Below are 72,089 nucleotides of genomic sequence, written 5' to 3' on the forward strand. Positions count from 1 at the left end.
TATTAAGTTGCTTGTTGTGCGATAACCATGCTTACGGGGAACGCCATCAACTATTGTTGAATATCATGTGAGTTGCTATGCATATCCGTCTTGTACTGAAGGTCTATCATTTTAGTGGTTGGAGCATGCAAAATTGTTAGAGAAGAACATTGGGCCGCTAACTAAAGCCATGAACCATGGTGGAAGTTTCAGTTTTGGACATATATCCTCAATCTCATATGAGAATAATAATCATTGCTACATGCTTATGCATTTAAGAGGAGTCCATTATCTGTTGTCCATGTTGTCCCGGTATGGATGTCTAAGTTGAGAATAATCAAAAGCGAGAAATCCGAAATACGAGCATTCTCCTTGGACCTTTGTACAGGCGGCATGGAGGTACCCCTTTGTGACACTTGGTTGAAACATGGCATGTGAAGACCCGGTAGTCCAAGTTAAGTAGGACGAGGTGCGGGCACTATTAGTATACTATGCGTGAGGCTTGCAACTTGTAAGATATAATTTACATAACTCATATGCTTTATTACTACCGTTGACAAAATTGTTTCATGTTTTCAAAATAAAAGCTCTAGCACAAATACAGCAATCGATGCTTTCCTCATTGAAGGACCATTCTTTTACTTTTATTGTTGAGTCAGTTTACCTATCTCCTTCCACCTTAAGAAGCAAACACTTGTGTGAACTGTGCATTGATTCCTACATACTTGCATATTGCACTTGTTATATTACTTTATGTTGACAATATCCATGAGATATACATGTTATAAGTTGAAAGCAACCGCTGAAACTTAATCTTCTTATGTGTTGTTTCAACACCTTTACTTTGATTTATTGCTTTATGAGTTAACTCTTATGCAAGACTTATTGATGCTTGACTTGAAGTACTATTCATGAAAAGTCTTTGCTATATGATTCAGTTGTTTACTCATGTCATTACCTTTGTTTTGATCGCTGCATTCATTACATATGTTTACAAATAGTATGATCAAGATTATGATGGCATGTCACTTCAGAAATTATCTTTGTTATCGTTTTACCTGCTCGGGACGAGCGAGAACTAAGCTTGGGGATGCTGATACGTCTCCAACGTATCGATAATTTCTTATGTTCCATGCCACTTTATTGATGATACCTACATGTTTTATGCACATTATATGTCATATTTATGCATTTTCCGGAACTAACCTATTAACAAGATGCCGAAGAGCCGATTCTGTCGTTTCTGCTGTTTTTGGTTTCAGAAATCCTAGTAAAGAAATATTCTCGGAATTGGACGAAACTTTCGCCCGGGGTCCTATTTTTGCACGAAGCTTCCGTAAGACCGAAGACCTAACGAAGTGGGGCCACGAGGAGGCCGGGGGTGGCCGGCGCGGCCCATGCCCTGGCCGCGCCGACCTATCCCCCGGGCCCCTCGTGTGGCCCCTCGCGTTGACCCTCCGCCTACTTAAAGCTTCCGTCGCGAAACCCCCGAGCACCGAGAGCCACGATACGGAAAACCTTACTGAGACGCCGCCGCCGCGAATCCCATCTCGGGGGATTCTGGAGATCGCCTCCGGCACCCTGCCGGAGAGGGGATTCATCTCCCGGAGGACTCTACACCGCCATGGTCGCCTCCGGAGTGATGAGTGAGTAGTTCACCCCTGGACCATGGGTCCATAGCGGTAGCTAGATGGTCGTCTTCTCCTTGTTGTGCTTCATTGTTGGATCTTGTGAGCTGCCTAACATGATCAAGATCATCTATCTGTAATACTATATGTTGTGTTTGTCGGGATCCGATGGATAGAGAGTACTATGATTATGGTGATTATCAATCTATTGTTTATGTGTTGTTTATGATCTTGCATGCTCTCCGTTATTAGTAGAGGCTCTGGCCAAGTTTTTGCTCTTAACTCCAAGAGGGGTATTTATGCTCGATAGTGGGTTCATGCCTTCATTGAATCCGGGATCGTGACAGATAGGTTCTAAGGTTGTGATGTGTTGTTGCCACTAGGGATAAAACATTGATGCTATGTCTAAGGATGTAGTTGTTGATTACATTACGCACCATACTTAATGCAATTGTCTCGTTGCTTTGCAACTTAATACCGGAGGGGTTCGGACGATAACCTCGAAGGTGGACTTTTTAGGCATAGATGCGGTTGGATGGCGGTCTATGTTCTTTGTCGTAATGCCCGGATTAAATCTCACTATATTTACCATGTCATGTATATGCATTGTTATGCCTTTCTCTATTTGTCAATTGCCCGACTGTAATTTGTTCACCCAACATGCTTTATCTTATGGGAGAGACACCTCTAGTGAACTCGTGGACCCCGGTCCTATTCTTTACATAGCATACAATCTATTGCAATTGTGTTTTACTGTTTTCTTTGCAAACATCTTCCACTCGATACGTTTAATCCTTTGTTACAGCAAGCCGGTGAGATTGACAACCTCACTGTTTCGTTGGGACAAAGTATTTGGGTTGTGTTGTGCAGGTTCCTAGTTGGCGCCGGAATCCCTGGTGTTGCGCCGCATCACATTTCGCGACCATCAACCTTCAACGTGCTTCTTGGCTCCTCCTGGTTCGATTAAACCTTGGTTTCTTTCTGAGGGAAAACTTGCTACTGTGCGCATCATACCTTCCTCTTGGGGTTCCCAACGAACGTGTGAGTTACACGCCATCAATATGTCCTAAACAAACCAAAGCAAGTAAAAAAGTCCATTGGTAAACCCTAGCACGGAGAAAGCTATAGGGGTAGATCTGCGGGGTCCCCGCCCTAGGGTTTTCCAAGATACAGACCATCGGAGCGTCGGAATACCTGGAAAACTTGCATATGCCCATAACATATGTGTAAAATTGTGATGTAAGGTTTGGCTAACCTTGCATGTACCCGGCGTTGACGATTTCCGCATGCATGGGCTAGCACTTGGTAAAATCCAGGATCTGTATGTGGAAACTCCCGCCACGGCTCAATCGGAGCCTATTTTATGGTAAAGTATGCCCAACCTATGGTTTCCATGTACATATGTCCTAAACAAAGCAAAACAAGTAAAAAAGTCCATTGGTAAACCCTCACACGGAGAAAGCTATAGGGGTAGATCTGCGGGGTCCCCGCCCTAGGGTTTTCCAAGATACAAACCACCGGAGCGTCGGAATCGCTGGAAAACTTGTGTGTGTCCACATGGCATGCACAAAAGTGATTTGAGAAGGTTTTATATCCAAGGATACCCCCCAACGTGTGTCCGGCTTCTCGGACAGGGGGTTCCTACACTTAGGCAGATTCTGGATGTATAGGGGGGAACTCCCTCGGAGGTGAACCGGAGAGAAACTTGGGATCATATGGGATGATCCTTGTTACCACATGTACGTATGACCTAACCAAGCTCAAATGGAGGCATATGCCCACCGGGGGACCCCCGATGGGATGCAGTCAAAGGGGTAGACCGCGCGGTCAACGGAACTAGGGTTTCGTCGGAAATCCGAGCATCGGATGCGGGGAATGGCCCCAAAACTTGTGTGTGTCCACATGGAATGCACAAAAATGATTTGAGATGGTTTTATATCCAAGGCTACCCCCAGGTGTGTCCGGCTTCTCGGACAGGGGGTTCCTACACTTAGGCAGATTCTGCATGTATAGGGGGGAACTCCCTCGGAGTTGAACCAGAGAGAAACTTGAGATCATATGGGATGATCCTTGTTTCCACATGTAACCATGACCTAACCAAGCTCAAATGGAGGCATATGCCCACCGGGGGACCCCCGATGGGATGCAGTCAAAGGGGTAGACCGCGCGGTCAACATAACTAGGGTTTCGTCAGAAATCGAGCGTCGGATCTAGGGAATGGCCCGAAAACTTGTGTGTGTCAACATGGCATGGCATGCACAAAAGTGATACATTTAAGAAATTAAGACCCACACACGAATCGAAACACTTAAAGAACTACACCCACACAGAGGAACCAAAACACTTAAAGAACTACACCCACACAGGAACCAAAACACTTAAAGAACTAGACCCACACACAAACCAAAACATTTAAAGAACTACACCCACACACGAACAAAGCACTTAACACCGGGTCGACGCATGACCCGCTAGACACACGGACTCGACACACACACATATTAATCGAGAAGACGAAATCTTCATCCTCGGCGGGGTGTCCTGCGAGCGGTGGTTGTGAGGTTCCACGACCACCGTTCATCATCCTCCCCCCATGTCGACGCCTCTCCTTTGGCGTACTACTGCTTCAACCTCGGCCTTCCTCTGCCGCTTTCCCGCCCTCCTCTCTCTCCCGTACGTCCGCTTGTCCTTCCGGAATGCGCGCTCCGCCTCGACGGCTCCGGGATTGTCTCCGCGCCACCGTGCCATGAACTGCTCGTCCGCCTCGGTGGTATCAATCCGCCGCTGGCCAGACCTGTACTGCCGCGCTTCACCCTGTGAGCGAATTAGCGGCTCAGTAGAGAGACTCCGAGCTTCCGTCAGAGACCTGGCCTCCGGGAAGTTCATTTCGTGGCGCGGCCGGCCAAACCTCCAAGCCGCAACGTCGTATGCGCGGGCAGCAGCCTCCTTCGTGTAGAAGGTGCCGAGCCACACACGCGTACCACCGGCGGTGATTTCAGCCACGAAATGTCCCGCAGGCCGCAGGCGAACGCCGATGAAGCCCGTGTTGCTACGGCGACGAGGAGCCATCTCAGTGGCAGCTCAGCTCAGAGGATTTTGTGGTTCTGTTGGATGAGAGAAGCGATGAAGGGAGAAATGTTGTTGGTGCTGTTAGTGGAGAAGACATGGCTATATATAGGCCGACTAGGGGCTGAAACGGCGGGAAAACTTGGCGGGAGAGAATGGGCGGGAAAGGGTGGGCGGGAAAACTTGGCGGGAGAGAATGAGCGGGAAATGGTGGGCGGGTAAACTTGGCGGGAAATCATGGCGGGAAAAAAGGGCGGGAGAGAAGCAGCGGGAAAGGGTGGGCGGGGAAAAAGGGTATCGTCAGAAATCGAGCGTCGGATCTAGGGAATGGCCCCAAAACTTGTGTGTGTCCACATGGCATGCACAAAATTTATTTTAGATGGTTTTATATCCAAGGCTACCCCCAGGTGTGTCCGGCTTCTCGGACAGGGGGTTCCTACACTTGGGCAGATTCTGCATGTATAGGGGGGAACTCCCTCGTACGTGAACCAGAGAGAAACTTGATATCATATGGGATGATTTTTTGTTTCCACATGTACCTATGACCTAACCAAGCTCAAATGGAGGCATATGCCCACCGGGGGACCCCCGATAGGATGCAGTGAAAGGGGTAGACCGCGCGGTCAACAAAACTAGGGTTTCATCAGAAATCGAGCGTCGGATCTAGGAAATGGTCCCAAAACTTGTGTGTGTCCACATGGAATGCACAAAAGTGATTTGAGATGGTTTTATATCCAAGGCTACCCCCCAGGTGTGTCCGGCTTCTCGGACAGGGGTTCCTACACTTGGGCAGATTCTGCATGTATAGGGGGGAACTCCCTCGTACGTGAACCGGAGAGAAACTTGATATCATATGGGATGATTTTTGTTTCCACATGTACCTATGACCTAACCAAGCTAAAATGGAGGCATATGCCCACCGGGGGACCCCCGATGGGATGCAGTCAAAGGGGTAGACCGCGTGGTCAACAGAACTAGGGTTTCGTCAGAAATCGAGCGTCGGATCTAGGGAATGGCCCCAAAACTTGTGTGTGTCCACATGGCATGCAAAAATTGATTTGAGATGGTTTTATATCCAAGGCTACCCCCCAGGTGTGTCCGGCTTCTCGGACAGGGGGTTCGTACACTTGGGCAGATTCTGCATGTATAGGGGGGAACTTCCTCGTACGTGAACCGGAGAGAAACTTGATATCATATGGGATGATCCTTGTTTCCACATGTACCTATGACCTAACCAAGCTAAATGGAGGCATATGCCCACCGGGGGACCCCGATGGGATGCGATCAAAGGGGTAGACCGCGCGGTCAACGGAACTAGGGTTTCGTCGAAATCGAGCGTCGGATCTAGGGAATGGCCCCAAAACTTGTGTGTGTCCACATGGCATGCAAAAAATTGATTTGAGATGGTTTTATATCCAAGGCTACCCCCCAGGTGTGTCCGGCTTCTCGAACAGGGGGTTCGTACACTTGGGCAGATTCTGCATGTATAGGGGGAAACTCCCTCGTACGTGAACCGGAGAGAAACTTGATATCATATGATCCTTGTTTCCACATGTACCTATGACCTAAACAAGCTCAAATGGAGGCATATGCCCACCGGGGGACCCCCGATGGGATGCAGTCAAAGGGGTAGACCGCGCGGTCAACAGAACTAGGGTTTCGTCAGAAATCGAGCGTCGGATCTAGGGAATGGCCCCAAAACTTGTGTGTGTCCACATGGCATGCAAAAAATTGATTTGAGATGGTTTTATATCCAAGGCTACCCCCCAGGTGTGTCCGGCTTCTCGGACAGGGGGTTCGTACACTTGGGCGGATTCCGCATGTATAGGGGGAACTCCCTCGTACGTGAACCGGAGAGAAACTTTATATCATATGGGATGATTTTTGTTTCCACATGTACCTATGACCTAACCAAGCTCAAATGGAGGCATATGCCCACCGGGTGACCTCAGATGGGATGCAGTCAAAGGGGTAGACCGCGCGGTCAACAGAACTAGGGTTTCGTCAAAAATCGAGCGTCGGATCTAGGGAATGGCCCCAAAACTTGTGTGTGTCCACATGGCATGCACAAATATGATTTTAGATGGTTTTATATCCAAGGCTACCCCCCCCAGGTGTGTCCGGCTTCTCGGACAGGGGGTTCCTAAACTTGGGCAGATTCTGCATGTATAGGGGGGAACTCCCTCGTACGTGAACCGGAGAGAAACTTGATATCATATGGGATGATTTTTGTTTCCACATGTACCTATGACCTAACCAAGCTCAAATGGAGGCATATACCCACCGGGGGACCTCAGATGGGATGCAGTCAAAGGGGTAGACCGCGCGGTCAATAGAACTAGGGTTTCGTCAGAAATCGAGCGTCGGATCTAGGGAATGGCCCCAAAACTTGTGTGTGTCCACATGGCATGCAAAAAAATTGATTTGAGATGGTTTTATATCCAAGGCTACCCCCCAGGTGTGTCCGGCTTCTCGGACAGGGGGGTTCGTACACTTGGGCAGATTCTGCATGTATAGGGGGGAACTCCCTCGTACGTGAACCGGAGAGAAACTTTATATCATATGGGATGATTTTTGTTTCCACATGTACCTATGACCTAACCAAGCTCAAATGGAGGCATATGCCCACCGGGGGACCTCAGATGGGATGCAGTCAAAGGGGTAGACCGCGCGGTCAACAGAACTAGGGTTTCGTCAAAAATCGAGCGTCGGATCTAGGGAATGGCCCCAAAACTTGTGTGTGTCCACATGGAATGCACAAATATGATTTTAGATGGTTTTATATCCAAGGCTACCCCCCAGGTGTGTCCGGCTTCTCGGACAGGGGGGTTCGTACACTTGGGCAGATTCTGCATGTATAGGGGGGAACTCCCTCGTACGTGAACCGGAGAGAAACTTTATATCATATGGGATAATTTTTGTTTCCACATGTACCTATGACCTAACCAAGCTCAAATGGAGGCATATGCCCACCGGGGGACCTCAGATGGGATGCAGTCAAAGGGGTAGATCGCGCGGTCAACAGAACTAGGGTTTCGTCAAAAATCGAGCGTCGGATCTAGGGAATGGCCCCAAAACTTGTGTGTGTCCACATGGCATGCACAAATATGATTTTAGATGGTTTTATATCCAAGGCTACCCCCCCGTGTGTGTCCGGCTTCTCGGACAGGGGGTTCCTACACTTGGGCAGATTCGCATGTATAGGGGGAACTCCCTCGTACGTGAACCGGAGAGAAACTTGATATCATATGGGATGATTTTTGTTTCCACATGTACCTATGACCTAACCAAGCTCAAATGGAGGCATATGCCCACCGGGGACCCCCGATGGGATGCGATCAAAGGGGTAGACCGCGCGGTCAACAGAACTAGGGTTTCGTCGGAAATCGAGCGTCGGATCTAGGGAATGGCCCCAAAACTTGTGTGTGTCCACATGGCATGCACAAAATTGATTTAAGATGGTTTTATATCCAAGGCTACCCCCAGGTGTGTCCGGCTTCTCGGACAGGGGGTTCGTACACTTGGGCGGATCTCGCATGTATAGGGGGAACTCCCTCGTACGTGAACCGGAGAGAAACTTGATATCATATGGGATGATTTTTGTTTCCACATGTACCTATGACCTAAACAAGCTCAAATGGAGGCATATGCCCACCGGGGGACCCCCGATGGGATGCAGTCAAAGGGGTAGACCGTGCGGTCAACAGAACTAGGGTTTCGTCAGAAATCGAGCGTCGGATCTAGGGAATGGCCCCAAAACTTGTGTGTGTCCACATGGAATGCACACAATTGATTTTAGATGGTTTTATATCCAAGGCTACCCCCCAAGGTGTGTCCGGCTTCTCGAACAGGGGGTTCCTACACTTGGGTAGATTCTGCATGTATCGGGGGGAACTCCCTCGTACGTGAACCGGAGAGAAACTTGATATCATATGGGGTGATTTTTGTTTCCACATGTACCTATGACCTAACCAAGCTCAAATGGAGGCATATGCCCACCGGGGACCCCGATGGGATGCAGTCAAAGGGGTAGACCGCGCGGTCAACGGAACTAGGGTTTTGTCGGAAATCGAGCGTCGGATCTAGGGAATGGCCCCAAAACTTGTGTGTGTCCACATGGCATGCACAAAATTGATTTGAGATGGTTTTATATCCAAGGCTACCCCCCAGGTGTGTCCGGCTTCTCGGACAGGTGGTTCGTACACTTGGGCAGATTCTGCATGTATAGGGGGAACTCCCTCGTACGTGAACCGGAGAGAAACTTGATATCATATGGGATGATTTTTGTTTCCACATGTACCTATGACCTCACCAAGCTCAAATGGAGGCATATGCCCACCGGGGACCCCGATGGGATGCAGTCAAAGGGGTAGACCGCGCGGTCAACAGAACTAGGGTTTCGTCAGAAATCGAGCGTCGGATGTAGGGAATGGCCCCAAAACTTGTGTGTGTCCACATGGAATGCACAAAAGTGATTTGAGATGGTTTTATATCCAAGGCTCCCCCCCCCAAGGTGTGTCCGGCTTCTCGGACAGGTGTTCCTACACTTAGGCAGATTCTGCATGTATAGGGGGAACTCCCTCGTACGTGAACCGGAGAGAAACTTGATATCATATGGGATGATCCTTGTTTCAACATGTACCTATGGCCTAACCAAGCTCAAATGGAGGCATATGCCCACCGGGGGACCCCCGATGGGATGCAGTCAAAGGGGTAGACCGCCGATGAAAGGGGTATATCTGCGGGGCTCCCATATTAGGGTTTCTTCTACCAGAGGGAATATTGATGTAAGATAGGGTAATTATTGATACTACATTTTCCAATGACCTAACACAACACAAATTAAGAGAAAAGTCCATGCGTCAACTGTTGATGGCGTGTAACTCACACGTTCGTTGGGAACCCCAAGAGGAAGGTATGATGCGCACAGTAGCAAGTTTTCCCTCAGAAAGAAACCAAGGTTTAATCGAACCAGTAGGAGCCAAGAAGCACGTTGAAGGTTGATGGTCGCGAAATGTGATGCGGCGCAACACCAGGGATTCCGGCGCCAACGCGGAACCTCGCACAACACAACCAAAGTACTTTGCCCCAACGAAACAGAGTGAGGTTGTCAATCTCACCGGCTTGCTGTAACAAAGGATTAAACGTATCGAGTGGAAGATGTTTGCAAAGAAAACAGTAAACACAATTGCAGTAGATTGTATGCTATGTAAAGAATAGGACCGGGGTCCACAGTTCACTAGAGGTGTCTCTCCCATAAGATAAAAGCATGTTGGGTGAACAAATTACGGTCGGGCAATTGACAAATAGAGAAAGGCATAACAATGCATATACATGATATGATAAATATAGTGAGATTTAATTGGGCATTACGACAAAGTACATAGACCGCCATCCAACTGCATCTATGCCTAAAAAGTCCACCTTCGGGTTATCATCCGAACCCCCTCCGATATTAAGTTGCAAAGCAACGGACAATTGCATTAAGTATGGTGCGTAATGTAATCAACAACTACATCCTTAGACATAGCATCAATGTTTTATCCCTAGTGGCAACGAGCACATCCACAACCTTAGAACTTTCCGTCACATCGTCCCAGCATTCAATGGAGGCATGAACCCACTATCGAGCATAAATACTCCCTCTTGGAGTTAAGAGTAAAAACTTGGCCGAGCCTCTACTAGTAACGGAGAGCATGCAAGATCATAAACAACACATGAACAATAGATTGATAATCACCATAATCATAGTACTCTCTATCCATCGGATCCCGACAAACACAACATATAGAATTGCATATAGATGATCTTGATCATGTTAGGCAGCTCACAAGATCCAACAATGAAGCACAACAAGGAGAAGACGACCATCTAGCTACTGCTATGGACCCATGGTCCAGGGGTGGACTACTCACTCATCACTCCGGAGGCGACCATGGCGGTGTAGAGTCCTCCGGGAGATGAATCCCCTCTCCGGCAGGGTGCCGGAGGCGATCTCCTGAATCCCCCGAGATGGGATTTGCGGCGGCGGCGTCTCTGTAAGGTTTTCCGTATCGTGGCTCTCGGTACTGGGGGTTTCGCGACGGAAGCTTTAAGTAGGCGGAGGGTCAACGCGGGGGGCCACACGAGGGGCCCAGAGGCTAGGTCGGCGCGGCCAGGGCCTGGGCCGCGCCGGCCTCCCCTCTGGCCGCCTCGTGGCCCCACTTCGTTATCTCTTCGGTCTTCTGGAAGCTTCGTGCAAAAATAGGACCCTGGGCGAAAGTTTCGTCCAATTCCGAGAATATTTCTTTACTAGGATTTCTGAAACCAAAAACAGCGAGAAAACAGACAAGCTGGCTCTTCGGCATCTTGTTAATAGGTTAGTTCCGGAAAATGCATAAATATGACATATAATGTGCATAAAACATGTAGGTATCATCAATAAAGTAGCATGGAACATAAGAAATTATCGATACGTTGGAGACGTATCAGCATCCCCAAGCTTAGTTACGCTCGTCCCGAGCGAGGTAAAACGATAACAAAGATAATTTCTGAAGTGACATGCCATCATAATCTTGATCATACTATTTGTAAACATATGTAATGAATGCAGCGATCAAAGCAAAGGTAATGACATGAGTAAACAACTGAATCATAAAGCAAAGACTTTTCATGAATAGTACTTCAAGACAAGCATCAATAAGTCTTGCATAAGAGTTAACTCATAAAGCAATAAATCAAAGTAAAGGTGTTGAAGCAACACAAAGGAAGATTAAGTTTCAGCGGTTGCTTTCAACTTATAACATGTATATCTCATGGATATTGTCAACATAAAGTAATATAACAAGTGCAATATGCAAGTATGTAGGAATCAATGCACAGTTCACACAAGTGTTCGCTTCTTAAGGTGGAAGGAGATAGGTAAACTGACTCAACAATAAAAGTAAAAGAAAGGTCCTTCAATGAGGAAAGCATCGATTGCTGTATTTGTGCTAGAGCTTTTATTTTGAAAACATGAAACAATTTTGTCAACGGTAGTAATAAAGCATATGAGTTATGTAAATTATATCTTACAAGTTGCAAGCCTCATGCATAGTGTACTAATAGTGCCCGCACCTCGTCCTACTTAACTTGGACTACCGGATCTTCGCATGCCATGTTTCAACCAAGTGTCACAAAGGGGTACCTCCATGCCGCTTGTACAAAGGTCTAAGGAGAATGCTCGCATTTCGGATTTCTCGCTTTTGATTATTCTCAACTTAGACATCCATACCGGGACAACATGGACAACGGATAATGGACTCCTCTTAAATGCATAAGCATGTAGCAAAGTTATTATTCTCATATGAGATTGAGGATATATGTCCAAAACTGAAACTTCCACCATGATTCATGGCTTTAGTTAGCGGCCCAATGTTCTTCTCTAACAATTTTGCATGCTCCAACCACTAAAATGATAGACCTTCGGACAAGACGGACATGCATAGCAACTCACATGATATTCAACAATAGTTGATGGCGTTCCCCGTAAGCATGGTTATCGCACAACAAGCAACTTAATAAAATATAAAGTGCATAAGTACATATTCAATACTACGATAGTTTTTAAGGCTATTTTGTCCCATGAGCTATATATTGCAAAGGTGAATGATGGAATTTTAAAGGTAGCACTCAAGCAATTTACTTTGGAATGGCGGAGAAATACCATGTAGTAGGTAGGTATGGTGGACACAAATGGCATAGTAGTTGGCTCAAGGATTTTGGATGCATGAGAAGTATTCCCTCTCGATACAAGGTTTAGGCTAGCAAGGTTATTTGAAGCAAACTCAAGGATGAACAAGTGCAGCAAAACTCACATAAAAGACATATTGTAAACATTATAAGACTCTACACTATCTTCCTTGTTGTTCAAAACTCAATACTAGATATTATCTAGACTCTAGAGAAACCAAATATGCAAACCAAATTTTAGCAAGCTCTATGTATTTCTTCATTAATGGGTGCAAAGCATATGATGCAAGAGCTTAAACATGAGCACACCAATTGCCAAGTATCACATTATCCAAGACAGTTTAGAATTACTACATGTAGCATTTTCCAATTCCAACCATATAACAATTTAACGAAGAAGAAACTTCGCCTTGAACATTATGAGTAAAGCCTAAGGACACATGTGTCCATATGCAACAGCGGAGCGTGTCTCTCTCCCACAAAGTGAATGCTAGGATCCATCTTATTCAAACAAAAACAAAAACAAAAACAAACCGACGCTCCAAGTAAAGAACACAAGATGTGATTGAATAAAAATATAGTTTCGGGGGAGGAACTCGATGATGTTGTCGATGAAGAAGGGGATGCCTTGGGCATCCCCAAGCTTAGACGCTTGAGTCTTCTTAAAATATGCAGGGGTGAACCACGGGGGCATCCCCAAGCTTAGAGCTTTCACTCCTCTTGATCATAGTATATCATTCTCCTCTCTTGACCCTTGAAAACTTCCTTCACACCAAACTTCAAGCAAACTCATTAGAGGGTTAGTGCACGATTAATAATTCACACATTCAGAGGTGACACAATCATTATTTTCACTTCTGGACATTGCATAATGCTACTCGGACATTAGTGGATCAAAGAAATAAATCCAACATAGCAAAAGAGGCAATGCGAAATAAAAGGCAGAATCTGTCAAAAACAGAACAGTCCGTAAAGACGAATTTAGAAATGGCACCAGACTTGCTCAAATGGAAAAAACTCAAAACTAATGAAAGTTGCGTACATATCTGAGGATCACGCTCGTAAATTGGCAGATTTTTTCGAATTTTCTACAGAGAATTGTGCCCAGATTCGTGACAGACACAGCAATGCTGTTTCTGCGCAGCAATCCCAAATATAACATCAACTTTGACATAGAAACTTTACTTGGCACAAAAACATGATAAGGAGAGGTTGCTACAGTAGTAAACAACTTCCAAGACTCAACAAAACAAAAAATTGCTGTAGGTAAAAACATGGGTTGTCTCCCATAAGCGCTTTTCTTTAACGCCTTTCAGCCTAGGCGCGTAAAGTGCAAATCAAGTAACATCGAGAGTAGAAGCATCAACATCATAGCTTGTTCTAATAATAGAATCAAAAGGCAACTTCATTCTCTTTCTAGGGAAGTGTTCCATACCTTTCTTGAGAGGAAATTGATATTTAATATTACCTTCCCTCATATCAATAACAGCACCAACAGTTCGAAGAAAAGGTCTTCCAACACAATTGGACAAGATGCATTGCATTCGATATCCAAGACAACAAAATCAACGGGGACATGGTTATTGTTAACCGTAATGTGCACATTATCAATCCTCCCCAAAGGTTTCTTTTTGACATTATCAGCAAGATTAACATCCAAATAACAATTCTTCAATGGTGGCAAGTCAAGCATATCATAAATCTTTTTAGGCATAACAGAAATACTTGCACCAAGATCACATAAAGCATTACATTCAAAGTCATTGAATTTCATTTTAATGATGGGCTCCCAACCATCCTCTAACTTTCTAGGAATAGAAGTTTCAAGTTTTAGTTTCTCTTCTCTAGCTTTTATGAGAGCATTTGTAATATGTTTTGTAAAGGCTAAATTTATAGCACTAGCATTGGGACTTTTAGCAAGTTTTTGTAAGAACTTTATAACTTCAGAGATGTGGCAATCATCAAAATCTAAATCATTATGAGCTACAGCAATGGGATCATTATTCCCAAGGTTGGAAAAAATTTCAGCAGCTTTATCACAAGCAGCTTTCAGCAGTTTTAGCAATTTCAGAGCGTTTTGTGCGCTTTGCACTAGGAGTAGAAACATTGCCAACACCAATTATTTTACCATTGATAGTAGGAGGTGCAGCAACATGTGAAGAATTAGCATTACTAGTGGTGGTAATAGTCCAAACTTTAGCTACATTATTCTCTTTAGCTAGTTTTTCATTTTCTTCTCTATCCCACCTAGCACGCAGTTCAGCCATTAGTCTTATATTCTCATTAATTCTAACTTGGATGGCATTTGCTGTAGTAGTAATCTTATTATCAATATCATTATTAGGCATAACTTTCAATTTTAAAAGATTAACATCGGAGGCAAGTCTATCAACTCTAGAAGCAATAGTATCAATTTTATCAAGCTTTTCCTCAACAGATTTGTTAAAAGCAGTTTGTGTACTAATAAATTCTTTAAGCATGGCTTCAAGACCAGAGGGTACACTCCTATTATTGTTGTAAGAATTCCCATAAGAATTACCATAACCATTACCATTAGCGTAAGGATATGGCCTATAGTTATTACCGTAGTTGTTCCTATAAGCATTGTTGTTGAAATTATTATTTTTAATGAAATTCACATCAACATTTTCTTCTTGAGCAACCAATGAAGCTAAAGGAACATTATTTGGATCAACATTAGATCTACCATTAACAAGCATAGACATAATCACATCAATTTTATCACTCAAGGAAGAGGTTTCCTCAACAGAATTTACCTTCTTACCTTGTGGAGCTCTTTCCGTGTGCCATTCAGAGTAATTTATCATCATATCATCAAGAAGTTTTGTAGCCGCCCCCAATGTGATGGACATAAAGGTACCTCCAGCAGCTGAATCCAATAAATTCCGCGAAGAAAAATTTAGTCCCGCATAGAAGATTTGGATGATCATCCAAGTAGTCGAGTCCATGGGTTGGGCAATTCTTTACCAAAGTTTTCATTCTCTCCCAAGCTTGAGCAACATGTTCAGTATCTAATTGTTTAAAATTCATTATGCTACTTCTCAAAGATATAATTTTAGCGGGAGGATAATATCTACCAATAAAAGCATCCTTGCATTTAGTCCATGAATCAATACTATTCTTAGGCAAAGATAGCAACCAATCTTTAGCTCTTCCTCTTAATGAGAAAGGAAACACTTTTAATTTAATAATATCACCATCTACATCTTTATACTTTTGCATTTCACAAAGTTCAACAAAATTATTGAGATGGGCAGCAAAGCATCATCGAACTAGCACCGTAAAATTGTTCTCTCATAACCAAATTCAAGTAAAGCGTGTTTAATTTCAAAGAATTCTGCTGTAGTAGCAGGTGGAGCAATAGGTGTGCATAGGAAATCATTATTATTTGCATTTGTGAAGTCACACAATTTAGTATTTTCAGGGGTATTCATTTTAGCAACGGTAAATAAGACAAACTAGATAAAATAAATGCAAGTAACTAATTTTTTTGTGTTTTTGATATAGAGAGCAAGACAATAAATAAAGTAAAACTAGCAACTAATTTTTTTGTATTTTGATTTAGTGCAGCAAACAAAGTAGTAAATAAAATAAAGCAAGACAAAAACAAAGTAAAGAGATTGAGAAGTGGAGACTCCCTTGCAGCGTGTCTTGATCTCCCCGCAACGGCGCCGTAAAAGAGCTTGATGGCGTGTAACTCACACGTTCGTTGGGAACCCCAAGAGGAAGGTATGATGCGCACAAGTAGCAAGTTTTCCCTCGTAAAGAAACCAAGGTTTAATCGAACCAAGAGGGAGCCAAGAAGCACGTTGAAGGTTGATGGTCGCGAAATGTGATGCGGCGCAACACCGTGGATTCCGGCGCCAACGCGGAACCTCGCACAACACAACCAAAGTACTTTGCTCCCAACGAAACAGAGGAGGTTGTCAATCTCACCGGCTTGCCGTAACAAAGGATTAAACGTATCGAGTGGAAGATGTTTGCAAAGAAAACAAGTAAACACAATTGCAAGTAGATTGTATGCTATGTAAAGAATAGGACCGGGGTCCACAGCTCACTAGAGGTGTCTCTCCCATAAGATAAAAGCATGTTGGGTGAACAAATTACAGTCGAGCAATTGACAAATAGAGAAAGGCATAACAATGCATATACATGATATGATAAATATAGTGAGATTTAATTGGGCATTACGACAAAGTACATAGACCGCCATCCAACCGCATCTATGCCTAAAAAGTCCACCTTCAGAGTTATCATCCGAACCCCTCCAAGCATTAAGTTGCAAAGCAACAGACAATTGCATTAAGTATGGTGCGTAATGTAATCAACAACTACATCCTTAGACATAGCATCAATGTTTTATCCCTAGTGGCAACAAGACATCCACAACCTTAGAACTTTCCGTCACCGTCCTGCATTCAATGGAGGCATGAACCCACTATCGAGCATAAATACTCCCTCTTGGAGTTAAGAGTAAAAACTTGGCCAGAGCCTCTACTAGTAACGGAGAGCATGCAAGATCATAAACAACACATGAACAATAGATTGATAATCACCATAATCATAGTACTCTCTATCCATCGGATCCCGACAAACACAACATATAGAATTACATATAGATGATCTTGATCATGTTAGGCAGCTCACAAGATCCAACAATGAAGCACAACAAGGAGAAGACGACCATCTAGCTACTGCTATGGACCCATGGTCCAGGGGTGGACTACTCACTCATCACTCCTGAGGCGACCATGGCGGTGTAGAGTCCTCCGGGAGATGAATCCCCTCTCCGGCAGGGTGCCGGAGGCGATCTCCCGAATCCCCCGAGATGGGATTCGCGGCGGCGGCGTCTCTCGTAAGGTTTTCCGTATCGTGGCTCTCGGCATCGGGGGTTTCGCGACTGAAGCTTTAAGTAGGCGGAGGGTCAACGCGGGGGCCACACGAGGGGCCCAGCAGGCTAGGTCGGCGCGGCCAGTGGCCTGGGCCGCGCCGGCCTCCCTTCCGGCCGCCTCGTGGCCCCACTTCGTTATCTCTTCGGTCTTCCGGAAGCTTCGTGCAAAAATAGGACCCCGGGCGAAAGTTTCGTCCAATCCCGAGAATATTTCTTTACTAGGATTTCGAAACCAAAAACAGCAGAAAACAAAGAATCGCTCTTCGGCATCTTGTTAATAGGTTAGTTCCAGAAAATGCATAAATATGACATATAATGTGCATAAAACATGTAGGTATCATCAATAAAGTAGCATGGAACATAAGAAATTATCGATACGTTGGAGACGTATCAACTGTCATCGGAGGCCGGTGAAAGGGGTAGATCTGCGGGGCTCCCAGATTAGGGTTTCGTCTACCGGAGGGAATATTGATGTAAGATAGGTTAATTATTGATACTACATGTTCCAATGACCTAACACAACACAAATTAAGAGAAAAGTCCATGCGTCAACTCGTTATCGGAGGCCGACCAAAGGGGTAGATTCGCGGGGCTCCTGCATTAGGGTTTCGTCTACCGTAGGGAATATTGATGTAAGATAGGGTAATTATTGATACTACATGTTACAATGACCTAACAAAACACAAAATAAGAGAAAACTCCATGGTTTAAATGTTATCGGAGGCCGGTCAAAGGGGTAGATCGGCGGGGCTCTTGAATTAGGGTCTCGTCTACCGGAGATATTAAGTTAAGATATGGTAAAAAAAATATGCGCATAGCTTGCGAATGTAGAGGATTAAAACAAATTAGCATGGACCTATATTAATATATTTTATAAATATAATTGACATTAATAAAATTTAAAATTGAAAATAAATTGAAAAAGAAAAAAAGGGCTATGCCGAGGGCAGCCGTCGGCATATGCCTGGCCCTCGGCATAGCTAGGGTTGGCCGGGCCGGGTCGTGTTCTGGTCGAGTCGGACCACGAACACACCCACAGCACACACGCACAGCCCGCGCTCTCTGCTCCTCCCCCCCGCCCGCCGCCACGCTTCCCGCCGCCGCCGGCAACCACCTCCCCGCCGCCCGCCGCCCTCCCCTGCTCCCCCTCCACCTCGCGCCGACGCCGGCAGCCGCGCGCCGCTCTCCTCCTCGCGGCCCTGTCCATCGCCGCCAGCAGCCGCCGCCACCCGTCGCAGCGCCGCCGCCCTCCCCGGCCCTCTCACCGCGCCGCCACGCCCCCCCCCACCCGCAGCTGACCTAGCCGCCAGCCTCCTCCCCCACCCGGCCCGCGCCCGAGCCTCCTCCCCCCACCCGCGCCGCCCCCTGCCTCCCCGCAGCACACGGTAAGATTTCTTTTTTTGTACTTTTGTATTGGTTTTAGTTATTAAAATTGAAATGTGTAAGAAGTTACTTGAGGCAAATGACAATTATGATGAGCCTCCACCCATCGACCCATCGACTTTGTACTCAAAAGATAGTGATAGTGATAGTGAGAAAGAGAAAGAGAAAGAGAAAGAGAAAGAGACGGAGTATGAGAGTGAGAGTGAGAGTGATGATGGCTGGTGAGGGTATTTTATTGCATTGTGCCTTTTATTCTTAGTATCTTCATTTTATTATGTCAACATGCTTCTTAATTGCATTGTGCCTTTTATTCTTAGTATCTTCATTTTATTATGTCAACATGCTTCTTAATTGCATTTTGCCTTTTATTCTTAGTATCTTCATTTAATATGTCTTTGTGCTTAACTGTTTTATTCTTCTCAATGCAGTGGATCGAACAATATGAGCAGCGGCAAGGCAGACTCCGAGAGCTTGCTTAAGACGCTGTCGCAGGTGAAGAGAAATATTCCTAGACCCACTAGACGGAGTGATCGAGCCCCGGTGCGCAATCCGCGTTACGACGATGGTACCGATGGAGGACGAGGACGAGGAGGACGAGGTGGAGGACGAGGACGAGGAGGACGAGGTGGAGGACGAGGTGGCGGCGGGGTACACATGGACTTTGACGAGCCACCCTCCGCTTCTGGTGACGTGGCTCCTGAGTTGTTCCTAGAGGGTCCGTCTAGTGGGGAGGTGGAGATGGAGACGGAGTCTACACACGAGTCAGACTCTAGGGCTGAGTTGGAGGTGATGGAGGGTGGGGGTGCGCCGAAGCCCTTGAAGATTCGTGGAGAAGCTAGAGTCCCCGAGGCGAGGAAGGAGCCTAAGACCCATGATGACAAGGCCCTTATCATTCCTTCGAGCGATGAGTAAGTGTACTACTTCAGAAATTTCGAACATGTATTTTTCATCTTGTGCATAATAAACAATTTGGGAAGGTGGCCCTCGCAAATGCGAGGGCATCATCTTTAACATGTTAAAGCTCATGATGGTATAAATTTATGGTGTCATAGATAACAGAAATTTGAAATTCTCCCACAAAATTATATAAGGTAAAACATCACATTTGTGATATTATTTTTTAATTGTATTTATTTGTGAAGAATAGATACCATGATATTTCCAATAATACCATGTCACATATTCTACAAAAAAATTGGTAACTAAAAGTCCACATAATATTTGAGTCGATATTGAAGTCTGTAACCTTGCATTAGTACATTTTTATCATGAGAATCCAACATACTGTCATTGCATCATTGTTCTCTCTAATTATAGACTGACGAACAACCTCCATGTATATATTGTTCTTACTCTATTTTCTGTTTAATCCGAATATGCTAACAGATTACTTATGTATTATGTATGACTGAGTTTGATTACAAATAAGAACTCCAAAGTTGTTCACATGATCTTTCTAAAACTAACTCTTGTGGCACATGGGGCAATCTTATCTTGATTCTTTATCATTACGCTAGTCTGGAAATTTTGATAAAACAACATAAACCCATACAGAACAGTATTAAAACAATAATAAATTAGAAATATGAATATAATTATTGTTATTTTAATGCGTTATACGCTCTCACCCGAATTCTAAATAAATATAACCAAAAATTTATGTGGACCGGGCTTAGAATCTGGACACTTCTATCTTGAAATTACCATTTGAAAAATTTCGTAGCCAAACATAGCGGTGAGTTTTAAATCCAAAATCACATAATAAATTATTTATAATCATTTACAGAGCTTTTTTCTAACATGTTTTGTTTTGAAACATTGCAGTCTATCGAATATAATTTATCTAACACGGGGCTTATTCACTCTTCAGAACCAATTACACACTTTCCTCATAATAACTAATTAACAATGAGTTGTGATAAACCCCATAGCATGTATGTGTGATGTACACACAGTATCATGCACTCACCATGCATGAGTGTGTGCGCTTAGCTGAAATTGTGGAGAATGACTTGTATCCAACGCTTTGAGCTAAATAATTGTGGAGCAAGATTTGTGTGCAACCTCGTAATTGCGAGGGAATCATCCTTATCGTGTCAAAAGTGCTTACGGGAACAATTGTCATGGTTGTTTCAAGATAAATGTACTAATCGTATGTTGCATTTTTTGATGCTATTAATGAGGTCATGCATGCCCTCAAAAAGGAAGTTAACTTCTTATGTTGTGCATCTAGCAAGCTATCCGAACCGGACGTCCTGATACGCTAGACTAATCGGGTATGATCATTTGTTTACGAACTATTAAATAATCGCCTTTGGTTAGAAGTACAAATTTTATTTTTAATGTTTTTTTGGTACGGTAATCTCCTTCATATTTGAATTTCAATAATCAACATTATCAAATCAGATTATATAGTTAAATGTTAATCTTTATTTAAATCCTAGCCACACATTTAGATCTAACTATCAATATAATTTGGGTGACATGGCTTAGTGAGGTGTCTCTTATAGATAAATATGGTGGCAAATCAGCATTTTCTAAGAAAGACTCGTGACTCTTCAAGATTTGAGCATAAAATGCTTGCGCTAACTTTGGACGCGTAATGAGAGCTTGTTCTTATCTATTAAACATATGAGATAACATATGAGATAAAACCAAGTCAATTATCATATATAGAAACTAATAGACTGTTTTCATCGGCGTGGATCATGCAATTAATGCCTAATTTTCTCATGCCCATACAAATAGTCAAATGTGACGTTAGTTCTCGAAAGGAGGAGTTTGTTGATACACCACTAATGCCTCCCGTAAAGTAAATATTTTTTTGCATCGACCTATTAGCTTATATCAGAGAGTTTCATCTCGAGTGGGACAAAATTTCGGTGGTCATAGAATTTCCCGGTTTCCAAATACCAATATTTAAAATACGATGTTATTTTTGAAAAGAGGTTGTTGTTGATACACCACGGTTGCCTCCCGTAAATTATTTTTTAGGTCGACGTATTAGCGTATATCATGGTGTTTTATCTCGGGTTGGAAGAACCTTTGGTGACCAAATACCCGGAAATACCGATCCAATATGGTTCGAGATTTGTCAAATGACTTGGAAAACTCATCCAAAATTTACGAAATAAATTTGAGAAAATTATATAGACAGTAATTTTCCTCTGGTACAAATTTTCTCGCTCATAACCAGAAACATCTACCGATATTTCAAATCTGCCATTACTTTTGCCCCATGAAAATTTTCTTTACGTTGACAGATTAACTTGTATCATCGTTTTTTATCGGGTGGGAAAAAATACCAGTGGTCACAAGTATTTTTTTTTTGTAAATACCCAGAAATACTGATCGAATACCGTCCGAGGTTTGTCAAACGAATTTACAAACTCATCCAAAATTTACGAAAGAAAATTAAATTTTAGCAAATTATATAGATACCAGGAATTTTTGTTTGGTACAAACTTTCTCGCTAGTATCTCGAAACACCGACCGATATTTCAAATCTGGTTTTGCTTTTTCCCTTGAATTTTTTCTTTACATTGGCGTATTAATGTGTATTATCTTTTTTTTATCTCGGGTGGCTAAATATAATGATGGTCACCGGTATTACTGGTTTTCAAAATTACCATTTAGTAATATCTGAGATTTGTCAAACAAATTTGCAAACTCGTCCAAAATTTACCAAAGAATATCAAATTTGAGCAAATTATATAGATACCAGTAATTTTCGTCTTGTACAAATTATCTCGCTAGTAACCGGAAATACCGGGTTGAGAAGAAATTTTGGAAATGCGTCCGGAAAAATAATTAATTGTATAGTAATCAAGTTCATGCATTAGCCTGATTGCTAAACTTTGTACCGTGCAATATTTTGTAGGCGATGCTTTACATGTCACGGAGATGTGTTTTCTTCCATCTCTGTATGATGCACATGCATCTGTAGTTCAGCAAGTTTGAACTTGTACGTACTACAAATATTGTAGATTGGCTACCATAAAAATAATAAAAGGCTGCACCTAGAGTCCCATGGTGATACGAAGTTTACCATAGACTATGTCCTTCTCGTTTTGTATGTTTTATCTAGAACGTGTTGTGCTCATTCGGTTTCAAACAGACCCATAGCTAACTCCTGTACGATTTCCTTCACGTCTAGTTAATCTCTTTCCGAGTCTACGTTTCAAAGGAAATCTCTTGCTAGAGTCGATCTATGTTTTAAAGGAAAATCATGTAGTTATAAGACGGGACAAACGTGACATTAGTTTAGTTTTGTACATGTATATTATTGTACGTAACACTTCTTATCTTTAAATCTTAGACGTTCAGATTAATATCATCGGTTTATATTTTTTAAGCATATGTGGATTAACCTGGTGCCTCGAAAAACATTCTTATTTTGCTTTTAGTATATAATAGATGTGTGATTTATTTGCAGCAACTGGACATGGGAGGTCAAGCCAGCCCGCGTGCCTAACAGCTTGCTTGGGGCTCTGATTAAGAAGTTCTGGCCGGGCAGATACACTCCCCTTAGCACGGTCCCCGGTGGCGAGACGAAGCTAGCCACTACTTGGGCGGACTATGAGGATGCCCCTGCCGTAGGCTTCGCGACAGCTGCTGAGGCTGTGACCACCAAGTTCTAGGTAAGACATATACTTCTCGAGCACCGTTCATTGTTGATGGCCCTAATGTGCTAACTGATTTATGCATGATTGAAGTGCTTCTACCGTGTGGACCCGGAGCATGATGCGCGGGCGCATCTCACTTTGCGTGGCGCTTGCGAGAGGTTGACACCGCAGCAGTGGTACAACCAAAAGGTCACCTCCGCTAGTGCCTTCTGGGCTAACAAGGGTAAGAGGGTCAGGAAGGAGTACTTTGTGGGTAACCAGCCTACGGAGGAATGGTCAATGACCATTGAGGAGTACATGTCGGTGAGTAAAATGTCAATGAGATTCTACATTGCTGCTAAGTTTTCATTGGATTATCTTGAGTTGAGTATTGCGTTTTCAGGTTTGTCCCGAGTGGGCCGAGCAGCATAGGGAGGCATGGGAGGAGCTGATTAGGGCGAGGTGGCTCAGGGAGGACGAGGAGTTTGCAGCCGTGTCGAGGCGGAACATGGAGAACCGAGGCACCGGTGGCACACACTGCGCGGGAACGGGATGGTCCGGGAACCAGGCATCGCTGGGTGGGCGCGAGGTCACACCGGTTCATGAAGGTGGTCGGTCTCCTGGGCGTTCTGCTGGTGCCTCTCCGTCGACTACTCCTGGGACTACTCCCGGTGCCTCTCCGTCGACTTCTCCTGGGCGTAGCACCGGTCCTTCTCTAGGTGGTTCTTCTGCAGCTTCTACCGGAGCGCAACCCCGGGCTGCTCGTTTCGACAACGATGTGGGCGGACACACCCCGCCCGGGTCCTTCCTCCGCTAGTCAGCTTAGAACTAGGGTTTGCTTGCTACTACTATGTATTTGGATGACATGGCACTCTCCGCTCTCCGCTTGTATGCTATTATGTGCACCATGTATGGTATTATGTGGATTATATGATATTTATGTGAATTATGGCGAATTTGGTCGATTTTGGATGAATTGGACCTGCTGAATTGCATTGCAATTGAATTGGAACATGATTATGTGAACTGCATTGCAACTGAATTGGAACAGCAAAAAAAAAATAGCAGGCATACGCCGAGGGGGTTGCCCTCGGCATAGACCCTGGCGTAGGGCCATATGGTCAGGTCTATGCCGAGGGGGTTGCCCTCGGCGTAGACCGCCGCACCAGGTCGCGCCACGTGGCCATGCATGCGCCGAGGGTGGGCCGTCGGCGTATCCGTGCGCGCGTCCATGCATGGATCATGCATACGCCGAGGGGGTGGACCGTCGGCGTCTCCGTGCGCCACGTCGCCGGCCGTCTCTCTACGCCGAGGGGGTGGGCCGTCGGCGTCTCCGGCCGCTCCGTTAACGTCGACGGCGCGCCGCCACGCTACGCCGACGGCGTCAACGCCGAGGGTCTTCTCCACCGTCGGCATAGAGCGAAGACGCCGACGGCAACTGCTACGCCGAGAGCAGGCCGGGCTACGCCGAGGGACCTGGACGCCGACGACGTACGCCAAAGGCTGCCGTCGGCGTAGCTTACGCCGAGGGCCAAGCGTGGCTACGCCGAGGGCAGCCGGCCGTCGGCGTAGAGCTCCATTCCTGTAGTGGCCCTTCTTCCATTAGGGACAGCATCGAAGTGATGCTTGTTTGCATCACCGTTTTTCAGCCACTTAGGACGCGTTTGGTTAGCTGGATCAAATTTTTGCATCAGTGAGTGGAAACAAATCCACATTTCGTTCCAGACGGGTCACAGTGCAGGGTTGAGCGATGCCTTCTCAACATCACCCCGGAGGTTATTCCGTAGTCGTGTTTCATTGTCGGTTAGAGATACTAGCTAACATAGCCAGGCTATACTAGTATTCTTTTGCTTTTTCTGAAAAGGTCTCGAAGGGCCGTTCGATTTTGAAGCCGTTTCTTTCCATTGGGACTCCTCGAGCACAGTTCTCTTGGGCAGAGCCCCCCTTCCGGGATTCCATAGACATGAGTGCCAGACCCTATGTATTGTAAGTGTTCGGGCAGGAGGGGTCCCGGGTCCCATAGAAACGGTTGCCAAGGCCTGGGGAATCCGACTCCGGAGCGGCTTCATTGTTGGTTAGGCGTCGTGTTATCGAGCAGGAGTTAGGTAGCCTAGTACTTATACACTGACCAGGACTTGTAAAACAACGGCGCGAGTTGGTGAATGAATAAAGCAAGGCCAACTTCTGGGCGATATGGGGGTTTCAGCCGTTTTCTGGGTCAGACCAAACCCCGCATCGGTGGTCTGGCCTGGAAAACGGATCTAGGTCGCAACTCAAACCCCCCAAAAGCCCGCATATATAGCGGTGGGCGAGGCGGACGGGGGCCAAACCCCATCCGCTCCTCCGCCTCTCCGCCTCCCGCCGACGACAAATCGCGCCCCCGTCAGCGAGCAATCGGCACCGCTGCACATAGATCGAGCAACCCCACCTCCCGTCGGCGATGATGGTGGGGGGCACGGCTCCAACGGGAGCGGGGGCGGCCAGATTGGCCCTAGGGGAAGCTCCACCGAGCGCGGCGGAAGCTCCATCCCTCCTCCCGCCGGTGAGAAGACGGAGGCGGACAAGATCCGCTTTGACACGACACTCATTCGCGGGAGCTACCGCTACCGCAACTACGGTGTCGCGGCGCCGCCAGCCTTCGCCAAGCGGGAGTCCGACCGCTACCGCCGCCGCCACGCCTCCTCCCGCAGCTCGGCGTGAATGCAGGGCTCGCGGCCGACGACTTCGTCAAGGAGGGAAACCTCGACACCGTCATCGGCCTCATCTCGCGCTCGAGCCAGCGCGACGCAGACAAGGCAGAGGAGTGGCGGTGCGTCGCGGAGGAGCAAGGCAGGGTCTTTGTCGACCTCGGCAGCGATAGTGAGTGAGACGAGGCCACCGCCACGGCACATGGCTCCGGTGAGCATCCCGGAGCTGATTTTGAGTCCTAGGTTACCGTGGCGGCGGATTTTATAGCTCGAATTTAGCTAATTCGAGTTGTTTTTGCTGTAATGTAGTCGAATTTAGCTCTATATATGCGTCCAAATGCAATGCAATTCTGTCTTGTGCGCCATTTTTTAAAATATGCAGTTCTATTTGCCGTTTCTGCTTTGCGCGCACGTTCCTCGAATCCTAAAACAACGTTAGGGTGCACTGAATAGGTAGATATGGGGATTGCGGTTTACCGCTTCCGCTAGATATGCTCTCTTAGCAGGAGCCTTTGGCAATCAATCTGTTTTGCGTTGCGTACATTGATCGAGTGCTAGCTGGATTAATCGATTGGCTAGCTAGCTTGGTTTTCTCTCGTAAGTATTCCTCGGCGGCTGAAGTACTGGCGTCCGTGCATGCGTATCGTTAAATCGTCTTCGTCGTCCATCGCGGTCGGACTGTACTTGGCGGCATACTGGAGCTGGGCCAACAACTGGCGCACCCGTTGACAACGTAGGGGTTGCCCTCGTAGCCATCGGAGCAGCTGCAGCTGTAGCCAGGCCCATTGAGGGAGTGAACACACTCACTGTGATCGCTGACGCAGGCGTACTCCGTGGTGGTGCTCCTGGCTGCGCCGGCGCACGACAATACGGCGCTTTCGGGCACGGTGTCGTCGTTGTCGCGGATGGCCCAGTCTAGCCGCACCGGCGAGGTCCGGTTCCTGTCCATGAGCAGGTCGGAGCGCCTGAAGGTGTAGTTGGCCCTGTCGACGATAAATGCGTAGTCGCAGGGGCTGTAGTCCATCATGCCGGAGTGGTCGTACGCCCAGAACTTGAAGTAGCTCTCGGTGAGCCCCGGCGGGATGTCGACATGGCAGCACCCGGCGCCGGCGCACATCCCGTCTTCGGCGCTCGCCGAGTTGTTGCAGTAGGACATGCACCCCTTGATGTAGGCCGCGCTGCCGCCGTCGGCCCTCGCGCTCGCCGTGAATGCAAAGGTGTTACAGCCGAGGACGACGAGCATGTTGTGCCTGTTGGAGATGCGGTACACGCCGTCCTTGTTCATTTTTGTCTCGCCATAGCTGTAGTCCTCGGCTTCCCCTGGACTGGAGGCGTTATAGCACTGCCACGCGACGGGGAGCATTACCTGCGACTCTGCAGGATCCACGGAAAGGTACACCACCCCAAGGGTGGTGCCGGCGAGCACCGGGCCGTTGTTGATGCATTCGATCTCGAAACCCTTGCGGAAGCAGCCGCTGCCAATGCCGAAAGGGTAGGGGATGTTCACGCCGCCACAGCTCGCCGGACAGCCAGGAGCAACGGTGAGGCTCTGGACTGTCTTGGTTGAGATGGCTGCTGCTGCCGCCAGAGCGGTAAGCAAGAATAATGAGGTCGACATTGCTTGGATGGCCAGCTGATGTCTGATGAACGTTGTAAGTGATCACTAGTTGTCTTATATACTAGCGCGCGGAACGATCCATTTGGTCAACAATCTCTCAGCCAACAATGATATGCAATTTCTAAGTCCGTCATTTATTTCTCTTGTTGTGCTATCACTAGAGCAACCAAGAGAAATGAATAAGCACAAGACGAAGACGACTAATGCCTTACTACCAATGCAAGAGTAGCACGTTATGTATAAACTTATAATAGCATAACTGTTAGTACGAGCCCGCTGGTTGATTGGTGCTACTGATAATACTAGAGCCTAATCGAAAGCGATATGTGTGTATATGAACAAAGACAAAATGCATTGGCTTAGTAGTGGTTGTTGGGTCAAACTATTTGTTGGTCATCTATTATCTATTATATACTAAAAGCAAAATAAGGATGTTTTTCGAGGCACTAGGTTAATCCACATATGCTTAAAAAATATAAACCGATGATATTAATCTGAACGTCTAAGATTTAAAGATAAGAAGTGTTACGTACAATAATATACATGTACAAAACTAAACTAATGTCACGTTTGTCCCGTCTTATAACTACATGATTTTCCTTTAAAACATAGATCGACTCTAGCAAGAGATTTCCTTTGAAACGTAGACTCGGAAAGAGATTAACTAGACGTGAAGGAAATCGTACAGGAGTTAGCTATGGGTCTGTTTGAAACCGAATGAGCACAACACGTTCTAGATAAAACATACAAAACGAGAAGGACATAGTCTATGGTAAACTTCGTATCACCATGGGACTCTAGGTGCAGCCTTTTATTATTTTTATGGTAGCCAATCTACAATATTTGTAGTACGTACAAGTTCAAACTTGCTGAACTACAGATGCATGTGCATCATACAGAGATGGAAGAAAACACATCTCCGTGACATGTAAAGCATCGCCTACAAAATATTGCACGGTACAAAGTTTAGCAATCAGGCTAATGCATGAACTTGATTACTATACAATTAATTATTTTTCCGGACGCATTTCCAAAATTTCTTCTCAACCCGGTATTTCCGGTTACTAGCGAGATAATTTGTACAAGACGAAAATTACTGGTATCTATATAATTTGCTCAAATTTGATATTCTTTGGTAAATTTTGGACGAGTTTGCAAATTTGTTTGACAAATCTCAGATATTACTAAATGGTAATTTTGAAAACCAGTAATACCGGTGACCATCATTATATTTAGCCACCCGAGATAAAAAAGATAATACACATTAATACGCCAATGTAAAGAAAAAATTCAAGGGAAAAAGCAAAACCAGATTTGAAATATCGGTCGGTGTTTCGAGATACTAGCGAGAAAGTTTGTACCAAACAAAAATTCCTGGTATCTATATAATTTGCTAAAATTTAATTTTCTTTCGTAAATTTTGGATGAGTTTGTAAATTCGTTTGACAAACCTCGGACGGTATTCGATCAGTATTTCTGGGTATTTACAAAAAAAAATACTTGTGACCACTGGTATTTTTTCCCACCCGATAAAAAACGATGATACAAGTTAATCTGTCAACGTAAAGAAAATTTTCATGGGGCAAAAGTAATGGCAGATTTGAAATATCGGTAGATGTTTCTGGTTATGAGCGAGAAAATTTGTACCAGAGGAAAATTACTGTCTATATAATTTTCTCAAATTTATTTCGTAAATTTTGGATGAGTTTTCCAAGTCATTTGACAAATCTCGAACCATATTGGATCGGTATTTCCGGGTATTTGGTCACCAAAGGTTCTTCCAACCCGAGATAAAACACCATGATATACGCTAATACGTCGACCTAAAAAATAATTTACGGGAGGCAACCGTGGTGTATCAACAACAACCTCTTTTCAAAAATAACATCGTATTTTAAATATTGGTATTTGGAAACCGGGAAATTCTATGACCACCGAAATTTTGTCCCACTCGAGATGAAACTCTCTGATATAAGCTAATAGGTCGATGCAAAAAAATATTTACTTTACGGGAGGCATTAGTGGTGTATCAACAAACTCCTCCTTTCGAGAACTAACGTCACATTTGACTATTTGTATGGGCATGAGAAAATTAGGCATTAATTGCATGATCCACGCCGATGAAAACAGTCTATTAGTTTCTATATATGATAATTGACTTGGTTTTATCTCATATGTTATCTCATATGTTTAATAGATAAGAACAAGCTCTCATTACGCGTCCAAAGTTAGCGCAAGCATTTTATGCTCAAATCTTGAAGAGTCACGAGTCTTTCTTAGAAAATGCTGATTTGCCACCATATTTATCTATAAGAGACACCTCACTAAGCCATGTCACCCAAATTATATTGATAGTTAGATCTAAATGTGTGGCTAGGATTTAAATAAAGATTAACATTTAACTATATAATCTGATTTGATAATGTTGATTATTGAAATTCAAATATGAAGGAGATTACCGTACCAAAAAAACATTAAAAATAAAATTTGTACTTCTAACCAAAGGCGATTATTTAATAGTTCGTAAACAAATGATCATACCCGATTAGTCTAGCGTATCAGGACGTCCGGTTCGGATAGCTTGCTAGATGCACAACATAAGAAGTTAACTTCCTTTTTGAGGGCATGCATGACCTCATTAATAGCATCAAAAAATGCAACATACGATTAGTACATTTATCTTGAAACAACCATGACAATTGTTCCCGTAAGCACTTTTGACACGATAAGGATGATTCCCTCGCAATTACGAGGTTGCACACAAATCTTGCTCCACAATTATTTAGCTCAAAGCGTTGGATACAAGTCATTCTCCACAATTTCAGCTAAGCGCACACACTCATGCATGGTGAGTGCATGATACTGTGTGTACATCACACATACATGCTATGGGGTTTATCACAACTCATTGTTAATTAGTTATTATGAGGAAAGTGTGTAATTGGTTCTGAAGAGTGAATAAGCCCCGTGTTAGATAAATTATATTCGATAGACTGCAATGTTTCAAAACAAAACATGTTAGAAAAAGCTCTGTAAATGATTATAAATAATTTATTATGTGATTTTGGATTTAAAACTCACCGCTATGTTTGGCTACGAAATTTTTCAAATGGTAATTTCAAGATAGAAGTGTCCAGATTCTAAGCCCGGTCCACATAAATTTTTGGTTATATTTATTTAGAATTCGGGTGAGAGCGTATAACGCATTAAAATAACAATAATTATATTCATATTTCTAATTTATTATTGTTTTAATACTGTTCTGTATGGGTTTATGTTGTTTTATCAAAATTTCCAGACTAGCGTAATGATAAAGAATCAAGATAAGATTGCCCCATGTGCCACAAGAGTTAGTTTTAGAAAGATCATGTGAACAACTTTGGAGTTCTTATTTGTAATCAAACTCAGTCATACATAATACATAAGTAATCTGTTAGCATATTCGGATTAAACAGAAAATAGAGTAAGAACAATATATACATGGAGGTTGTTCGTCAGTCTATAATTAGAGAGAACAATGATGCAATGACAGTATGTTGGATTCTCATGATAAAAATGTACTAATGCAAGGTTACAGCTTCAATATCGACTCAAATATTATGTGGACTTTTAGTTACCAATTTTTTTGTAGAATATGTGACATGGTATTATTGGAAATATCATGGTATCTATTCTTCACAAATAAATACAATTAAAAAATAATATCACAAATGTGATGTTTTACCTTATATAATTTTGTGGGAGAATTTCAAATTTCTGTTATCTATGACACCATAAATTTATACCATCATGAGCTTTAACATGTTAAAGATGATGCCCTCGCATTTGCGAGGGCCACCTTCCTAGTTTAAAACTTAAAAACGTAATTTCTAAGACCTACACAAGTCATATGGATTCATAATAACGAATACATATATATTCATCTAGCTGTGCCGGCTCAGTCAAGATGAAAACAGAGGAACTACTAGGGTTAGTAACATACATGACCGAGCCCACAAGTTGATTGGTCTTCACAACACTGAATCCAAACCCGATCAATTAGTATTCACAGCATTTCCCTCGAAAGACCCATGTACCCAAAAACAGTAGGGCGACGCTGGCCCCCGTGGATCAAATCCCCGATCCCGGGTGGATAGCCGTCTAATTGAATGATTTTCGATTGCCTAGTTAAGTCCCCCCCCCCCCCCCCCCCAGCCCCCGGTATCGCCTTTTTATTTTTCAAAAAATGTGAGAAATTGTTAGAAATTTCAAAAATTAAATCCTTTGAGATGACCATGTATTATGTGTTCTAGTTATTAGAAAAATTAACAAACATAAATTTTCATATATTATGCAAAATGACGTCATATTTCAGTAAAAAATTGCTTTTCTAGTTGCATACAACCTCCGATGAAAAAAAAATTATATGAAAATGTATCTACAGGAAAAGTTACATTAGATGTCAAAGCCCGATGTTTTCGATCCTCAAAATAAAAATGGAAATAGGAGTTTTTTCAGGTTTTAGATTTTGATGAAAAAAATTATTTTATTGTTTCAAGATTTGCTATTTTAAAAAAGTAATGTATCCATTGTTCTTTAGTCAAATAATTGGTTGGAATTCAAATAATAAAGAAGTGTGATGTCATGGCCCAATGATTGATAGGGTACTATTGTCAACAAAAAAAATAACTCCTCTGTCGGAAGCTCATCCGGAAGGAACGAAAAATTTAAGCATGCTCGAAAGGGAGCAGTTTGAGAATGGGTAACCGAGTGAAAAATTTGACTACTAATAAGTAATTTGACCTAATATTAAGCATGCTTAGAGAATAAATTGTCAGACAATTCAAAAAAAATGCCTCAAAAAATTGAAAAATGATGAATGCCGTCAGCACATGACCTCCCTGGGCTAACGGTTGTTAGGCCTCTGCCGGGCCCACCTAGGGGTTGTGCCGATGGGAGTGTGCCGTTGGCTCAGCCGGTGCCGACGGTTGAAGGCCGTTGGCCCTTTGACTGGTTCTTGTAGTGTTGCTGGAGCAAACAAAAAGTGCTATTGTAGCAAAACAAACTTCATCGGAAACATCGCTGGAGACCACATAGAAAAATTTATATATAGTGTTATATCAGAACGGAAAGCAAGAACAGGGTCATACATTGCTGGTGTCTTGCAAGCGCAAGTCACTGCTTTTATAATTGACCATGAAATAATTATTCGTTTTTTACATGCATGAAATTTTGTATTTACATATGCGTGGGATTATTTTTAGCTTATTCTAGAAAAGGAAAAAAAGATGCATTTGTGATATGAATTATATTCTCTTAGTCTCAGTCGCCTAAAAAATAGCAAGCATGCTCAAGTATTGAGTAGTTGCACATGATTGTAGAATTAATGTCTCAACTGCAAATTTGAAGATGTGCAGGGGTCTTACAAATAACTATTTCCCGGTCCATTATGAAGCTGTATATATATTTGCACTTGCATGTTAGGATAAACTTAGTAGATCAGTAGCTCAGAGTCAGACCTAGATTAGCTTATTTCAGAAGCTGCAAGTTGGTGCCTTGATTCCCTACAGTTCCAACTACCTTTTAGAATGTGCATAGACGTGTTATGTTTACATTATGCATTACTTTGTAAGACCTAGACCTATTCACAGGATGTGACGAGCGAACATTCTTATTGATGGTATCTCAGGACGCCCAAGCTCTTAATGGTAATGCATGGGTTTGCAAGGTGGACTTGGAGCAAGGGTTCTCTTTGGAGCATCTATCTCAATTCGTGGAGCTTTGGGGTCTCATCAACAATTTCCAACTTAATGAGGGGGAGGAGGATGACATTGCTTGGAAACTTACCTCAAGTGGGCAATACACCACGAAATCCGCCTACGAAGTGCAATTCTTGGGATCCATGTTTTCTTGCCTACACAAATCGGTGTGGAAGAATTGGGCTCCGCCCAAAACGAAATTCTTTCTTTGGCTCCTTTACCAAAATAGGATTTGGACCGCCGACCGCTTGGAGAAGAGGGGGTGGCCAAATTGCGGCTTATGTCCGTTGTGCAAGCAATGCACAGAGTCTGTGGATCAACTTTTCATTCATTGTCGGTTCACTTTGAAGATTTGGGACAAGACAAAGGAATGGCTTGGCAGCCCCGAACTTCGCTCTACCCCCATGGGGGGACAATCTTTCCCGGAATGGTGGAACTTCATGTCTAGTGGACAAAACCGAAAAAGTGTGGCATCCCTTGCCATGCTAATTCTTTGGGAGGAGTGGAAGGAGCGGAACAATAGAGTGTTCAACAACAAACGTGTGCCTTCGCAAGTCGTCTTCGATAGGGTTAAGGCCGAGGCTAGGCTATGGGTGTTAGCAGGTGCGAAGAATTTGGGTTATTCAATGTCGCGGGGAGAGTGATGGTGTAATAAGTCTAAGATATCTTTATTTCTTGTAAAACTTCTCCTTAATTAATAGAATGGGCAAAACTTTTTCCCGTGTTTAAAAAAAAAAGGATGAATAGCTTTGATGCCACCACCTCACAACATTAGTTTGTAAGACTTAGATCGACCTAGACCTAGCTACAAGTTTTATAGTGGTTGGTATTTTTAATAACCGTCCACTCCCTTAATCCGATGGTGATAAATAGACGGAACCAAAATATGAGACCGGAACAAAAATATGTAGGACCAGAATTTGAAATGTATTTTGCGAACATGAGATCGAGTTGCAAGGTACGCTACTTTCTTCACTCCGGCCAACAAAAAATGTCCAAGTAAAAAACTAAATTCTAGGAAAAATAATTAAAGAAGTAACCAAACACCTGGTGTGTGGCACGGAATATGTTGTGCGGCGTTTTTGGGACCGGTGGCAACCTCACGCAAGGATAGCCGCCGGCGATTTTGGAGTGGAGGCCGGACGTCAAGGGCGGGGTGTGCGCGTGGAGAAGCTCGAGGGGAATCTAGGGCATGCCTGTTGTTCAGTCCAAGAGAGGTGTGCAACAGTCCTGAGTTCAGCCTCCCTGCTCTTTGCACATCAAGCGCGATATCATCGTCCACGGCGAGCACGACGCGCCACCGTGGCCTACTCAGCAAGAAACTGCATTGTCGTGGAGCCCACGTGATCGCCCCCGAAACGACATGGTCGGGCTCCAACGGCTACCATGGGGGGCCAAACGATGTTGGGGGCACGCCAGCGGAGCCCGGGAAATTAGGGGAGGATGGGCATTGGCAAGAAAAGCGGTGGAGCGGCTGGAGGTTAAGCGGTTTTCTTGCGTGCTGTTCAACAATGACTGAGCCGGTGCTCATCTGCCAGAGTTTTCACCAAAGTGTAAAGCTTAGAGTAATGTGTTTCGGTACAGATCAGAACATATCAAAGGTAAAAATGTGTGTGTTGTGTGCCTCGTGGTACGCGCAGTGCGACTGGTGATGTACGGCTATGCCTTGCCTTGCCGGACTCGTTGTTGGTTCATGGCGACCGAGGCAATATATTCGTGCACTGCAGAGGTCCGGCGTACGTATGTCCATGCCGCAAATAAACATAGGTGATGGTCTTTGTCATATCCACTGAAATCCACCTAAGCCGGCGTACGTACAACCAATTCTAAAAAATAATACTATTTTTATTAATGTTTAAAGATAATACACATTCTTTAAAGTTTACAACAGTAGGTCCGGTCGGTTTGGCCCAAACCATTAGGCACTTATCGGCCTAGCCGAAGCCGACAAGCCTAATCGGCCTGGCCCTAGCCGATATGTGCTTCATTTGGCCCCGCAGGCCGTAGCAACTAATCGGACTCATCGAAGCCGACTAGCTGTCTGCTAGGACGAGGTGGAGGTGGACCTTAACACTCAAAAAAAAAAGGTGGAGGTGGACCCAGCCATGCAGCTGCGCGTGTGTATCGCAATCTTGCACGCATTCGCATCGCCACCGTCAGTCATGCAGCTGCACGCGCGCCAGCGGCATGCCGTTCTCAGCTCCGTTCGCCAACCGCCGTGGAAAGCAGTCGGAACGGGTCTCGCACAAGTGCATGCTTGACCTTGGTGTTGGTCGCAGCATGCTCCCGCCCTCGTACAAGCCGGACGTCGAACCGCCCTGCCGCCGGCACGCCATCGTGCTTGTCTGCGTGAGGATAGTCCCAACCATTGTTGAGGTGCGCCCAAACGCGTGCGCACCGGTGGGTCGTGCGTGGGTCGCCGGCGTCGTTCTGCTCCTTCCATGTGTGTCCATGCCGCGAGCGATGCAGCTATGCCGCGCCTGTTGCACGTTTGCGGTCAAATCGTGGTGCTACCCCTTGACGTTTAGCAGGCCGGCCTATAGGGTGGGGCAGAGGGGCGCTAACCCTGGGCCCTCACATGGTAGGGGCCCGGCGTAAGATTTGTTTGTGTATTTTTATTAATATAACTTCTATTTTTTTAGGTCTAACTATTGGATGTTCCAAACTGTTATTTATCATGCCTTTACTTGGACACTTCTTACCTAAAAGGAGAAAGATTTGTGACAGAGAGCGGAGCCTAGTGCTCCGCTTTCTACGTTAATGGCGCTACCACGGCCGCTGACTACCAAAATACAGCTTACCGGCGTCGGAGAGCTTCGTGCCGCGGCAGCGGAGCTATTTCGAGCTCACTCGCTGTCGGAGATCTCAATGTAGCGGGCGTCCTGCGTCGCCTGCTCACGGAGCCATTCCTCCTTCTTCTCGGCGTCACGGCGGCTCTACTCCTCCACTAGCTTCGTCACGGTGCCTAGGACCGAGTCGGGGACAGTCACCGACCATCAGCGCGGGGGCGGTGAGCTCAAGCTTGGCGGCGAGGCTGGCAATGTCGTCGTCGTCCGCGTAGTCACCCGGGTCGAACCGCGACACTAGGACAAAGGAGCTCGAGCTCGACGCCTCGTTGTAGGTGAGGCGGAGCGACGGTGGCCCGCTGGAGCTCGACGCCTCGTTGTAGCTGGAGCGGCGCGGCGGCGGATCGCGGGACCTCAACGCATGTAGATCGCGGTAGAACTGCGACTCGTGCCGCTCGAATGCGCGTGGCGGCTGCAGGCCATGGTGGAGGTAGCGGTACGAACCGCGGATGTGGGCGGCGTCGGAGGCCCGACAGTCCCGCTCGAGCTCCTCGATGGCGGCCAGCTTGTGGGCGGGGGCCGAATGGGATCCGGTGCCGCCCACCCTCCCTCCGTCGCGGCCACCTCGACCTCCGCCGGACACCATGGCTCGAGCTTGCGCGGAAGGAACGCGATTGCTCGTCGGTGAGTGGAGTGCGCGTGACGGAGTACTCGTCGGCAGGAGCGGAAGCGGCGGCGAGGCGGATGGGGTTTAACCTGCATCTGCGTTGCCGACCGGGATATATAGCGGCCGAGAGCGGTTTTGAGCTACGACCTGAAAAATATATCCGGGCCAAACCACCGATGCGGTGTCTAGCCTGTTTAATAAAACAGCCTGAAACCCTATATCGGCCCAAATTGCTATATATAGGAGCTGATATGGAGAAGTGGCATGTTCTTTATCAGTACATATCACAGACACATGGTATATGGTACTGGATCTCGCTTTCAAATTTTTAGCCCCACGTAAATGAATAGCTTGTTATTTACAAAAGAGAATCACCCACGGTAGACATGTTTTTCTTTTCATGTACATAATATTTGATAGGAAATTCAAAATGGAGCCCGTGATCAGATGCTCTGGCCTAAATAAAGGAATTTCAAATGTCAAAAGAACAGAAAATTTCAGCACATTTACATGTCCATGGCCTATGTTCACACATAAATTTTCAGATATTTTTGGGACCTGTATAAATAAATTGTGATCAAAAAGTTGCATTTACGTGACAACATATGTTTTATACACAAAACTTTTATAACATGTTGATATTTTCTGTACAGCCAGTCAAACATAATAAAGTTTGACTTAAAAAGCTTAATTTAAATACTTATTTTCTACTCCCTCCGTCTCAAAAGAAAAATGCTCAACCTTTTTTTCTAGATATGAATGTATTATAACTAAAATATATATGTCTATACCTCCATATCTAGACAAAATTGAGCAACATTTTTTTAGAGACGGAGGGAGTAGCATAGATAATACTAAGATTATTTATTTGAGAAATGTATTTTTATTTTCCTTAGCAATACTTGTAATTTCTTAGTAACATATGTGTACATAAACTAATGGTCAAATACAGGCTTCTATATCTAAAAACGCAATCTATCTCAAGAAAAAACTAGAAATGCCAAAACTAATGGTCAAAGATATTGTGGACTATATCAACGTCTATGATATCATCTCTTTACGGAAGGAGCTAGTACTGATGCATCTTGTATGAATAATATTTCCTCTGTCTTATCAAACTTGTCTTAATATTTTTAAGATTTAGATGTGTCTAAACACTATTTAGCATCTAAATACACCTAAATTTAAACCAAGTTATGACATGTTTTATGGGACGAAGGGAATTAAAGGATTAAGAAACTTGGTGGTTAACTCGAAAAAGAAGAAGGAAAAAATATTTAACTTGGTGGTTTTCAAGTGTATAACCCTCTTTTCAGAACAAACTTTAACTTGCTCGTTCTTTTCATGTGAAGTAGGAGTACAGCCGGAGTACAGCCGAAGCAACCTGGCCTCGCCTCGCCTCTGCTCCAGCACGCCCCGTCGCCGCCGCCGCCGCCGCCGCTGATCCTCCTCCTCCTCCACTAGCCAGTCTCCGGACTACGCCTGCGCCACTCATCATCCTCCGCCCCACCAATGTCCCGCCTCCGCCTCCGCCTCACCCACTGCTCCAGCACGCCGATGTCGCGCCCCCGCCAGCTCCGTCGCAGATCCTCCTCCACCTCCACCTCCCGGTGCTCAAGATCCTGGTCTCCGGCCGCCTCCTTTGCTGCAGCCACGGAGCGCGTTCGCGCCGGAACGCTCAGCCTGGAGGACGCACACAACCTGTTCGACCAATTGCTGCGCCAAGCCACCCCGGTCCCCGAGCGCTCCCTCAACGACTTCCTTACTGCACTCGCCCGTGCTCCGTCCTACGACGACCGCAGAATCGGACCCGCTCTCGCAGTCGCTCTCTTCAACCGCGTGTGCCGAGAAGATGCCGGCCCCCAGGTGGTGTCGCCCACAGTCTGCACCTACAACATCATCATGGACTGCTGCTGCCGCGCACGTCGACCGGACCTTGGGCTTGCCTTATTCGGCCGTGTCCTCAAAATAGGTCTGAAGACAGACCAGATCATCGCCAACACCTTCCTCAAGTGCTTCTGTGATGCAAAACGGACAGATGAAGCTGTGGACGTACTGCTTCATAGGATGTCCGAGCTTGGCTGTGTCCCCAATGTTATCTCATACAACATAGTTCTCAAGAGGTTATGTGAAGATAGCAGGAGCCAGCAAGCACTTGACCTGCTCCAGACGATGGCGAAACAAGGAGGTGTCTGTTCCCCCAACGTGGTGTCATACAGCACGGTCATCCATGGCTTCTTTAGGGAGGGTGAAATAGGCAAAGCATGCAATCTCTTCCATGAAATGGTGCAGCAAGGAGTTAAGCCTGATGTAGTGACATACAGCTCAGTTATTGATGCGCTGTGCAAGGCCCGAGCAATGGATAAGGCAGAGCTGATCCTTCGGCAGATGGCCGGCAATGGCGTTCAACCAAATAAAGTGACATACAATTGCATGATCCATGGATATTCCACATCAGGGCAGTGGAAAGAGTCAACTAATATGTTCAGAGAAATGACAAAACGGGGTCTGATACCAGATATTGTTACTTGCAACTCGTTCATGACCTCCCTTTGCAAGCATGGAAGAAGCAAAGAAGCTGCCGAAATTCTTTCTGCCATGACTGCCAAGGGACAAAAACCTGATATCTTCTCATACTCAATTTTGCTTCATGGGTATGCCAGTGAAGGATGCTTCGCTGATATGATCAATCTCTTTAACTCAATGAAAGACAACGATATTGTACCCGACTGCCATGTTTTCAGCATATTAATTGGTGCATATGCTAGGTGTGGAATGATGGATGAAACGTTGCTCATTTTTGCAGAAATGCGGGAACAAGGAGTGACTCCAAATGTAGTCACCTATTTAACTGTAATAGCAGCACTTTGTAGGATGGGTAGACTGGCCGATGCTATGGACAAATTCAGTGAGATGATTGCTGTGGGAATACAACCTGACAATGCTGTTTATCAGTCCCTAATTCAGGGTTGTTGTATGCATGGTGATCTGGTTAAAGCTAAAGAGTTGGTTTCTCAAATGATGAACAAAGGTATCCCTCTCCCTAACATTATGTTCTTCAATTCAGTAATAAACAGTCTATGCAAAGAAGGGAGGGTTATGGATGCACAACATATATTTGAACTTGTTATACACATTGGTGAGAGGCCGGATATCATTACTTTTAACTCACTGATTGACGGGTATGGCTTAGTCGGCAAGATGGATACAGCACTTGGAATACTTGATGCCATGGTATCAGCAGGTGTTCAGCCTAATGTTGTTACATACAGTACACTTGTGAATGGCTATTTTAAAAATGGAAGGGTTGATGATGCTTTAGCTCTATTCACAGAAATGCTGCATAAGAGAGTTAAACCTACAACAGTTACATATAACAGCATACTGGATGGGTTATTTCGTGCTGGTAGAACTGATGCCGCGAAGAAAAGGCTCAGTGAGATGATCGAAAGTGGAATAACAGTGAGCCTTTCCACGTACAGTATAATTCTAGGAGGACTTTGCAGAAATGATTACAATGAAGAAGCAATTGTCCTGTTCAAGAAATTAGGTGCAATGAATATGAAGGTCAATATCACAATAGTCAATACCATGATTAATGCATTGTACAAGGTTCGAAGAAGAGAAGAAGCCAACGACTTGTTTTCGGCAATACCTGCCATTGGGTTGGTACCTAATGGTTCCACTTACGGAGTAATGATACAACATCTTTTAAAAGAAGGAGCAGTGGAAGAAGCTGATAGTATGTTCGCATCAATGGAGAAGAGTGGTTGTGCTCCTAGCTCTCGTTTGTTAAATTATGTCATCCGAATGTTATTGGAGAAAGGGGAGATAGTCAAGGCTGGAAATTATATGTCTAAAGTTGATGGGAAGAGCATCTCACTTGAAGCTTCAACTACTTCATTGATGGTGTCTCTCTTTTCAAAGAATGGGAAATATCGGGAGGAGATGAAATTGCTCCCTGTAAAGTATCAATTTTTGACGGATTTGATTGAGTAGCTAATACATTGCATATGAGACAAACTTCTCAGGTAGCACAACTGAGTTTCTGCTTCCATAAAGCCCTCCTGTAAGTATAAGAAATCCAAACTGCATACTTGTAGAAATTAGACCATTATTTAACTGAGTTACAATTCTGTGGTTTTCCAAGATCACAAGGATGTGAACTGTATGTGATTATTTTAATAGCAAGGAAATGTAGACCAACTGACCAAGTAGTCTCACACGCCCTGTTGCAATTTTGGGGATAACGGTTTTGGATGGTGATTGGGGTAGGCATGCATATATAATCTTCGACAAGAAGCACTAATGATATAATGTTTTATTTTATGGTTTGTACCAGCACCTAAGATTTTTCGAACTCTCTGAAACGGTCACTTTACTTCATATGAAATTATGAATGCATTTTTAGCAATGTCATTGTCAGTGATCTGCTACTATGCATGGGTGGTTTTACTTTTATTTTAAGAAATTCGTTGTATTTGTCATGGAGAACAGATCCTGCAAGAACTGATGTTCGAGGCTGCAACCTGACCTTCTCCGTTCATTCCTTGGTCTTCACTGCTGGACATGCCATTGCAGACAAAAAACTGCACTCTCACAGGGCAGAGACGCCATCAGCAGCCTTGGATCGATGCACCGCTTACTTCTCCCTGCTTCAGGTACACTCACAGTGAGGACTACTTGAAAGATAGACCAACTGACCAAGTAGTCTAACACATCTGGTTGCAATTTTGGGGATAATGGCTTTTTATGGTGATTTGAGTAGGCATACATATATACTGTTCCACAAGAAGCACTACTGATACAATATTTTCTTGTATGGTTTGTACCAGACATCTATGATTTTTTAAACTCTGATACAATCACTTTTCTTCATATGAATGCATTTTTAGCAATGATATTGTCTCTGATACATATTTGTTGTATTTTTCATGGAAAACAAGTCCTGCAAGAAGTGATTTCAAGGCTGCAACCTTACCTTCTCTGTTCATTTCTTGGTCTTTGCTGCTGGACATGCCATGGCAGACAAAAACTTCACTCTCACAGGGCAGAGACGCCGCCAGCAGCCTTGGATCGATGCACCACTTACTTCTCTCTGCTTCAGGTACACTCACAGTGAGGACTACTGGGAGTTCTTCCACCATGCTCATTCTTCTTCCTTTTTTTCCACTTCTACAGACCCCAAGCTTCTTTTACCATGTGCAATTCGAAAATAGTTTAAGGTGAACCTCATGTTTCTGTTCAATCTTGGATGAGCAAGGCCACTTAGATGTAAACTGAGTTTGCATTTTGCAAAGAAATGAAGAGGGTCTTGATTTTTTAATGCAAAAGCGACATATGTTCCATACACATGTACATTTATTAGAGATGAATCCAAGGTGAGCCTGAGCAAAAAGAAAAAAAAATTCTTTCTTAAAATTAATTCGAAATTTGTAATTCATATAGATGCTTAAGTAGTATGTGTATGAGCAAAAGAACTAGTTTGATGCCTGTAGCCCCTCATGCTTGTCTAAAGTGCAGACCACAAGTGAACTTATTTCTTCTCAATGGAAGTTGCCAGACAGATAATGTATATTAACATGCATATGCGAGAAATGTTTTGGTATTTTTCATATGACTCGAGAACACAGTTTTCAAAAAAATTAAGTATGTGTGCTCAGAGGTAAAGAAGTCCATGTCCCACTTACTTGTTACTACACTACGGTGTAGTGAGTGAAGTAGTTTGATAATGGTAATAGCATGACTAGTACTTGGAGCAATAATTCCTTTCACCTAAATTTTTCATTCTTTATTGCAAGATTTTTCCAGCGTAAACATTCATGTAGAATATTTACAAATTTGTTCTAACATCATTTGAGATAATGACCTAGTGTAACGAAGCCCTGGACATGGAAAGATCCATCCATGGAGATTAGCGAACTGTGGATATCATCATTCAAATACCGAGGAAAGTTTGCAGCATCCAGATTAGGACCTGACCTTCTGTTCGCAGTGACTTGGAAGTATGTGTGTGTAATGCATAAGGAGTGTCCTAGCCAATCTCCGGACTACATCTGCGCCACTCCTCTACCCTGCCAATGTCCCGAATCCGCCTCCGCCACTGCTCCACCACGCCAATATATGTCGTGCCTCCGGCTCCTCCATCACAGCTCCTCCGCCACCTCCACCTTGCCGCCCTCACGTTTCTGGTCTCCCCACGCTGCCTTTGCGGAAGCCACAGAGCGTGTCCGCAGCGGGACGCTCAGCCAGAAGGATGCACACCACCTGTTCGACGAATTGCTTCGGCAGGCCACCCCGGTCCCTGAGCGCTCCCTCAACGGTTTCCTCACTACGCACGACCGTGCACCGCCGTACGACGTCTGCAGAAGCGGCCGCACTCTCGCCGTCGCTCTCTTCAATCGCGTGCGTCGAGAAGATGCTGGCCTGCAGGTGGCGTCGCCCACAGTCTGCACCTACAGCATCCTTCTGGACTGATGCTGCCGCACACATCAGCCGGACCTAGGGCTGCCTTCTTCTGCTACCTCGTCAAGACGGGCCTGAAGATGAACCAGATATCTGCAACCACCCTCCTCAAGTGCCTGTACTGTGCAAAACAGACAGATGATGCTGTGGAGGTACTGCTTCATAGGATGTCCGAGTTGGGCTATGTGCCCAATGCCTTCTCATATTCCATTATTCTGAAGAGCTTATGCAACAACAGGATGAGCCAGCGGTCACTCAACCTGCTCCAGACAGTGGTGAAACAAAGAGGTACTTGCTCTCTCAATTTGGTAGCATATAACAGTTATTGACGGCTTATTTAACAAGGGCCAAGTAGGCAAGGCGTGCAATGTATTCCATGAAATGATGCAGCATGGGGTTGTCTCCACTGTGGTGACATATAGGTTGGTTATTGATGCTTTGTGCAAGGCCAGAGCAATGGACATGGCAGAGCTTGTCTTTCGTCGTTGAAAATGAGATTTACATAGAAAGTTCAAGATCTAATGAAAAAAAGGTTTACAGGATTGTCTGGTTGAAATCAATTTAAGAATACTGCTAGAATGTAGCAAATCCAGTGAAGATTGTCTGGTTGCAATCAATTTAAGCAACAAACGAGTATGTATGTTCCCCAAAAGAAACCTTGTTTGAACAAGCACTTGCGTTTACTTATATTACATGCCATCAGTTTATGGTGCTTTTATTACATAATTTCATTTCCTGTTTCAAATAATAATGTACTTGACTCAGTTATGTAAGATTTCTATTTGAACTAGATGACAATAATATTCAAGCCATGCAATAATATTTTTTATTTTGGTCGTAGACAATAATTGGTTTTAAATATTATAAATTGGTTGGCACTTCATCTACAATAATGAGAAACATTAGAAGTATTGTCAAAAGCTGGCAGGAGCATCCAAAAGAAGAGCGAGTCAATTCTCTGTGCAAGATGAAATACAGAACATTCAGGCTGTGGCTGGATGGTACAATGCCTATCTGGCTGATCTGCAGCTTGCGAACGATTGACTGAAGAATGCTTGCGCATCGAGGGAGAACTAAGCAATCCATAGGGAAGCCATACCCATGTGTATCATATGTACGATTATCAGGCTGTTTATCTCTATCACACATACGTTGTCAAAAAGATCAGTAGTATATGTGGTATATTCGTGTGTGTTAGAACCGCCAGGCACCAGCCCATGAACTCAGGCTAAGTTTATTAAGCAGTGTCTGAGTTTGTTAGTAGTTCCTACAAAACAAAGCTCCATCAAAGTACGGCATATTTTCTGGCCATGAAACATGGTAGTGTTTTAACAGGTCTTCTATTTGTATGGTCTGCAAATAGAACCCCAAATCCAAGATCTGAAGTGTTTGTTCTTCAGTTTAGCATACGGACCTGCTACATAGAGGGACTGGATGCACACCTCACAGCAAATGCCAACCATCTAAGAACCTACATCAAATCGAAAACAGAGGATTGTTTGATGTTGGGATCTGAACTACCACATGTAGATTTACCTTAGGATTACCATGGAGCAGCAGCGGGTCTTAAATGCAGACAAAACTGCATAGACATAGCATTATAGAAGATTCAAATCTAATAGAAATTATAGCATAGGGCAATAACATAAGGCAGGCGTCAGTGTTTAGTCCCAAATTTGATCAATGGAAACATTGGTTCTATTTTACTCTTATTAAGTTATTATAGCTTGGCCATGTGCACGAACACAGCTCAAATCCTGAAGCAACATGTGCTTCAAACTAAATACTTTGGCCAAGAAGTTCTCATTTCCTTAAGATATTCGAAAAGAAAACACTGACATAGCTAAGCAAATGATAGATCTCTGAGAGTAAGCTGAAATACTCAAATTGCTAAATAAAAAAGATGGCCATCAGACCAATACAATCATTCAGTGCCTACCCATGCCGTGAGGATGTGCGTTGAAAATAACAAAGTAAATGCAGACATGCTACACAAATGCCTCTCAGAAAGCACACCAAAGAAAGCCGATGTACTTAAAAAGATATCTTCAATAGATCTGCTTTCATTTTTTTCTTAACCCACAAAATGAAACACATGCTGTACCAGGACAACAACAAATGCAGCATAAATAGAGACAGCACCAGCGATTCAAAACATATGTAGAGAATATTGGCAGAAACAAAGATTTCTGAGCATCAGCTCGTGCTATGCATAAAAGCAGATAAATTTTAGTTTCAGTCGGTAAATTTAGACCATAGGTTGGGCATATAGGATATCTTAGGGCTCCTCATCTACTGCTGCTACAACAGCGGAGAACACCATAGACCTCTATTTATTAGCACATTCTAAACAAATCCTTGGGCGGCATGATAGGAGCAGAAGTTTTTGTTGACATGCTTCAATGCAAGGAAGAACAGAAAACCTGCATCTTTACTCACTGCAAACCAAAAACACAACAGAGAGTGCACATGGAAGGAAATATAGTGTAGGTGTAAGTGTCCCAACAATTAAATGAAATATATTGAACTGAACACATTCAACAGAATACACAAACTTATAAAGACATATACAGCTCAACTAAACGAGCATTGCTGCAATATATGTACTATGGTTTAGCAAAAAACTAACTTAGCATTTTGCATATATGACACTGTTTGCATGGAAATCAAACATTCTTAAAAAGAAAACACGCACGCAACTCGGTATTAAATAACCAGTGAATCAACACAAAGCACAATGCATATATTAGCACCTTGAGCCTATATATGGATATGTACTAATATAAAACATGGACGCCAAGAGTAAATAAAACAATTATGATGTGGTAAAGGAATAAAGTTGTACCTAGTAAGTAATTGGTTGGAAGAGAAGCATGCGGAGCCTTCAAAAGCAAGGAGTAAAATACATGCAGACATTCAAATCTTCATCATCTTCTAGTAAGAACTCGCTGCCGACCGAGCCACGTATCAATTGGACGGGTAAAGAAGAGGAGTGCCTCACCGAATCTTGGAAGACCATTTCCATGAACGGCATTACCGACGCCAATCAAAACTATGAGATGTATTGGCAGCGGGTCAAGTTGACGTTCGACCTAATCCGGCGTACGTACAACCAATTTTTAAAAATTAATCCGGCATACGTACAGCCATTTTTTTAAAAATAATACTATTTCTTTATTAATTTTAAAGATAATACATCCATTTACAAAAGTAGGATCCGGTTGGTTTGGCCCAAACCGATAGGCACTTATCGGCCTAGCCGAAGCCGACAAGCCTAATCGGCCTAGCCCTAGCCGATACGTGCTTCATCTGGCCCCGCAGGCCGTAGCAACTAATCGGACTCATCGAAGCCGACTAGCTGTCTGCTAGGACAAGGTGGAGGTGGACCCGGCCATGCAACTGCGCGTGTGTCTCGCAATCTTGCTCGCATTCGCATCGCCACCGTCAGTCATGCAGCTGCACGCGCACCAGCGGCATGCCGTTCTCACCTCCATTCGTCAGTCGCCGTGGGAAGCAGTCGGAACGGGTCTTCGCACAAGTGCATGCTCGACCTTGGTGTTGGTTGTAGCATGCTCTCGCCCTCGTACAAGCTGGACGTCGAACCGCCCTGCCGTTGGCACGCCATCGTGCTTGTCTGCGTGAGGAGAGTCCCGACCATTTTTGAGGTGCACCCAAACGCGTGCGCGTCGGTGGGTCGTGTGTGGGTCGCCGGCGTCGTTGTGCTCCGTCCATGTGTGTCCATGCCGCGAGCGATGCAGCTATGCCGCGCCTGTTGCACATTTGTGATCAAGTCGTGGTGCTATCCCTTGACGTTTAGCAGGCCGGCCTATAGGGTGAGGCAGAGGGGCGCTCACCCTGGGCTCTCACATGGTAGGGGCCGGCGTATGATTTGTTTGTGTATTCTTATTACTATAACTTCTATTTTTTAGGTCTAACTATTGGATGTCCCAAACTATTATTTATCATGCCTTTACTTGGAATCTTCTTACCTAAAAGATATACTCTAGAATTTATGAATCAATTTTAATCGATGCCACGATTTTATGTCTAGCTTTTCCAAATATATATGTAGAACAACACTGGGGCCACCGCCTTCCCGATATTACGGGTATTTATTAGTTGAGGAAAAAGATACAATCACGTAACTATACAATCCCGCAAGCAACTTTCCTTCTATTCGTAATAGTTATACTTGTCCCTATCATACATGTATGTCTAGAGACCGTACATTTTATCTTCTTTATTTAGTACCAAATATGTCTACTCTTCTGTTCACCTTTTACATGGGATACGAATCAGTTACTCCCATATTTTGTGATTAATTCTAGAGGTACATATGTTATACACACATGTATAAAGGAGCTAGCTACTTTTAGAAATATATATAATGGTATATAGTTCATCCGATCAACAAAATTAAGTATTTTTAAATGTCTTCACTGAGATTTCAAAGGCCATGAGTTATCAAATGTAAGGATTATTGAATTTTCTATTGCATTAGAATTATATTTTTCATATGAAATACTAATACTATTTAAAACCTTTGGGTATGACCAAGCGACGGAGTTTCATAGAGATTGTTGTGAGACCCAAAACACCTATCATACAAAACTATAAGTAAATAGCATAAATATTAGGATATTATTTAAAAATATTAGGATATTCTGTAAGCTTTATAATTGACGAGTCCACAGCTTGGTTCTCTCTGACACTCTTGGTTGCATTCTTAATGGAACGGGCTTTGACCCTTCATGTCTAATAAAAAAAGGGCTCTTAGAGCATCTGTAGCAGATCCCAAAACTCCAAACCCCAAAAGCAGCCATCCAGGCCACCCTAAAGCATATATCCGGATTGAAAAACGAACGCGGATTTAAAACGAACATTCACGCCAGATTTGTTCGCTACATTTTGACAGACAAAGGAGATGAAACAGCGGAGCCTAGTGCTCCGCTTTCTACGTTAATGGCGCCGCCACGGCCGCTGACTACCAAAACACAGCTCACCGGCGTCGGAGAGCTTGTGCCGCGGCGGCGAAGCTGGCTTGAGCTCACTCGCTGTCGGAGATCTCAATGTAGCAGGCGTCCTGCGCCGCCTGCTCACGGAGCCATTCCTCCTTCTTCTCGACGTCGTGGCGGCTCTACTCCTCCACTAGCTTTGTCACGGTGCCTAGGACCGAGTCGTGGACGAAGTCACCAACCATCAGCGCGGGGGCGGTGAGCTCAAGCTTGGCGGCGAGGCTGGGAATGTCGTCGTCGTCCGCGTAGTCACCCGGGTCGAACCGCGTCACTAGGACAAAGGAGCTCGAGCTCGACGCCTCATTGTAGGTGAGGCGGAGCGATGGTGGCCCGCTGGAGCTCGACGCCTCGTTGTAGCTGGAGCGGCGCGGCGGCGGATCGCGGGACCTCAACGCATGTAGATCGCGGTAGAACTGCTACTCGCGTTGCTCGAATTTGCGCGGAGCCTGCAGGTCATGGTGGAGGTAGCGGTACGAACCGCGGATGTGGGCAACGTTGGAGGCCCGACAGTCCCGCTCGAGCTCCTCGACGGCGGTCAGCTTGCGGGCGGGGGCCGAATGGGATCCGGCGCCGCCCACGCTCCCTCCGCCGCGGCCACCTCGACCTCTGCCAGACACCATGGCTCGAGCTTGCGCGGGAGGAACGCGATTGCTCGAGAGTGGAGTGCGTATGACGGAGTTCTCGTCGGCAGGAGCGGAAGCGACGGCGAGGCGGATGGGGTTTAACCTGCATCCTCGTCGCCGACCGGGATATATAGCGTCCGAGAGCGGTTTTGAGCTACGGCCTGGAAAATATATCCGGACCAAACCACCGATGCGGTGTCTAGCCTGTTTAAAGAAACAGCCTAAAACGCTATATCGGCCCAAATTGCTATATAGGAGCTGATATGGAGAAGCGGCATGTTCTTTATGAGTACATATCGCAGACAGGGTATTTGGTACTGGATCTCGCTTTCAGATTTTTAGCCCCAGGTAAATGAATAGCTGTTATTTACAAAAGAGAATCACCACAGTAGATATGTTTTTTTTTCATGTACATGATATTTGATCGGAAATTCAAAATGGAGCCCGTGATCAGATGCTCTGGCCTAAATAAAGGCATTTCAAATGTCAAAAGAACAGAAAATTTCAACACATTTACATGTCCATGGCCTATGTTCACATATAAATTTTCAGATTTTTTTGGGACCTGTATAAAATAAATTGTGATCCAAAAGTTGCATTTACGTGAAATTTTCTTTATTTTTGCGTAAGATACAACATATGTTTTATTCACGAAACTTTTAAAACATGTTGATATTTTCTGTACAATCAGTCAAGCATAATAAAGTTTGACTTAAAAAGCTAAATTTAAATGACTTATTTTCTACTCCCTCCGTCTCAAAAGAAAAATAATTCACTTTTTTTTTAGATATGGATGTATCTATAACTAAAATATATATATCTATACCTCCATATCTAAACAAAATTGAGCAACATTTTTTTACAGACGGACAGCCGGAGTGCCTGGCCTCGCCTCGCCTCTGCTCCAGCACGGCAAGCCTCCGCCTCGCCTCTGCCGCCGGCCGCCGCCGCTGCCGCCGGCCGCCGCCGTTCATCCTCCTCCTCCACTAGCCAATCTCCGGACTACGCCTGCGCCACTCATTATCCTCCACCCACCACCCCACTAATGTCCCGAATCCGCCTCCGCCACTGCGCCAGCACGCCGATGTCGCGCCTCCGCCCCCTCCGTCACAGCTCGTCCTACACCTCCACCTCCCGGTGCTCGAGATCCTGGTCTCCGGCCGCCTCCTTTGCTGCAGCCACGGACCGTGTCCGCGCTGGAACGCTCAGCCAGGAGGATGCACACAACCTGTTCGACGAATTGCTGCGCCAAGCCACCCCGCTCCCCGAGCGCTCCCTCAACGACTTCCTTATTGCACTCGCCCGTGCTCCGTCCTACGATGACCGCAGAAGCGGACCCGCTCTCGGAGTCGCTCTCTTCAACCGCGTGTGCCGAGAAGATGCCGGCCCCCAGGTGGCGTCGCCCACAGTCTGCACCTACAACATCATCATGGACTGCTGCTGCCGCGCACGCCGACCGGACCTTGGGCTTGCCTTATTCGGCCGTGTCCTCAAAATAGGTCTGAAGACAGACCACATCACCGCCAACACCTTCCTCAAGTGCTTCTGCGATGCAAAACGGACAGATGAAGCTGTGGACGTACTGCTTCATAGGATGTCCGAGCTTGGCTGTGTGCCTGATGTCATCTCATACTCTATTGTTCTCAAGAGGTTATGTGAAGATAGCAGAAGCCAGCAAGCACTTGACCTGCTCCAGACGATGGCGAAACAAGGGGGTGTCTGTTCCCCCAACGTGGTGGCATACAGCACAGTCATCCATGGCTTCTTTAGGGAGGGCCAAGTAGGAAAGGCATGCAATCTTTTCCATGCAATGATGCAACAAGGGGTTTTGCCTGATGTAGTGACATACAACTCAGTTATTGATGCGCTGTGCAAGGCCAGAGCAATGGACAAGGCAGAGCTGATCCTTCGGCAGATGGCCGGCAATGGCGTTCAACCAAATAAAGTGACATACAATTGCATGATCCATGGATATTCCACATCAGGGCGGTGGAAAGAGTCAACTAATATGTTCAGAGAAATGACAAAACGGGGTCTGATACCAGATATTGTTACTTGCAACTCGTTCATGACCTCCCTTTGCAAGCATGGAAGAAGCAAAGAAGCTGCAGAAATTCTTGCTGCCATGGCTGCCAAGGGACACAAACCTGATATCCTCTCATACTCTATTTTGCTACATGGATATGCCAGTGAAGGATGCTTCGCTGATATGATCAATCTCTTTAACTCAATGAAAGACAATGATATTGTACCCAACTGCCATGTTTTCAGCATATTAATTGGTGCATATGCTAGGTGTGAAATGATGGATGAAGCGATGCTCATTTTTGCAGAAATGCGGGAACAAGGAGTGTGTCCAGATGTAGTCACCTATTCAACTGTAATAGCCGCACTTTGTAGAATGGGTAGACTGGGAGATGCTGTTGACAAATTCAGTGAGATGATTGTTGTGGGAATACAACCGGAAAAGGTTGTTTATCATTGCTTAATTCAGGGTTGTTGTATGCATGGTGATCTGGTTAAAGCTAAAGAGTTGGTTTCTCAAATGATGAACAAAGGTATCCCTCGCCCTAACATCGTCTTCTTCAATTCAGTAATAAACAGTCTATGCAAAGAAGGAAGGGTTGTGGATGCACAAGATATATTTGACTTAGTTATACACATTGGTGAGAGGCCAGATGTCTTTACTTTTAATTCACTGATTGACGGGTATGGCTTAGTCGGCAAGATGGATACAGCACTTGGAATACTTGATGTCATGGTATTAGCAGGTGTTCAGCCTAATGTTGTTACATATAGTACACTTGTGAATGGCTATTTTAAAAATGGAATGGTCGATGATGGTTTGGCTCTATTCACAGAAATGCTGTCCAAGAGAGTTAAACCTACAACTGTCACATATGGCACCATACTGGATGGGTTATTTCGTGCTGGGAGATCTGATGATGCAAAGAAAAGGTTCCATGAGATGATTGAAAGTGGAATAACAGTTAGCGTTTCCATATACAATATAATTCTTGGAGGACTTTGCAGAAATAATTGTGCCAACGAAGCAATCACTTTGTTCCATAAATTAGGTGAAATGAATGTGAAGTTTGATATCGCAACATTCAATATCATGATCGATGCAATGTATAAAGTTCGGAGAAGAGAAGATGCTAACAATTTGTTTGCTGCAATATCAACCAGTGGGTTGGTACCTAATGCTTGGACTTATAGCATAGTGATAAAAAATCTTCTAAAAGAAGGATTAGTGGAAGAAGCTGGCAATATATTTTCATCAATGGAGAAGATTGGTTGTGCTCTGAGCTCCCGTCTTGTTAATGATATAATCAGAATGTTGTTAGAAAAAGGTGAGATCGCTAAGGCCGGAGATTATTTGTCTAAAGTTGATGGGAAGAACATCTCACTAGAAGCTTCAACTACTTCGTTGATGTTGTCTCTATTTTCAAGGAATGGGAAATATCGGGAGGATGTGAAATTGCTCCCTGCAAAGTATCGATTTTTCAAAGGACTTGGTTGATACATCGCATATGAGATCAACTCCAGAGAAAGCTTAATGGATTTTGTGCTCGCATAAATCCCTTCTGCCATCATAAGAAATCCAAAATGCCTGCTTGTACCGTTGAGTTCGTTTTGCAGTGTGTCAGAATCACAAGAAAGTGAAATGTGTATGAATCTATTAATCTTTGATGGGTGAGGACAGGTAGAAAAAGTATTCTAACATGACTGTCTGCAACCTTAGGGATAATGGTGTCTCATTGCCATTGGGGAAGGTAAGCAGAATGAATATTAATACAATCTTTTATATCAGTAACATGACATTTTGTAATCTCTCTAAACAGTCACTTTTCTTCATAGCTCGTATGAGTGTATTTTTACAGTGCCATTCTCATTGATCTGCTATATATGCAAGGGTGGGCTTACTTTTAGTTCAGAAATATCTTTTTTATATGTCAAGGCAATCTGGAAGAATGGATGTTTGATGTTGTTGATACTATGTTCAATTATCATATGTATGAGCTCACGCCGGAGCCTCTTGCATTTGTATCAACTGGTGGAGCTTGTTGCGTTGCTGGTGAAAAATGTGTTTCCAGTATGATTTCTTTTTTTCTTTACTTCATGGAACAGTCAAACCATTTTCAGCGCCATGTACGTAAAGGTATGACCAAGAATTTACCTGTGCGATCTTTTGCTTCAATCTGCAGGGCACCAACACCATCCCGGGTGACATAGGAGAGGATTCAAAGCATTTGCATGATGAGAATGTCTTGCTCTTGTACACCTGCAGTGTGCATGCCTCTCCGTTTCTATCTGGAACCCCAATTCCAAGTCGGTACTGCTATGCCAGAGCAAGAATCCAAGTTTTGTCCTTCACCTGCACCATTTTATCTTTGGTCCTCTGCTGCTCAACATTCCACTTCTGATCAAATGGCACTCTCACGTGGAGGAGAGGTCGCTGACAGCTTCACGTCGATGCGCCACACATGTCTCTCTGATTCAGGTGCACAGAGACGCAAACTAGTCTTTGTATGCAAGCTTGCACGTTTCAAGTTTGCCATTTTGTGGTTTACTTTTGATGTCTACTTCAACACATCACTGAATTTACCAATCATTTAATTATGTCCATGATTATTTTGTAAGCTGCATTGAAACAGTTGTAGTTCCACAATGTTTCCTTAGGAATAGTTTCGCCCTTGACATGGAAATATTAAATATCCATCCATTGAGACAGCTATGAATAGCACCATGTGAATAGTGAGAGAAGTTGTCAGCCAGGCTTTTACTATTGTCACTGTCTTGTTACTTTCTTGCCGTTATAAACTTGTAGAATTGTTTAACTTGACCATGCTTCTTCTTAATAGGTGTTCTCTGTTTACCATGTGAAGCTTTTGGCCTAAACTTCTGTTCTAGTGACTTGGAAGTATCCGGACTCCGGAGTGCCCTGAAGATAGTCAATCTTTTTCAGCGGTGAGTTTAATTATTTCCTGGAAACCCCCAAACTTTATTTCGCAGAACACGTGACTGGTGACTTTACTTTGAGCATTTTTCTTGTGCTGATGGTGCATAACTATTTCAGAACTGTCCCTGCACATACGGATGGAGAAGAGCTTACTGCAAGTGGAGCTCACAGTTGAAAAGGAGATCCCCACGTAAAGATCCCTTTTGCCTTGCAAGATTCAATGAGCAGAGACGTCTATAAGATTCGAACATGGCTCACCTCTCTAAATGGAAGTACTGTTCAATGAGGCAAATCCAATGAAGACTATCCATTTGAAATCAAGGTAATCGACAAATGAGTGTGTTCCTCAAAAGAAATATCTTTTTTGAACCAGCAGTTGTAACTTCCTACTTGTACTGAGAGCAAGACTTCTTGAAAGCCAAGACCTGACAGAGCGACAGACTCTTCCTTGCATAAATAGATACAAGGATGGAGCTCTCAAAGCAAATATACAGAATCGGTCAAGTAAGAGTACCGAATCGATGGAGTGGGAGTTGGCATCTCTACAAGTCTAGACTTGTGCTTGACCATACACAACCCAATTCCGTTGCCATTGCCATCCAACACTTCTAGACAAATGTTGGTTTGCCAGCAGAATCGGTCAAAAGTCACTCCTGAGTCCTGCGAGTCGTCATAGAAGTTTATGATGGAAAACGCTGGGGATTCTCGGCAGAGACGCTGAACCAGAGCTTGAGGAAGCACAGCGAACATATGGTACGGTTCTGGTGGTTCTCCATCAGCACGTTGACATTCCACCAGAGTCTTATACCTGCTTCAAAACCATTCCTTTCTAATCTTTTGCCGCCCTCTCTTTTTAATTGGCTATCAAATGTCATGATTTAGTTGTGTAGTTTGAATTGATTTCTTCTTTCACATAATAATGTACTCCACTAAGGCATGTGATGATTTATCTGTCATGTCATTCTGAAACCATCTGTTCTTCGGATATTTTTAGCCGTATCATTTCATTCATGATATAGAAGCTTGAAAATATTCATGTCTTTCACCAGCCTCCGTTGTATTTCTCAGAATAGATTCAGACTTAGGTTTGCATCAGCATCACATGAGAGATTAGCAAGGCCCGTAGCTCTTGTATTGCACATGAACATTTTATGGCACTGCAGACATGTTGAGCGAGTCAAAAATAGGTCACCGGTTGTCTCTACTCAAGATTTAATAGTCAAAAAAGGAGCTCATAATTTCTGATAAACTGCAGATGTTTTCATTTTTCTAAACAAACACAACATGAAGTGCAGACGTCCTCGAGCTATGAACTATCATGCCACAACATGAAGTGCAGATACGTCCGAGACAAATTGATGTGTGCTAGAAGACATAGGTCTTTACAGTACAGGGGACTAGAGTGAGGTATATGGTTGCTATGCGGTCGACTGTCGAGGGTAGTGCACCGTGTGGTTAAGTGATGAGAGCAAGAACAATAAAAGAGGCAACAGGTGGCTATAAGAGCAAGTTCAATAGTGCAGCCAACAGTTGGTTATAAGAGATCCTACACGTATAATAGTGAGCTATAAAATTGTATTATTAGTATGGTCCATCATTCACTCTCACAAAGTGACATAGGCATCCCCAATGGGCCTGCCGAAGGTGGTACCCGGGGTTTATTGAAGACCCAAGACTCGAAGAATAAGAAGATTCGGAAGCCCATTTAGTGCTAAGGAAAGATAGATTGTATTAGGAAATATAGAGATTTGTAATATTACGGGATGGGTACGAAACCCTCCCGAACTCTGTAACTTGTGTATTACGAAAACCCTTGGCTCCACCTCCTATATAAGGGGGAGTCGAGGGACAAAGAAAGGATCGAATCTATTGTCAACAGAACCCTAGTTTTTACAATCAGCGAGTACTTTTCGGCTGAAACCTTCGAGATCTACTTGCCCTCTACTTCCAGCAAAACCCTAGTCTACAATCTGTAGGCATTGACAAATTAATCCTTTGTCAATTGGCGCCGTCTGTGGGAATTAGAGGCTGCAAGGAACTGATCTCGATGGCACGTCCAGAATCGTTGACTTCGTCGGTGGCTAGCAATACGATGGATCGAGGTAAACGGGAAAAAACTGATCTAGTCGATTTTATTCCTCACCCGCCCTCCCGTTTGGATGCATGTGCCTATCTGGAGGAGCCCATCGTCATGACGTTCGGAGAATTCCGATTTGGCGTCAACAAAGAAGGATCCTATCGTCTCGAAGTTCCGATCTCGTCGGAGTTTTCAGCGATCGATTCTGGCTTTTCATCGAGTGATGAGGAGTTTTCCTCGCCACGCTTCGTCGACACCAAGGCAAGCGGAAAGCTCGCCAAGATCTTCAGCGACACACCTTTCGAGTCGTCTGCGAACTCCGTTATAAGCAGCGACTCCGACAGCATCGACAGCTTCAACTTCATCGACAAATCTGCTGCCTTTGGAAAGGTCTTCACCAATCTCTATGATGGTGTCACCAATCCTGATAAAAATCAATACTCGAAATATCATCAGATCTATGCGATCGAAGAGACAAACCGAGCACAACCAGAGACGTCAGAAGATTTCGACGATTTGGGAAATCCATACGTTGATCTCTCTGATCTCAGAAGAGGCCTAGGCACCAAATATGTCGGGTCTTCACCTCGCGAAAGAGTTCAACTTCCGCAAGCAGCGTGGGATAGGGCCGCAAGAGCCATGGACGGATCAGAACCAATGAACATAACCGCTACTGCAGAAGAATTACAAGCCTATCAATATAGACTTGCTCGTGTGAGTAGGGAGCTGTAAAAACAGACAACATCCCTGAATAGAAGAAAAGAAGCAGCCTCCGCATCAAGCAGGCGTCGTGCAGAGCTCAGTCGACAATCAGGAACTTCGGGAGATAGTCATAGAGACGCTCGGAGGAGAGCAAGATCTCGGCTGCAAAATATACCTGAAGAAGAGAGAGGAAACATAATTCAAAATCTCGACATGTCCTTCATGACGATTGATACAAGGGGAAATATCATCCCGAAAACGCCAGAAGCTGGATACATGGCAACGCAAGCTTACATCCTCGCGTCCAGACCACCCCCTGGGGACCCGAGAGAAGCATTTTTTAATATGGCAATGGCTGGAGTTGGAGTTATGGGAACAGCGTTCGCAGCCACGCCTCCCGAAGGAACTCCTAGACAAAATAGTCCACGACCCACCGCAGCGGTGCAAGATCCACCAAGAACAAGTGGAGCAAGAGACACAACAGCTCAAGTAAGGGTGGATAGAGCGCGACAAGAAAGAAGAGAACGTCAGCATTCACCAGAAGTTGCCGACGAAGATATGTGTGGGCTCCCGTGCTTTACGAGACGAGTTCGAAAGACTCGCGTCCCGAAAGGGTTTAAGTTACCCGAGAATTTCAAAAAATTCGACGGCCTGCAGGATCCCGAGGATTGGCTCGTCGATTACCTCGAGATGGTGAAGCTGATAGGAGGAACCAGAGCAACAGCCATGCAAAGTATCCAAGTTCACTTGAGTGGTGCCGCGCGATCTTGGATAAAGAAACTTCCCCCAGGTTCCATCGACAGCTGGGATAGTTTTGAGGATATCTTCGTGAGAAATTTCCGATCCACCTGCAAGAAACCCGCGTCGTTGGAAGAGCCGAGGGCGTGCAGGAAGAAACACGACGAATCGATGAGAAAATATATACAGAGGTGGAACATTATTAAAAACTCGGCAGAAGATATATCTGACGAGAGAGCAATAGACGCGTTCGTGGCAGGAATTCGACGAGGAGATTTCGTCGAAGACTTAGGAAGAACTAATCCTAAGACAATATCAGCATTAATGGAGATAGCGAACAAGTGGGCAGATGGAGAAGATGCGATATATAACAAGCGACATAGGTCGCCAGAAGAGGATCGCGGTCGAAATTTTCAAAATAGAAGGCGATTTTCTCGCCAGTTCTACAATAATGATGCTCCTGGCCACATATCGGCAGGTTTTCGAGGAAACTCTGGAGGGAATAGTCGAGATGACTACCAATGGAGTAATGAGCACCAAGGCGACAATAGAGGTGATTTCCGTGGTAACAGGCAAAATAGTGGACCAAGGTTTCAAAGACCTTATGTGTCTCCCGAGGAAATGATGAACGGACCGTGTCAGATGCACTTCTATCTCGACAGCAAAGGAAAAAGGCAATCAGGACATCTCCAAAAAGACTACCGCAATTTTCAGGCAATGTTGCGAGCCGCAGGAATTGCAAATGCCCAGGCAATGAACAGAAACCCCCAGGGGCCAAGGAGTGAGATCCACCTCCCACCTCCTCCCGCAATTACGGACGAAAATCGGCATCAGCTCAGATTAACGGCAACACCACATCCACCTCCATATGTTGATCCCAACTCCAATGGTGCAGTCTCGATGATTCAGAAAGCTAGGCCATCTAACAGGGCGCAGAAGGTAATTTCGCGGCAAGTGTTCATGGCAGAGAAGATGCCTCCACCAACAGTCGAATACCTAAATTGGTCGGGACAAGACATTGGCTTCACAATTGCGGATCACCCGCAGCAAGTTCCTCGACCAGGGCAATCTGCACTTATCTTACCCGCAGTAATCGCTGGTTTTGATGTGTCGAGAGTTTTTATAGATGGTGGCAGCAGCTTAAACCTTATGTATGCAGATACATTGAGGAAGATGAACATATCCCTGGCAAACCTAAAACCAACTGATACACGTTTCCATGGGATCACACCAGAAAAGCCAAGGTATCTGCTGGGCAAGATCAATCTCGACGTTCAGTTTGGGACCCGAGAGAACTACATGATAGAGAATCTGGAGTTTGAAGTTGTGGATTTCCCGTCGCAATATCACGCTTTGTTAGGACGTCCAGCATATGCCAGGTTTGTGGTAGTACCTCATTACACGTACTTGTTATGGAGGTTGCCTGGACCTAAGGGACCAATCACAATAAAGGGAAGTTTTGCACTAGCTGATAAGTGCGACAAGGATTTTCATCGACTGTCAGAAACTTTCGGGATGCAAGCAGAATATATGGCGCCAAGGCTCACTGATTATGATGTGCTGCCAGATGCAGGGAGGTCACTCAAGGAACCAACCTTCAATACTGCCAAGGATTCAAAAGAGGTGCAGATCCACCCGACATACCCAAAGAAAACGACATCCATTGCAGCAAACATGGATCTCGCATAGGAAAGCGCGCTCGTCGAGTTCCTCCGTGAGCACTGGAAAATCTTCGCATGGTGTCCAGCTGACATGCCAGGAGTACCCAGGGAACTTGCCGAGCACCACCTCAACTTGGATCCTCTCGCGAGACCAATCAAACAACCTTTGCGGCGTTTTTCGGAACCAAACCGCAAAGCTATGTTATCAAAAATAGATCGACTCAAAGATGCTGGTTTTATAAAAGAGATATCCACAGAAGCCACGTGGGTAGCTAACCCAGTGATGGTGCCGAAGAAAAACACGAAAGTCCTTCGCATGTGTGTCGACTTTACGTGTCTCAATAAACACTGTCCTAAGGATCACTTTCCCCTCCCAAGGATCGATCAAATCATCGACTCCACGGCAGGATGTGAACGTCTTTCCTTTTTGGACGCGTACTCTGGTTATAACCAGATCAGATTAAAAGAAGATGATGAAGCTAAGACATCATTCATAACACCTTATGGCGTGTTCTGCTATAGAACAATGCCCTTTGGTTTGAAAAACGCGGGAGCAACATATCAGCGGATGATGCAGAAGTGCCTTGCGACACAGATTGGAAAAAATGTACAAGTCTATATTGATGATGTCGTGATAACATCAAAAAAGGAGACAACACTGATCGAAGATTTGAAAGAAACCTTCGACAACCTCGACAAGTTCTGCCTTAAGCTGAACCCGACAAAGTGCTCTTTTGGTGTTCCTGCGGGAGAACTTCTCGGGTTCTTAGTATCAGCAAGAGGGATTGAAGCCAATCCAGAGAAAATACAGGCCATCGTAACTATGAGGAAGCCGACAAAATTGAAAGAAATACAACAGCTGACGGGGCGAGTCGCGGCTTTAAGCAGATTCATCGCCAGGCTGGGAGAAAAAGCGCTGCCGTTTTATGCATTGATCAAACAGGGGGAGAAATTTCAATGGAACGAGGAAGCAGATAGAGCTTTCGAGAATCTCAAGCGCACAATTTCGACACCACCAATCTTGGTGGCGCCTAAAGAAAAAGAACCTCTCCTCTTATACATAGCAGCCACGCCTCAGGTGGTCAGCACGGCTCTAGTGGTCGAGAGAGAGGAAGAAGGAAAGCTCCATGGAGTACAGAGGCCAGTGTATTTCATCAGCGAAGTATTATCGCCTTCAAAACAGCGGTACCCCCAATACCAGAAGTTGGCGTATGGAGTATTTACGACAGCAAGAAAATTGCGACACTATTTTTCGGCGCACCCGATAATAGTGGTCAATGAAGCTCCTCTGTCAAATATACTAAACAACCCAGAAGCTACGGGTCGTGTCTCCCTTTGGGGAATAGAGCTTTCCCCTCGGGACATCACGTATGAAAAAAGAAAAGCAATAAAGTCGCAAGTCCTACCAGATTTCATCGCAGAATGGATGGAGCTACAAAACACAGGGCCTCCAGATTTATCGAGAACCTGGACTATGAACTTTGATGGGTCCAAAAGGTTAGAAGGCGCTGGAGCAGGCGTGATACTAGTATCACCTGAAGGCGACAAATTGAGGTATGTCTTACGGATGACGTTCTCAAACGCGTCCAACAATGAAGCAGAATATCGGGTCGCAATGTCTCGCCATCCCTCTAGGCGTGTTTTGGGAAGAAATAAGCGAGAGATCAACAAAGCCAATGAAAACAAAGAAGAAGGAGAAGGAAGAAAAACCTTCGAGTGTCACCAAAGAATCATTGGAAGAAGAAGAAGAGGAACAGGAGCTAGTCATGATGGTGCAAATTCCATGGATGCAGGCGTACATATCATACATCTTAAGGAAAACAATACCAGACGATCCAGTTGAAGCAAGGCGAGTAATCAGACGATCTAAAGCTTTTACTGTGATAAAAGGGGAGTTGTACAAGCGAAGTATTTCGGGTGTGCTACAGAGATGTGTCACACCCGAAGAAGGAAGGATCATCCTGAAAGATGTACACGAAGGAATATGTGGGCATCACGCAAGCAGCCGAGCTATCGCGGCTAAAGTCTTCAGGGCAGGATTTTATTGGTTAACAGCAATTGAGGACGCGAAGGAAATAGTGCGAACTTGCGACGCGTGCCAAAGATTCGCCGCCAAACCTCACTCTCCGGCAGCAGAACTGATGCCAATTCCATTGTCTTGGCCCTTTGCTCAATGGGGTCTCGATATGGTGGGAAAACTACACAAAGCTTCGCCAGGAGGATATGAGTATATGCTCGTTGCTGTCGACAAATTTACCAAGTGGATAGAAGCAAAGCCGATAAATTCACCGGACGGAGCGTCGGCAATCAAGTTTGTGAAAAGCATTGTTTTTCGATTTGGAGTTCCCCATAGCATCGTCACAGACAATGGCAGCAATTTCACATCCAAGGAGTTCAAAGCGTATTGCGAAGAAGTGGGCATCAAATTGAGTTTTGCGTCCGTTGCACATCCGCAGACCAACGGTCAAGTCGAGAAAGCCAATGGCATCATCTGCAATGGTATCAAGAAGCGCCTGTTAGGACCATTGGAAAAAAGCCCGGCATACTTGGCCAGAGGAGCTGCCAAGTGTGTTGTGGAGTATTCGAACAACACCAAACACGGCGACGCAGGAGACGCCATTTTTCCTGGTCCATGAAGCTGAAGCAGTACTGCCGATAGAAATAGAGCATGATTCTTCAAGAGTTACAGAATATAATGAAGAAACTTCGAGAAGAGCTTTGGAGGATGATGTCGACGCACTTGATGAAGCTCGAGACGAAGTATTGTCACGAGTCGCCAAATACCAACAGGACCTGAAAAACTACCACAGTCGACGATTGCGACCAAGATCTTTCCAAGTTGGGGACTTGGTCTTACGACTAAATCAAAAAAAGCCATGAAAAACTTGAGTCACCGTGGCTTGGACCTTACATCGTCACAGAGGTAATCAAAGGAGGAGCATACAGAATCAAGGACAAGAAGACGGGGATTGCTGAGCCAAACCCTTGGAACGTGGCGCAGCTCCGGCGTTTCTACGCTTAGATGCCGAAATATAGTCTCATCTGTAAAAAACATACAATGTACTGAAACGCCCGCGAGTTTTCAGACGCACTCTTTTCCTTTTTCGGGGCACCGAGTGGGGCCGGGAAAGGTTTTTAATGAGGCGGGCTCGCGGTGCTGCAATATAATAAAGATAGTGGAATTATACATCTTTTCGACAGGCTCGGGGGCTTCTACCCAGAAGATACAATATATATATACACAATGTCGACAAATACAATCTGCAAAATATCTCGCCTTGGTATAAAATACCTCGCCAAACAAAAATACGTCGCCAAATAGCTCGGGATTTCGTACCCGCAAAAATAGTGCACAAATATAATTTATCTTGCCTTGGGACAACCTCGCATTATAAAAACAAAAACATCGCCATTAAAACGCCCGGGGGCTTGGCATTGAAAAATAGCGACTTTACAATATAGGTTATGTCTACTATACACAAGATACAATCCTTGGAGCAACAAATCTTCAAGGGTTACCCAGTATATTATCTATCGTCAGACGTTCATTATTTATCGTGCGAGTGCTATGTTCAGCATAGCTGCCCTTCACGAAGAATTCGGCGTCCATCCGAAGAAGTTCATCCATCATATCTTCAGCAACAGGGGTCACAACCGAAAGGACACAGATGTCGCCTAGAGGGGGGGGGGTGAATAGGCGATTTAAAACTTTTACGAGATGGGCTTAACAAATGCGGAATAAAACTAGCGTTTACTTTGTCAAGCCCAAAGCCTATATACTATGGTTCACCTATGTGCACCAACAACTTATTCTAAGCAATACAAGCAAGTATGTGATAGCAAGATATATATAACTTCAAGCACGATGGCTATCACAAGGTAAAGTGCATAAGTAAAGAGCTCGGGTATAGAGATAACCGAGGCACGCGGGAGACGATGATTTATCCCGGAGTTCACACTCTTGCGAGTGCTAATCTCCGGTGGAGAGGTGCGGTGGCTTAGTGCTCCCGAACGCCACAAGAGGCTCACCTTGAGGTGTGGTTGCTCGATGCACACCAACGCCACAAAGGCCTCACCCCAAGATGCGGTACTCACACCACACACCGAACGCCACGAAGGCGCCTCACCTAAATCTCCGGTGACCCTCGCCACAAAGGCCTAGGTCACGGTTCCACTAAAGGATTTCCTTCGAGGCGGAAACCGGGCCTTACACAAAGCTTGGGGCACGCATCCACAACTTAATTGGAGGCTCCCAAGAAATTGCCACAAAGGCCTCAAATCCGTCTAAGGTTCCAAGAACCCAAGAGTAACAACTTTCTTGCTTTCACTTCCACGAATCACCGTGGAGAACTCAAACCGATGCACCAAATGCAATGGCAAGAACACCACAAAGATGCTCAAGTCCTTCTCTCTCAAATTCCAACAAAGCTACAAAAGCTATTGGGGGAATAAGAGAGGAAGAACAAATAGGAGGAGGAACACAAAATTTCTCCAAGATCTAGATCTAGTGGATTCCCCTCACAAAGAGAGGGATTTGATTGGTGAAGATGTAGATCTAGATCTCCTCTATCTTTCTCTCAAATAGATGCAAGATTCATTGGAGGGAGAGGGAGATAGCAAGCTCAAAGAAGGTCAACAATGGGGGCAAAAACGAGCTCCAACGGATGGGAAACTTTGGGGAAGAAGACCCCCTTAAATAGGGCAAGAGAAATCTGCCCGTTATGCACAAAAGTCGTCAAAACCGGAACTTCCGGTCATTTGGGGCGGAACTTCCGCCCCCCGGAAGTTCCGGCCAACTTCCGGGTGAAGTAGGGCGCCCCCGGAATGCTCCCGGTATGTTTTCTGCGTGCAGACTCGTCATTTCCGGAAGTTCACCGGAAGTTGGGCGGAAGTTCCGGTCACCGGAACTTCCGGCCAACTTCCGCCCCAAAAAAAACTGCTTCACGAAAACTTCAATAACTTTTGCATCCGGACTCCGATTTCGATGAACTTGGGCTCGTTGAAATCACAACAACGAGCTCTACAACAATATGCATTGAAAAATCATAGTCCAGCAAAGGAGGATAGAATCAAATGAATAAAGGTTTTACCTATCTATAAAAGGCAAACCGGTAAAACCTCCAATATGGAAAATGCAACAACTTGAGATAGGAGACTTGGATTTAGGTGAAACCAACTTTGTTGTAAAGAGGATGACAAGAGCTACCACACAAAGAGTGAAAATCTTAAGAACAAGTGGGGTAGGTTTTTCTATGTATTTTAGAGTGAAACCTCTCAATACGAGAAACCGAGAAAAACTCCAATATCGAAAACGCAACAAGTGATTCATGCGGAATCCGTTTTCGATGAACTAGAGCTTGTCATGAGAATAAGCACAAGCTCTAAAACACCATATGGATAAGATCCAAATAACAACCAAGAAACATGATGCAAGGATGCAAAGGTTTGAGCTCTCCGAAGGATACGATCGAGTTACTCACTTGAGAGCCCTCTTGATAGTACGGCAACTAAACTATAAACCGGTCTCCAACTACACCATGAGACCGGTGAGAAAGAAACCCTATCAAGAGCAAACCTTAACCTTGAGCATTCCACTTGAGCTTGATGATGACGATCTTGACCGCAACAAGATGGAACACCTTTATTGATTGTGCTTGCTTGATGAAGTCTTGTGGATTGCTCCCCCATAATCCACCATGGGAGGGCTTCTTCTTCGGTGCAACTTAAACTTGCACTTCATTTCTTCATGGCAAGCTTCAAGCTTATGATCTCTTCGAGTTGGCTCATCTTGAACTTGCACTTCATGTTGATGTCTTGAAGTAACTTGAGGGCTCACTTTATCTTCATCTTCAAGACATATTTGACACTTGATATCCTTCATCAATTTCTTCTTATTGCAACCTTGAAGCCAACATATGGTTCAAGCATTGCCTATGGACAACACCTACAAATATAACTCAATGCAAACATTAGTCCATAGGGATTGTCATTAATTACCAAAACCACACATGGGGGCTCCATGCACTTTCAATCTCCCCCATTTTGGTAATTGATGACAATCTCTTTGAGAGGGTTTATATAAAGAATTTAAGTAACAAACAAGTTGAATATATAGAGCAAACTCCCCCATAATATATGCATGTGTGAATGATCTAGACTTTCATTGCATATATTGGCATTCAAAGCCTAGTGGAGTTTTCTCTAAATATTCAACTATGCAAAGCAACAAGATGAAATGCAATAAAGGCACATGCTTAAGCACAAAGCAAAGACATAACCAAATTCCCTTAAACCCTCCAAACTTCTCCCCCATTGGCACCAATTGCCGAAATGGGTGAAAAATTTAGATGGCCAAAATAGTGAGAGTTCCTTCATAGCGTGTGCATTTCTCATAATTTGAGTGGAATCAAATGCACGTATCCAATGACGAATATTCGGAAGGAATCACACTATAGATAGGATCAAAGATTGCAAAAAGATAACAAAGTCAAGAAGCTTCAACAAATGAAGCAAGCAACCAAATGAACCACAAAGAAGATACCAAAAGAAAGATAGATATTATGATAAGATCAAGAAGATTGCTCTTAATAATATGAGGAAGCTCCCCAAGGTTTGTGCACAAAACTAGACAAATTGCATTGGAGTATAAAGTGCACAAACATGGAATCATCACTCCCATAATATCATTCGAAACAAAAGATACCAAGTGAATCAAACTCTAATGATCACCACAAAATAGTGCCTTAAATAAAATGAGGAAGCTCCCCAAGGTACATGCATAAATTAAAATGTTGCATTTGAATACAATATGCATAACATGGAATCCTTACTCCCTCATTACCATTTAAAACACAAACATTTGCAATAGATCATAGATAGAAAATTAAGCTTAACACTTGCAACAAACAAATGGTTGAGCAACAAGTAGGAGGCACCATAATAAAAGGCTCAACCAAGAGGATATGTGAAAGACATGATAAAGCATATTATAAGACTATTACAAGGATGAGCAAAAAGCATCATCATAGTCTTCAATGAATTATATTGCTTAGCATGACCAATCAACATGCAACAAATAAAATAAGATATCAAATGGAGATGCATCATCTCTTATGTGTATAAGTTTCTCTAAGTGAGCAATATCACAAAGATATTTATCCACAAAGAAACATGCACACACAAAATAGATACTCAAGAAATATAGTATGATATCCCAAAATGAAGTCATGCAATATACCAATAAGAAATTTTTTTTTCTTAAAAGCATGGCCAAAGGCTCAATTTTGTCTTATTGTACATTCATGAACTTCAACCACAAACATCTAAAATACATCACAAATATCAACAAGGGATAGAAGTTAGTTGAGATGCATTTAGAAAGGCAACAAGTATCACAAACGAGGATACAAAAAGAAATAACTAAATTTGCACTTTCATCTATATTACACACGTGAGAGCCTTGAGGATTTGATATGCAATAACATTGCTAGATGGACATAGATGGGATGGGTGAATCATGAGCATGATTTTATATACTTCCCAACATATGTACTCATCTCAAATTACTCACATTCGCAATAAAGAGGTTTCGTTAAGACTTTAGCAAGAAGCACAATATTTGCAAATCAAGAGATTCATGCCAAGATGCAACCACATGGTTGGATGCTAGAAAAATATGCATGAGAAGATACTTGTTACCGAGATAGCATTGGTGTGGATGTAGTAGATATGTGTTCGTTGACCATCCTAGCTTGCCTCAAGTTACCATTGAGTCACCACTTCTCCCCAAAAGTGAGACAAGCATCCAATGCATATCCATTGTACCTAACACAAAGGTAAGTACAAAAAGGTCCCCAAACCAATTGGGTCCGAAGTAGTTAGACACACTACAACATATAGGACAAACTCCACAATTCTATGTGCATATAGATATGAAATTGAATTTCATGCACATCTTAGCCAAATTAGGATTTGATGGAGTTCACCCTATATATTGGATCAAAGAAAGTGACACATGCCATAAGATATACATATATTAAATATGCATGCACAATACTTTCAAGAACCAAAGGAAGATACAATTTGGACAAAACACCAAATAAATCAAGAGACAAAGGTTGCCCAAATTATATCAAACAATCAAATCAACACAAGATTGACTCCAAAGACTTATCTCATTATAAGAAGCTAATTAAGCCTAAGCACAAAGGAATGAGATAACCAACTCCCAAGAGAGCAAGGTTCCAACAAATAAACCAAACCCTCGACACTTCTTATGATGGCACAAAGTACCCAAAAAAATTTATATCTCCCAAAACCAAATTTTTGATAATGATCAAGAGATGTTAAGCATTCTAACAAATATATAAGAGCTCCCCCAAGATTAGTGCATTATCTAGGATTTTTCATATGAATACAAAATGCACAAAACTAGGATCATCACGCTACCTATATCTACTAAAATGCTAAGAAAGTTTGAATAGTCAAATTAGATCCATAAGATGCAAGAAAGACACATGGGAGACAAAGCAAAACAAATTCATGGCAATAAATAAGGCAATTTGAACACAAGAGCCAATGTATATATGATCAATAAATATCTACCTCATAATTTATTACCACTTGTCCTAGGACAAGAGGTATTAGGAAATATTTCCCGGTGGTAGTTTGTAAGTATACATAAGATCATATTTACACCAAATAAAGCATATGGTAAAAGATAAGAGTTAACCATCATGCAAAGGGAGTTTCTTGATAGCTTCAATTAGTCATACCAACATGCAAAGCAATTAATAGTATTCATACCAACATGCAAAGCAATTAATAGTATTCATACCAACATGCAAAGCAATTAATAGTATTCATACCAACATGCAAAGCAATTAATAGTATGACTTGAAGCATATGGTTTTCCAAAAAATGTATTGAGGGACACATTGTGAAAAACCATGTCAAGTAAAACTTTCACAAATAAGATCCACAAAGATATTAGCAATGAAGCCATTTAAGCAAATTGGAACTTGTTTGAGAAAACATGTCACATATGAGAGATAATTTACAATATCAATTCTATGTGACACAACCTCAAATGTTCACATTTACTAGGCTTGTAATATGCACAAAGCTTATTACTCCCCCATAATGTGATAAATAATATATTTTCACAAGAGGCAAATAAGATCCAACTAGAGATATTAATGGACATTGGAATTTGAATTTCTCATGAAGATGACATACCACATAGAGACTAGATAATCTTGCAATATCAATTCTAAGTGATATTCCTCATGTACACACATTGTTAGGATCATGAAATTCCCAAAGGAATATCACTCCCCCAAAACGGGATAGTCCATTAATCTCTCATAAGAGCCATATAAGATACAACAAGATGCAAAGAGGCTCCAACACAAACACAAGTACACGGTGTGCAACCCAACATACATAGACTTGATTTCTCAAGAAAAGCAAGTAGGAAGCACAACATATATAAACACATGCTAGGAACAAAACTAACACATGCAAAGGGGCGATTAACTTTCAATATAAGTGAGTTGAGAACATGTTACCGCAAGGAGGAACATTGAATACATGATAGAAGCAAGATAACCAAAAGACTTGGCTTGAGATAATATAAATGATGAAGATCCATTAATTCTTCATGATGTAGCCAAGTCTCCAATGCCCTCCAACAAGCACCTATTGATCAAGTTTTGGATTGTTGGTCCCCAACTAAGTTGGGTCCTAAGAGGTTAGTCACAATAGGCTTGGCAACCCAAATGGTTCTTTTCTTGACACCACTTTGAGCACCAACAAATTTGGCAAACACATTGCCACCCTCATCCTTACGAAGAGAATAAACATCATCAACGGTGATAGAGTTGGATGAGGTACCAATAGTGCAAAAGGAGGAGATGTGGCCCTTCTCGCGGCATATGTAGCAAGTTCTTTTCTTCTCCTTCTTCTCACTAGATTTCTCCACAATGGGAGCATTGGCTTGATTCTTCTTGGGAAGTGACATTTCTTCAACTTGAGGTTGAATATGAATTTGAGCTTGAGGCCGCTCCCCTTTTTGCTTCTTCTTCAAAGGGCAAGATCTAACATGATGCCCTTCAATTTTGCACTTGAAGCAAACAATCTTGGCCGGGTCTTTGACTTGTAATTGGCCCTTCTTTATCTTGTTGTTCTTGGACTTGATCTTGTTGTTGGAGTTGAATCCAAGTCCACTCTTGTCATTGGGGGATTGTTGCACACTTAACATCTTATCAAGTTTGCATTTCCCTTCATGACCCTTTACCAAGTCGTTCTTCAAAGAAGAGACTTGGGCCTTGAGCTCTTTGATTTCCTCTACATGGTTAGTAACAACACAAGTACTAGAGGAAGTAGAACCTTCATTGTTAGGGCAACAAGGCAAGGAAGATAATTCATCACAAGATTTAGCAATATTATGAGTGGATGAATTACTAGGACTAGCACATGGCAATATAACATTTTGAGTATTAGTGCTAGTACCCACATGAGGCTCACATGGTGTTGCCTTAGATATTATAGCCTCATGAGTTAACTTTAGCCTATCATGAGAGGCTAGAAGATCCTCATGGGAGCTAGAAAGCTTTCCATGATTTTCTTCCAATTTCCCATAATTGCTAGTTAGCAAATCAAGTTGAGCCCTTAGCTCAACATTCTCCTTCAAGGTAGATGCTTCACAAGAAGTAGAGTTAGTAGCACAAGCATCATTATCAATAGCAATAGGAGAAGGCAAGTTGGCATGCTCTTTTAGATAAGAAGCTTTAAGTTGCTCATGCGACTCGGTGAGTTTGGTGAGTGCACTCTCAATGACCCTTGAGCCCTTTTTGAGTTGCTCAAAATCCTCAAGGAGTTTAGCATTAACAAACACAAGCTTATCATTTTTTAGCTTTAGTTCATTTGCCATCTCAAGAGCTCTATCATGGTTTTCCTTTTCTCTAGACAATTCTAGAGCAAAGGTCTCCTCAAGAGCTTCCTTGATGGTTTGTTCTTCTTCAAGTTCTTTCTTTAATGATGCTACATCATCGGCATACTCTCGTTCAAGAGCACCCTTTTTATCAATGGTGTTCTCATGCATCCAAATAAGTTTTTGGCTCTCAATAGCGGTAGTCAAGATTTCAAAGAAGTGAGTGCTAGCAATTTTATCTTTGCAAATAACCTTGAATACGCTCTTACCCTTATCGCGTAGAGAGACAACCCAATCCTCTTCTTCATATTCATCCTCATCCTTATCACCACGAGACATATTAGGTTCCATGGTATGAGGTACCGTGGAACCCTTGGCCATAAGGCATATATGAGGACCGTGAGATAAAGATGAGGAGTTACTTGAGGCTCCTATCAAGATCTTGTCTTGACCAATAGAATCTTTAGTTTCCTCTACATTGTTAGCCACACAACAACTAGAGGAAATCGAAGCATTTTTATCATGGCCACAAGACAAATCAAGCATATCATCATGAGATTTATTCAAGCAACTTACACATGATATGCAAGGACTATCAACACAAGCATGTAAATCATTTCTAGTGCTAGATGTGTTTAAGTCCAAAGATGAAGCATTGCAATGAGATAGAGATGAAGAATCATCAATAGTAAGCTCAATATCAACATTGCAATTTTCATCACCACTCACCATATCATTACCTTGTGTCTTACCACACTTTGGTGAAGTGGATGAAGATGAGAACTCATCACGACCGGAAGTGGAAGCAATACAATCATCCTCAATAATATTGGACACATCATATTTATCTTGAAGCTTTGTCCATAATTCATGAGCGCTCCCAAAAGGCATGATTGAAGAAGTAACTACATTGCTCACAACAATGGAAAACACATGAGAAGCAAGAGCATCGAGACAAGAGTTTTTCTCCTCCTCAAGAGATAAATTTTGAGGATCCTTAGGAGAAGAAAAACCCATGTCAAGAAATCGCTCCATGTCCGGGGACATACGCCGCAAAATATTAAGCACATAAATTTTCCATAGATCATAATTTGTGCCATCAAATATAAACAAGTTATTGTGCGCTAATCCCCTAGCCGACATCTTTACTCTCAAGGCGGTGAAGCCTAAGAATGAGAGACCTTGCTCTGATACCAATTGAAAGGACACAGATGTCGCCTAGAGGGGGGGGGGGTGAATAGGCGATTTAAAACTTTTACGAGATGGGCTTAACAAATGCGGAATAAAACTAGCGTTTACTTTGTCAAGCCCAAAGCCTATATACTATGGTTCACCTATGTGCACCAACAACTTATTCTAAGCAATACAAGCAAGTATGTGATAGCAAGATATATATAACTTCAAGCACGATGGCTATCACAAGGTAAAGTGCATAAGTAAAGAGCTCGGGTATAGAGATAACCGAGGCACGCGGGAGACGATGATTTATCCCGGAGTTCACACTCTTGCGAGTGCTAATCTCCGGTGGAGAGGTGCGGTGGCTTAGTGCTCCCGAACGCCACAAGAGGCTCACCTTGAGGTGTGGTTGCTCGATGCACACCAACGCCACAAAGGCCTCACCCCAAGATGCGGTACTCACACCACACACCGAATGCCACGAAGGCGCCTCACCTAAATCTCCGGTGACCCTCGCCACAAAGGCCTAGGTCACGGTTCCACTAAGGGATTTCCTTCGAGGCGGAAACCGGGCCTTACACAAAGCTTGGGGCACGCATCCACAACTTAATTGGAGGCTCCCAAGAAATCGCCACAAAGGCCTCAAATCCGTCTAAGGTTCCAAGAACCCAAGAGTAACAACTTTCTTGCTTTCACTTCCACGAATCACCGTGGAGAACTCAAACCGATGCACCAAATGCAATGGCAAGAACACCACAAAGATGCTCAAGTCCTTCTCTCTCAAATTCCAACAAAGCTACAAAAGCTATTGGGGGAATAAGAGAGGAAGAACAAATAGGAGGAGGAACACAAAATTTCTCCAAGATCTAGATCTAGTGGATTCCCCTCACAAAGAGAGGGATTTGATTGGTGAAGATGTAGATCTAGATCTCCTCTATCTTTCTCTCAAATAGATGCA

At 44.1% G+C, this 72,089-nt stretch overlaps 4 protein-coding genes across 4 annotated transcripts; 3 read left to right on the forward strand and 1 right to left on the reverse strand.

The window, feature by feature from the left end:
- Positions 1-25,942: 25,942 nt before the first annotated feature.
- Positions 25,943-27,587, reverse strand: LOC124647074 (wall-associated receptor kinase 4-like). Its single transcript, XM_047187065.1, has 2 exons — positions 26,666-27,587; positions 25,943-26,208 (listed from the first exon to the last, which is right to left on the reverse strand). Exons 1-2 carry the CDS (start codon positions 27,585-27,587, stop codon positions 25,943-25,945), a joined length of 1,188 nt encoding a protein of 395 aa, XP_047043021.1.
- Positions 27,588-38,290: 10,703 nt separating this feature from the next.
- On the forward strand, positions 38,291-41,385 carry LOC124647075 (protein Rf1, mitochondrial-like). The gene is made up of 2 exons (XM_047187066.1): positions 38,291-40,847; positions 41,276-41,385. Exon 1 carries the CDS (start codon positions 38,291-38,293, stop codon positions 40,775-40,777), a length of 2,487 nt encoding a protein of 828 aa, XP_047043022.1. The 3' UTR covers positions 40,778-40,847; positions 41,276-41,385.
- A 399-nt stretch (positions 41,386-41,784) lies between these two features.
- Positions 41,785-43,255, forward strand: LOC124647076. The gene is made up of 2 exons (XM_047187067.1): positions 41,785-41,885; positions 42,652-43,255. Exons 1-2 carry the CDS (start codon positions 41,800-41,802, stop codon positions 43,253-43,255), a joined length of 690 nt encoding a protein of 229 aa, XP_047043023.1. The 5' UTR covers positions 41,785-41,799.
- Positions 43,256-49,926: 6,671 nt separating this feature from the next.
- LOC124647077 (protein Rf1, mitochondrial-like) lies at positions 49,927-54,904 on the forward strand. The gene is made up of 4 exons (XM_047187068.1): positions 49,927-52,977; positions 53,090-53,385; positions 53,747-53,852; positions 53,962-54,904. The coding sequence occupies exon 1, from the start codon at positions 49,927-49,929 to the stop codon at positions 52,402-52,404; it is 2,478 nt and encodes an 825-aa protein (XP_047043024.1). The 3' UTR covers positions 52,405-52,977; positions 53,090-53,385; positions 53,747-53,852; positions 53,962-54,904.
- The last annotated feature ends 17,185 nt before the right edge of the window (positions 54,905-72,089 follow it).

This window comes from Lolium rigidum, chromosome 4 (genome assembly GCF_022539505.1).
Source record: "Lolium rigidum isolate FL_2022 chromosome 4, APGP_CSIRO_Lrig_0.1, whole genome shotgun sequence".
Taxonomy (NCBI): domain Eukaryota; kingdom Viridiplantae; phylum Streptophyta; class Magnoliopsida; order Poales; family Poaceae; genus Lolium; species Lolium rigidum.

Excerpts from the sequence above, each read along its gene's own strand:
- LOC124647075 (XM_047187066.1), top strand. The coding sequence starts at position 38,291 with ATGTCCCGCCTCCGCCTCCGCCTCACCCACTGCTCCAGCACGCCGATG.
- LOC124647074 (XM_047187065.1), bottom strand. The coding sequence starts at position 27,587 with ATGTCGACCTCATTATTCTTGCTTACCGCTCTGGCGGCAGCAGCAGCC. Across the intron at positions 26,209-26,665 it reads CAGTTGTTGGCCCAGCTCCA|GACTCAAAATCAGCTCCGGG; the intron begins GTATGCCGCCAA and ends ACGGTAACCTAG.
- LOC124647077 (XM_047187068.1), top strand. The coding sequence starts at position 49,927 with ATGTCCCGAATCCGCCTCCGCCACTGCGCCAGCACGCCGATGTCGCGC.
- LOC124647076 (XM_047187067.1), top strand. The coding sequence starts at position 41,800 with ATGGCAGACAAAAACTTCACTCTCACAGGGCAGAGACGCCGCCAGCAG. Across the intron at positions 41,886-42,651 it reads CTTACTTCTCTCTGCTTCAG|TGTAACGAAGCCCTGGACAT; the intron begins GTACACTCACAG and ends ATAATGACCTAG.